This window comes from Vicia villosa, unplaced genomic scaffold, assembly GCF_029867415.1.
Source record: "Vicia villosa cultivar HV-30 ecotype Madison, WI unplaced genomic scaffold, Vvil1.0 ctg.001371F_1_1, whole genome shotgun sequence".
Taxonomy (NCBI): domain Eukaryota; kingdom Viridiplantae; phylum Streptophyta; class Magnoliopsida; order Fabales; family Fabaceae; genus Vicia; species Vicia villosa.
The window spans coordinates 2,368-74,456 of record NW_026705595.1 but is presented as its reverse complement, the minus strand read 5'-3'; the positions used below and the strand labels follow the sequence as shown (position 1 = coordinate 74,456).

Here is a 72,089-nt window from a genome sequence, read left to right as displayed (position 1 = left end):
GGTACCTAACAAAACTTAATTTGTTTTGTAGGTATGCTTGAAGACCACTTCAAACCTATGGTATCTAGATAGTGGTTGTTCAAAGCATATGACGGGTGACTTAAACCAATTTTCAGATCTAAAGTTAAAGGCCAAGGGTTTTGTCACTTATGGAGACAACAATAAGGGAAGAATTCTTGGCAAAGGCAAAGTTGGTGCACCACCTTTCACATCCATTGAAGATGTTCTTTATGTTGAAGGACTAAAGCATAATCTTCTAAGCATTAGCCAACTTTGTGACAAAGGCTTCAAGATCAAATTCACTAAGGAAGAATGTTTGATCATCGATGAAGTCACCAATGAGGTAAAACTCAAAGGTACAAGAATTAATAACATTTTTATGATTTCTTTAAATGATTTATCTTTGAAAGTAAAATGTCTTTTGGTAAACAATAATGAATCATGGTTATGGCATAAAAGAGCAGCCCATATTCATATGGATCATTTAAATAAGTTAACCAAACATGATCTTGTTATTGGCTTACCTAAGATAAAGTTTGTCAAAGATAAACTATGTGATGCATGTCAAAAGGGAAAGCAAACCAAATCATCTTTCAAACCAAAGAATGTGGTGACTACAACAAGACCACTTCAATTGTTGCATATGGATCTATTTGGTCCATCAAGGACAAGAAGCTTCGGAGGTAATATATACGCTTTAGTTATTGTTGATGATTATTCTAGATATTCTTGGACTTTGTTTCTTGTGCAGAAAAGTGATGCTTTTAGAGCCTTTAAGAAGTATGCAAAACAAATCCAAAATGAAAAATCATTAAAGATTGTATCCATAAGAAGTGATCATGGTGGAGAGTTTCAAAATGCATCATTTGAAGAATTTTGTGAAGAACATGGTATCTCTCATAATTTTTCAGCACCAAGAACTCCACAACAAAATGGAGTAGTTGAAAGGAAAAATAGGTTTCTAGTGGAACTTGCAAGAACAATGCTTAGTGATGCAAATCTTCCTAAATATTTTTGGGCGGATGCGGTTAGTACGGCATGTTATGTTGGAAATCGAGTAATTATTAGACCTATCTTAAAGAAGACTCCATATGAACTCTTCAAAGGAAGAAAGCCAAACATTGCTCACTTTCACATTTTTGGATGCAAGTGCTTTGTTCTCAACAATGACAAAGACAATCTTGGTAAGTTTGATGAGAAATCCGACGAAGGTATATTTCTTGGTTATTCTCTTTCTAGTAAAGCATATAGAATTTATAATAAAAGAACTTTAACTATTGAAGAATCCATGCATGTATCTTTTGATGAGACTAACACTTCCAAAGAAGAAATAGTTGTTTGTGATGATGATGATCCTTTAGATTTACCCCCAGAAGAACTTTCAAATGATACAATTGTGAAAGTACCGGAAGAACTTTCAAATGATACAATTGTGAAGGCACCGGAAGTTCAACAAGAAAGTGTTCAACAAGAAAGTGTACAACAAGAATCAAACACCAATGATCTACCAAAAGAATGGAGAACTCATAGAGATCATCCTATTGATAAAGTTATTGGTGATATTAGTCAAGGAGTTGCAACAAGATTAAATCTCAAAGATGCTTGCTTACACATGGCTTTTGTTTCTCAAATTGAACCTTCCAAAGTTAATGAAGCCTTAGGGGACGATCAATGGATAAATGCAATGCAAGAAGAATTAAATCAATTCGAGAGAAATCAAGTTTGGGAACTTGTGCCTAGACCAAGTAATGAACACATCATAGGTACTCGATGGGTGTTTAAGAACAAACTTGATGAGAATGGTATAATTGTTCGAAACAAAGCAAGATTGGTGGCCCAAGGTTACAATCAAGAAGAAGGAATCGACTTTGAAGAAACATTTGCTCCGGTTGCAAGGTTAGAAGCTATTCGTCTTTTACTTGCTTATGCATGTTCATTAAATTTTCAGCTTTATCAAATGGACGTCAAGAGCGCATTCTTGAATGGCTACATCAATGAAGAAGTCTATGTCAAACAACCCCCGGGATTTGAAGACTTCAAGAATCCTACACATGTCTTAAAGTTGAGAAAGGCTCTTTATGGCTTAAAGCAAGCACCAAGAGCATGGTATGATAGACTTAGCAATTTTTTGTGTGAAAAGGGTTTCGAAAAGGGTAAGGTTGATAAAACTTTGTTCATTAAGAAAATCAAGAGTAACACTTTATTGGTTCAAGTCTATGTTGATGATATCATTTTTGGATCGACTAACAAAGAAATGTGTGAGGAATTCTCATTAATGATGCAAGGAGAATTCGAGATGTCTATGATGGGAAAGATGAACTACTTTCTTGGACTACAAATTAAGCAACTCAAAGATGGAATCTTTATCAATCAATCCAAATACTGTAAAGAATTATTGAAGAAGTTTGATATGGATAATTGTAAAGCAATGAATACTCCAATGGGCTCCGGTACATATGTTGATCAAGATGAATCCGGTACTCCAATTAATATTACTAAGTATCGAGGTATGATTGGTTCCTTATTATATTTGACGGCAAGCCGTCCTGACATAATGTTTAGTGTTTGTCTTTGTGCTCGCTTTCAAGCAAATCCAAAGGAATCACATCTTATGGCGGTTAAAAGGATCATGAAGTATCTTAAAGGAACGACCAACGTTGGCCTATGGTATCCTAAAGGTAGTGTTTGCAATTTAATTGGTTATTCTGACGCGGATTATGCAGGTTGTAAAACTGATCGTAAAAGCACAAGTGGTACCTGTCACATTCTTGGAAATGCATTAGTTTCATGGGCTTGTAAAAAGCAAGCATGTGTTGCTCTTAGCACGGCCGAAGCAGAATACATAGCAGCGGGTAGTTGTTGTGCACAAATTCTTTGGCTTAAGCAACAACTTCGTGACTACGGACTTGATCTCGGATGCATTCCTCTTCGATGCGACAACACTAGTGCAATTAATATTACAAAAAATCCGGTCATGCATTCTAGAACCAAACACATAGACATTCAACATCATTTTCTCCGAGACCATGTCCTTCAAGGAGATGTCGAAGTAACATTTGTGGATACTCATAACCAACTTGCGGATATCTTCACCAAGCCACTCGCAAAAGAACCTTTTTACAAAATTCGGCGAGAACTTGGAATTTTAGATGAAAAAGATATATGATTCTTCTTTTGGTAAAATAAAGGTACACATATATCTCATACATTTCTAGAAATATATGTACTATAATCATGCTTCTAAGTGTTAAAAATGCTTGCATTATATGCTTTTTTTTATTTTTTGGTTAAGGAACCCGGGTTCCCAAAAGAGGGAACCGGTTCCTAGTCTAGTCTGCCAGATTTTTTTCGCATGCTTAAGGGCTGGAACCCGGGTTCCCAAAAGGGGGAACCGGTTCCTGCGTAACTTTTTTATTTTTTTTACTTTTTATGCTACATGTGATAACTCTCTCTTCTTTCTATATGACATATTCTCTCCTCTTTTATGTTCCCTTGTCTTTATTCCTATGTCATAACTTGTCCCCTTCTCTTCTCTCTATGTATCATAACTTGTTTTTTATTTTAATTTATTCACTCCATCTCATTACTCTCTTCAACAACTTTGACCTACTTTATTCACATTCAAACTCATTCAAACTCATTGATCTCACTCTTGACCACACTACTCATCTTCTTCAACCTTCCTCCACTACCATTAAAACCCACTAAATCAAGCTTTTACTCCACCAAAATTAAAACCCACTCATCAAATCTCCTATATATACTCTCACATATCCAAAACTCATATCACAAAACTCTCCATAACATCAAATCCGAAAATCCCCTTCTCAAACCCTAACTTTCAAAAAGCTTCATCCATGGCTTCTTCATCAAGAGCATCAAAGGGAAAGAAAAAGGCAAGGAATGATTTCGATGAACAACCTCTTCCAAAGAATCCAAAGCTTAACATTCGGAATAGGCCTCTCTTGATCTCAAAATATGGTAACCTTGAATCCTTTCCTTCTCATAGTTTTATATTTCCGGAAAAACTAAGATATCAAGGGGTTTATGATTTTGTAAGTGATTATGGAAAAATATATCCGGATTTGGTTAAGGAGTTCTATGATAATTTGGCTATTGTGTTTGGTAATGATCTATCTAACCTAGAAGAAATTAAGCTCACTTCTTCGGTTCGTAACAAAACTATTAGGATGGATGTTGCTTCTTTTGGTAATTGCTTAGGAATCCCTACTACCGGCCAAGTTTTGGTTGCCGGTTATACACCCGAGTGGGAAGGCTTTAGCAAAACACAAAGCTTTTTGGATATGATCCGACCATCCCAAACCGCTACCGTAACTCAACAAAACCCTCTCTCTTCAAAGTTTAACATGTTTGGATCAAACTTTCCGGTTAATGAGAGAATGCTCCATTTCATCATTGCTTATGTTTTGCTCCCAAAACATTCTAATCACTCCCGTGTCAATGAGGTAGAACTTCAAGTGCTTTATGCTGTCAAGAATAACATTCATATCAATTGGGCTGTCACAATGTTGCTCCACATGCATAGGCTTCAACACTTGAGTGGTGGTTTACCTTATAGTAGACCCATTACACATATCATGAAAGCTGCCGGTGTGAACCTTAAGAATCAACCTTCTTTACCTATGACTCCAAGGGAATGTGAGATCAATGACAAAACCGCTCTCAAGAATACCGGTATTGTCTTAGCTTTGGACGGAACTTTTGTTTACAAGGATGATGATGTTCCACCACCCATTCCGGAAGGAGGAGCTACTTTGGATATAGTCTTCAACAAATTATGCTCTATTGAAACCACCATTGCTAATCACTATCAAGAACAACAAGCGGAAAATGCTTTCTTTCGCCAACAATTTGCTCAAATCCTCCAATACCATAACCAACCCAATCAAGAGGATAATGGTGGCCAAGGCCAAGATGATGAAGGGATTGATGGCATGGATGATGAATGAGCATTATGTGTTTTATTTGTTTCCTTTCAATTTACATGTATTTTCCGTTTAATGTCCTATTTCGTTTATGCAATTCTAGTTTGTACTATGGTTTAATTTCTATGTTATGTTTCATTAAGCTTCAATTCCTATATTGTAAGACTTATGGTATGTTATCTTAATCATCATTTCTATGTGTTAACTTTTGTTTATATTATCATACATGATATTTTCTATCTTTCATCTTCTTTCCCATTCCTTTTTGCTAATGACAAAGGGGGAGAAGAATTATATATAAACTATATATATACACATGTATGTTTGTATGTTTCTCTAACAATTTGTAGCAAGCAAATCTTCAATAAAAAAAAATGGACTCAAGCAAAGCATCAATTATCATATTAAGGGGGAGCTTTGTTTTAGGGGGAGGAGATCCAAATGTTAAAGAAACATCACCATTCTACCAATTTCAAGTAATTTGTCATCATCAAAAAGGGGGAGAATGTGAAGACAATCTTTCTACAATTTGGTTTTGATGAAGACAAGATTTCAATTGCAAAAGGAATGGATCAATTCATATGAAAGCATAAAGATTCAAGCATTTCAAAAGAGCTTAAACTTCATTGATCAAAAATATTAAGGTATATGATATACAACTCTCTTAATGCATAAACAAGTGTTCTCAAACATTCATACATGATCCATAATATTTGCAAATCATTAGAAAATCATTCAAGCCATTAAAAATGAGTTTTTAGTATTTTTTGCATGTGGGAACCGAGTTCCAGTTTGGAGGAACCGGTTCCCAATTCCCACTGCCCAGCATATTTTCGTTCATCAAGTCCAGGAACCGAGTTCCACTTTCTGGGAACCGGTTCCCCAGTTCAAATTTTCAAATTTTTTTAACGTTGCATATAGGGAACCCGGGTTCTGTTTTAAGGGAACCGGTTCCCACGTGAATTTTTTTAAAAATTCAGAATTCTTTTCATGCTTCAAAAGGTACCTCTTCATCTTTTATTCTTGCATCCTTCCATACAAAATAACCATTTGTAAAGGTGTCTTAGAGGCTATATATTTCAGATTTTTCAGAATTTATTTTTTACCTCTTTCATTCAAATAAATCAAACAATTCAAGTGTCCATATCTTTCACAAAAAATCATCAAGTGTCCATACTTCATTTTTATTTGAAACTTTGTTCATACAACTTTCACTCAAATACCAAAGTTTCATATCATACATCCATTGAACACTTGTTTATCATTAAAAAGAATTGTATGCTTGAAAGGGAAGATCAATCCAAGATTGATATATTATTCATCTTCATAAATTCTTGTATCATTCAAAAAATTATTTCTCCTTACTATCCAGGATTGTTGGAAGTAAGTGTTGTGTTTGAAGAGGATTGTTCTTCATTCACATTAGTGTTGTTTTGGTCTTAAAGGTGTTAAGAACCTTTGATCACCCTATAGGTTAGATAGTAGGCATAGGCTTGTACAATAATTCTAACTATAGTGAAATCTCTTTCGTGTTTGAAAGGGGACTGGAGTACTCTCGGATTGTGAGGGGAACCAGTATATATCGTTGTGTTCTTTATCTTTTCGCTTTTACCGCTTTCATTACCATTACCAAGAAAAAGATAAAAACCATCAAAAGCCTTCAAACACTTAACCAAAAATTAGTAAAGACATTCTCATAAAACCAATTAATTTTTGAAAACCTAATTCACCCCCCCTCTTAGGCATATCTGATACTTACATTTAGAAGAGTTTTAACGATGAATTAGAGGACTTTTTGGCTAGGAGAAGACACGATTGAAGATTGGAGAAAACAAGGGTTTGGGAGAGAAGAAGGTCTTCATGAACGGAAGCGATTGAAGATCAACTTTCATCTCAATTCTTGTAATGTATCTATTTTATAATTTGTTTTCTTTGAACAATATGAGTAACTAAACCCTAATGCTAGGGGGTGTCCCTGATTTGACTCTGTAATGATTTTGAATTCCTGAGTTCATCAATAGATTTGTTTTCTTATTTAATTTAATCGTACAAGGTTTTTATGCTTTCTTTGTCGGACCAACAAGATTGATTTACGGTTAACAACCAGCTGGACAGCGGTTGTTAAGGTTTTTGTACGATTAGACTATAGTAGATATCACCTAGGACTAGGGATACCCTATAGTTACCGGTTAACTCTTGATAACATAAAGGCTTGATTTCATCATAATTCTCTAAGGACTTAGGAGTTAGGATGAATGTTCAAAGGTTTTCCCACTAAGGACTTAGGGGAAAATAATCTAAAGGGCGGTAATTAAAGGTTATGAACTTGTTGAAGAGATCTAAATCCAAGGTTATTACAGGAACAATCACACACTATACCCCTAGCATAATACTCATATTTGTCAAAAAGCCAATTTACTTTTTTACTTATTTTAATTATTGTTTAGTGACAATTTGCAAACAAAACCCCAATATTAGTTTTTGTTTAATTGATCTATAATTTGAACTCGATATTACTACGCAGTCCTTGAGATCGACATTCGGGGAATTTCCCTATTATTACTACAGAGGCAAAATAGTACACTTGCTATTTTTCTGATCAGGTTGTACGCCCTTTGAGTTATAATTTGATTTGATATGGTTTTGGAAGCTTTTTGAGTGGCCTATCGTAGTTTTGAATAAGGATGAAAATCCGTAGTTTGATTTGAAGTGTTTTGAATGCTTTAGATTTGGGAAGTGTTTTAGGATTTGGGCGTACAACCCTGGTTTTAATTTGTTACCGTTAGTTGCAACAATCAATAGGTTTGATTACCATGGCTAACGGATTGAAGGGAGGATTGCTGACCACTATAATCGATAGATTCGATTATCACGAATAGCAAATGTGTGTATTTTAATTATCGTTACTCCTCATAATCGATAGATTCGATTACAAATAATAACGAATTTGATAAAGGGAAAATGCGAATCATCGTAACCAATAGATTTGGTTAAAACCATTTAGCAAAATAAATATTATTTTAATTTAATTAAATTAAAAGACTAAATGATTAAATAATCGATTATTACCCATCGCGACCAATAGATTTATTCGAAACGAATAACAAATTAAAATCCTAATATTTCGGCCAAATGGCCAGTGGGATTGGGCAAACCCTAATGCGTTGATAAACCTATCTCTAGGGTTTTTATGATTTATAATTATTAACGCTAATTAAACAAATTAATCGAAATAGTTGAATAAATCGGGAATATAGTTATGACCCTAATCCTAATTATATTATTAATCCTAATCATATTAATTTATTTAAACTAATCATAATCTGTCAATATTTAATCTAAGCAATTAAAAAATAATAAAATTATATATAAAAACCTGGCACCAATCCCGTGTAACTGGCCTTGAGGGTGCATGATAAACCTTGATCCAGTGGTAGCAAGGCGAGGGTGTACGGTGTGCCTCCCCTTTGTACGCACGCTGGAACATGGAAGAAATAATAGCCAAAATTTATATTGCAAACCCAGGGCTCGAACCCTGGTTTCTATGGTAATAAACTTTTCCCCATTGCCAATTGAGCTGTGATTCATTAGTCAATAAACTATGGCACTGAATATTATATAAAAGAAATAAAGGGATTAAATGGAATAGTCAAACAAATTTCAATGTGGGGCCCAGGGTGTTCACGTGCAGCCACTTAAAGAAGGAGAGAGACTCCACATGGTTGACTGGCGAATGGAGTGCAAACACACAGACGGTCAAAGGGTCAGCATACACATCATCATCTCCTACCTCCAGCCTTGCGGAATTTGCTGCGGATTTATCCGCAGAATTTCCTGCGGATTTTTCCTTCGGATTCCTGCCAAATTAAAACCTCAAAAAACCTGCGTTATACAAGGATAAAAAACACCTAGATCCACTAATTGGCACGTTGCGAGTTTAATGGAGGTGGTCTCGTGTCCTGGAAACACCTGCAAAATAGGATACGACAAGCAAGGAGCTCGGAGCCCTAGCAATGGTGAACGACGTTTTAGCCATTTAGGGACTGCCACGATACGTCAGATCTACTCTAAGGGATCACATGAACATGTCAGTATCATTAGTTTCAATTAAAACGCACTGTAATGTGACATTTAATAATCAAAAAAAGAATGATGAAGGTGAGTTCATATACGTACGGTTTGTGATGTTACAACCATGGAATTCGCTACATACGTATCCAAACTTACCTCAGAAGTGGAATAGGAACAATGATAGCTCTTGAGAACACTTGGAATAGGGGACACGTTTTTTTGCTCAATTCTTGAATTTCTTACCTTCTAACCCTAGCCTCCTTTTTAGCATATTTTCCTCCCCCTCTCTTGTGGTGTGCTAACAATATATATATGATAGCATTAGGGTTGTGAGAATAGAATAAAATCAAGCCCTTGAATAAAAAAAAAAATTGATTGAAAATTTTATATTAAAACTTTCTATTTTGGTTCAATCTTGTATCCTTCTCTTTCCAATCCCAAATGTCACGAAATTTGATCAATATTATGATTATTGGATGACTGGATTTGATTGGCAATTGAATCTTTGATTAAAACTTATTTATTTCATATTTATATGGTTTATTAATGTTTAAATGAATGAAAATTCAAAGAAATAAAAATAAATATAATAAAAATAAAATAAAAGGTTTAAGAACCCTTTATGGGTCATGGACACGTTTAGAGTGCAAATCTTAGGCCCATTAGTTCAAAAACCAAGTTTTGGTCAATTAGGGTTTCATGCTTCTCTTGAAAATTGCTCAACTTCTAAGCCTTGTATCTCCTTCAATATTTTTCATATGACCATGTTCTAGGACTTTTTGGAAAGCTCAAAGAGTCCTCTAAATGATGCCTTTGGTTTCATCTCAATTGAAGTTTCCATGATCAAGTTATGAGCTTTGACCCAAAAGGTATATTTTATTGACTTTCTGGAAGACCTATAATGTACTGGACCATATCTCTTGAATGAAGCATTTCTGGCCTTGGCTTGTGAGAGACAAAGTTTTAGAGAATCCAATTTCCTTCAAAATAGGCTTTGAGTGAGAAATTTATGATAAAGTATGAGAGAGTTATGCCCAGTCAAAGTTGAGTTGACTTTCCCTATAAAAACCCTAATTTGAACTTTTGAAATTTGTTCATTTCTGAGTTTTTATTAATGGATCACGATCAATCTTTGATCAAATGATGGATATAACATCACATACTTGATGTTGACCAAAAATATCGAAGTTTGACTGTATTTGGACTATAGTTGACTTTTAGATCAACATAGTCGATTATTGATCATCTGAGTCATTGAGTGACCAATCCTTGGAATAGATGCTTGACTTTTGACATGGAGGTGCCTTGATACATGTGAGACACCTTGGGATCCATTTGAGACCTTAGAAACTCAAATTCCTTTGATAACCTGCAAACCCTAGTTTTGAGACCCTCGATTAGGAGAGAGTTGCTTGAGAAGAACCCTTGAGCCTTGAGGAGCCTTTGATTTGAATATAGGAGGGCAAATTTTGGGGTATGACAATACCTTAACCTTTGCCTTTATTAGGTTCTAATTTTATTTTTAATTTTTATTTAATTTTATTTTAGTTGTTTTTACAAGTTTATCTTAGAGCATAATAGGTGCTCCCTTTTGTTGTTTTAATGTGTTTTTGCTTAATTTAAGGTTAACACTACTGAGCTAAGGCATGACTGCACTCATCTGTAACAAACAATACAAGCTGAAGGAAGGAGTTGGATTTAGAAAAAGATAAATTAATAGTGAAACCAGCTAAATTCTAGGGCAAACGTGGCTAGAAGAAAGCATTGGAGGGAATATTTGCTGAATTGAAAAGAGAAAACATTCAAATTCAAAGGATAAGGCTTAGAAGCACTACAAGATAAAATTTTGAAAAGATGCCCCACTGCTGGTGCTACAATTCTGCTGCTGCTGCTGTAACTCTGTTGCTGCTGTGATACTCTGTCACAGGATACTTTGTCCCCTAGAATTGTCCCCTTGCACATGATTCCTTGTTGGCTAAGAATTGAGTTGATTGTGGTATCCAAAACCCTAATCCTTGGTATATAAATAGGACCTTGAAGATTGAAGAAAATAAGTTGAGCACTCTAAGAGAAAACCCAGAAAATACAAAGTGTGAGGAAGTGGAGAGTTGATAGAGTTTTCTTCTTCTCACCCAATCCAGTACCTACTGATGAGCGCTGGCGCGACTGGAAGCGTATCTTGAAGATTATCCATTTCAAGAAGCTTCTAAGTTCCTCTTAGGTTTATATATCTTTTTCATATTTTGTTTAGAGATGTTGCTTCTGAGAACCATGCTTGTAGGTTGTTCTCAGCTCATCATGAGCTAAACCTTTTGTAGTTGAGCAATGTGAAGTTAATATTAAGATTTTTTATGTGATATGGTGTGTGGTTAAGTGACGTATTTTATTATATATTAACCTGTTATAAGTCTATTTATTTGTTTGACCAACTTAGGAGTAGATTACAGCTTATTGTTGTGAGAGATCCAACAACAAGTGGTTTCCTTAATAAAAATGGTTGAATGAGTAGGATAGAGATATTCACTTGCCTGGATTGCTTAGATATAAGGAGCTGCAACCATTGAGGATTTGAGAATACATATAGACGCATAATAGGGTTACAAGTGAGGATTAGAGATTTGTTCGCTTGCCCTTTATATGCATGTATTGATGTTGTAGAAATACACCACTTGATCACTCTGACCTCGTCTGTCATGACTCCACACAACATTAACACATAAATACACAACAGATATTAATGGATCTATGCTCAACTCAAACACTCTTTATATATTTCCACCACTCTCTTACTTTGTTTTAGATTTATTTTAAGTGATACTGAACTTGTTACAACCAATATTATTCTTTTCTTCGCTCATGCTTAAATCAAAAGAATAGAGTTTATACAAATATCAAATCTAAGTAACAACACTCCCTCTGGGTACGACACACTTATACTTATTACTTGTTGCAATCAAAACATGTATATTTGCATGTGACACCTTTGAGAAGCAAACAAGTTTTTGGCGCCGTTGTCAGGGAGTGTGTATTCTTTACTATTTTTTTTTGTTTTTAAGCATTTGAGCTTTTTGACGTTTTGCTCTAGTTTGGTGTCACTACAGATGTTGAGCTACAACGAATATCCTGAACCTTAAAAAAAGAGGAAAAAAAAGAAGAAGAAGCATTTAGAGCGCTAAGAGGATCTGGAGGCAGACGCTGTCATGCCAGAGACCGACATTATTGGCATAGCCAATGATAAGGCTCGAAACATCCGATACTATGTTGTTTTTAATCCCAATACCATGAGTAGTGGTTGTTATACCCCAAAATTTTCCCTCTTTATTTCAAAACATTTTGGTTCAAGCAGTCTCCTTAATCTCACATAATCTCCAACTGCTCAAGACTACACAAGAATTGGTCACACCTATTTGTCTCCTAAGCAACAAGTCTCTAATTAGGTTTTTGGTGCGTTTCAAAGAAATGGAACTTCTGATACCTCAGGTGGACTTCATAACTTCCCACATGTATCAAAGTATCTCTATGCCAAGTTTCAAACCTTACAGTACAAGATTACTCAGTCAAATGCTCAAATGATCAACAGTCGACTGGTTTGACCTAAAAGTCAACTATGGTCAAAATACAGTCAAACTTCAAGATTTTTGGTCAACATCAAGATTATGAGGTCATATTCATCATTTGATCAAGGTTGAATCATGATTCATCAAGAAAATCTCAGAAATCATCAAACTCAAAGTTTCCAAATTAGGGTTTTTAGGCTAAAAGCCAACTGAACTTTGACTGGCCTTAACTGTCACATACTTGGCTAATTTCCAAGCTATCCGTTCTAAACCAAAATACTTTAGGTAATGAGTTAAGTATTTGTTTTCAATCTTTAAGCTTTTAAGCATGAGAGGTGAGTTGTGTTCTTGATCAAAGCTTTTAAGCAAGATCAAATATAGTTCTTAGTTAGGGTGCTTAACTAAGTTCTTTGTTTGGAAAGTATGATATTTCTATTTGGGTTCCTCTAGTCACAGGGTTTGTTACTGCTTTATAACTACAGTGATTGGAAGTGAGATGGCGATTTCTCAGGTCTAGAAGTCAACTTCTAGGCAGAAGTAGCGTTGGGTAGTGATTAGGCAATAAGTTGTAAACTTGGGTGTTTAGATTTGAACTAATATTTCTGATAGTGGACTTTCTTCTGTGCTTGATAGCTATCATACCCTAAAATTTTCCCATTATATTTCAACACTTCTCCAACTGCTCAATGTCGCACCCCAATTTTTGCCCTATGCATTTTATCTATTTGGTTGTGTCACATTCATCATTCAATCATCATATCTTTGCATATTTAATTCGAGTTACCATTCTCTTAGAGTTTCATTTTAGACTCCATAGTTTCTTTAAAAAAATATATATATGTATTTTCATTTTTAGTTTAATTTCATTTATAAAATGTTTAGTTTTAAACGTATAGTTTTATTTTATTAGGATTAATGTTTTAGTTTAGCTTAGCATTTTTTTATTATGTACAAAGGACAAAATATTTGAAAATGAGGCCCATTGACCATTTTGTTATAAGCCCATTTTTCTTTCTTTTTGGTACAAGTCAAACAAAAACAAAAAAAGAGGTATATGGTTGTTGTCTTTCACATTTCTAAGCCTGCTACAACAGTCTCCAAAATCGCTGCTGTCCATGCCATGCCATTACAGTGCCATGCCATTACAGTCCACGCCTCTGCTACCCCTGCTGCTAGCTGCTTCACAAGCCTCCAAAGATTACACCAAAATAGCCATACAACAATCCTGCATAAAAAAGTAAACGATTCAGTTGCCAAAATTGTTCAAACTCATCCCATTTTTCCCCCATAAACCCACCTTTATTCCTCTATAAAAAGAACTCAACATCTACAAGAAAAGGGGGGGAGCTAGCCACAAAAAGAGGAAGAAAAACTCTGTCAAAATCATTGCACAAAATAAGCTTCCTCCAAAACCTTCATATTACCAACAATACCTCAACATTCAACCTTCAGCAAATTCACACTGAGCCTTCACTCAAAATCATCCTCCACAAACACAAACTTTCATATATCATCATCCTGTAAACCAACTCACACTCAGATAACCATAAATCTTCAACATCCACCGATCTTCAACAACCTGTCACATACAACTCGAAGCAACAATTTCGTCACGCAGCGGCTCACGCCCAGGATCAAAAACGAGAAAAAGCGGAAACGAGTTTGAAACCGAAGTTAGCGAAAACTCCGTCAAAATATCATCGGACGAATTCCGATTTGGTATTCTTGAAACTCTCTCTATTCGATTTATCTCTGCTTGAATCTGTTGTTTTTGATTGTATTCCCGATTTATTTCTGTCGAACCTGTTGTGCTTCTTGTTGAATTTATTTGTCTTTGTCCATTTTATTTTATTGCGATGAAGTGTATGGAGAGTTGAGTCGAATTACAAACAGAGAGTATCGAGATTAGAACCGAGAGTGAGTTTGATTTTTATGAAATAGAAGCAGAGAGATTATGGTGAAGGAGTTGAAACGAGAGATGGGAGAGTTTCATCGTGGAAAACGTGAAGAGAGATAGGAGAGGAGGCTGCCATTTTTATCTCAACATTTTAGGGTTTATTTCTTTGTTTTTGTTCTGGGCTCAGTAAGTTCTATCCCAACCCAATTTACTCTCATCATCACCCTATTAAAGTCCACACACCTCCCCTGAATTAGTTGTTGACCACTTGAAACATAGGCCGCACAAGCATTTAAAAGCCCAACGGATTTCTTGACTTTACACCCTATTTTATGCTTAACCCATGACTTCTATTTCATTTTATTTGTTTCTATGTTAATTTTTTTGTTAATAATTACTTTTACCTTTTAATATATCTATTAAAAATTCAAAAAATATGTTAGAAGTATATAATTAGGTTGTTTAATTATTTCTATATTATTAAAAAAAAATACAAAAACATGTTTTTATTAATTTAGCTTTTGTTTTCTTATTATTAAAAAAATACCAAAAAATATTAGATTAATCTCAATTCAAAATCAATAAACCTTGGTCCAATGCCAAGTCGTTTGAAATATTTTCTCGATCCAACGTCGAGTTCCTTTTCAAAAATCTTTTTAACCATAACGAAAGATCGAGTGACAAAGGGTGAACACCTCTTGAATACCTCGATTCTTTTGGATTAACACCTTTTTTAAAAACCTTACATTAATCAAACCAAGAGGTTAAGTGACAAGGGGTGGACACCTCTTGAATACCTTGATCTTTTGAATCTAAAACACTTTAATCAAACCAAGAGGTTAAGTGACAAGGGGTGGACACCTCTTGAATACCTTGATCTTTTGAATCTAAAACACTTTAATCAAATCAAAGCGATCAAGTGACAAGGGGTGAACACCTCTTGAATACCTTGATCTTTTGAATCAAAACTCTTTAATCAAACCGAAAGATTATGTGACAAGGGGTGAACACCTCTTGAATACCTTGATCTTTTAAATCAATACATTAATCAAATCAAAGTGATCAAGTGACAAGGGGTGAACACCTCTTGAATACCTTGATCTTTTGAATTAAAATACATTAATTAACAAGGACAACAAGTGACAATGGGGCTCGCTCCTGTTCAATACCTTGGGTAAAGACGCGCTAGGTGAACACCTATGCTCAATCCTTTGCTAAACGTCCCTTTATAAAAACACATCTTCAATTTCATTCAACCTTTTTTGCCTTATGGCTTTTAAAACTCTTTTCATAAACGAGACACTTAATCAATCTTCAATACGAACATACTTCCACATGTGAAAGATCGAATATCTTCCACTCGAATGCGATGATGGCCAAAATCTTGTTTTATCTTGATTTAGTCATCCATTCTTGTAGTGATCTCATATCCATGTGCGCGTAGTATTTCCGTTTGAAAGCGATCGAGTACCTCTCGCTAAAATCAACCAACAAACTTTTCGTGGTTCTTCGCCCGAACTACGATTGCCCTGACTTTCCCATTGCACGAGGGAATACGTAGGCACAAGATTCAAACGTCTTGGCGAGCATAATAATAAAAAATCTTTTCTCTTTCTTCACAATAATAAAAAAACTTAAAAAATCCTTTCTTTATCTTTTCTCGATTAATAAGCTCAAGAACACAAACATTACGATAACACTCAAACACTAAACTAACTAAATGGGTCCCATCGAGTACGATGGAGGTGAGGGGTGCTAATACCTTCCCCTTGCTTAACCGACTCCCGAACCCTAATTTGGTTGCAACGACCATCTTATCCATTTCCTTTTCTTTCGTGGGTTTTATCGATATTTTCCCTTTCCTTTTTGGAATAATAAAGTTCGGTGGCGACTCTGTTGTACTTCGAGCACGCGATTACGCTCGAGTATATTTTTGCCGCTACAGAAAGTGGCGACTCTGCCGGGGACTAATCTAAGAGAGTCAACCCTAGTTTAGTTTGTTTTATGTTTTGAGTGTTTAAATTTTGTTCGTTTAATCTTGTGTTCTTTATGCTTATTCTTATATTCTTTATGCTTATTATTATGTTCTTTATGTTTACTCCTGTGCTATTTATGTTTCTTTACTCTTGCTTTATCACTCTTTATTTATTTCTGTATATACTCAATTGTGGGTATGGGAATGATATTTAAATGAAGCTCTCAACCCGAGCTTTGAAAAACAAGAGAAAAACATAAGTTAGGAGGTGGTTGTGTAGTGCTAGTCCCCAAGGTGAACACCTTGAATGGCTAATACGAGAACCCCACTTGGAGGAGACTTAGTCATGATATTTGTCATAAGATGGTTCACCCATCGCATGACCAAAATCTGATTTCGTCGCTAACTCCAAGGACCTTTAGAACCCGTTCCATCTAAAGAAGTTATGTATCGATCCCCAAGGTGCACTCCTTGTCTGATTGGTGCAATAACTTCGCCTAGAGGTTGCATATTCATGAAATTCGTTATAAGATGGTTCACCTGTCGCATGATGAAATTCTGATCATGCTCGGATGCCTCTAGGAACCGTTATATCCAAAAACTTTAGAGCTAACCTTGTGAGGGGATTTTTTGGGTAAAGAACTTAGAACTATCTTAAGGAGACTTCCTATAGGTTGTTTTGTTATCATGCTTTGCATCCAACATTGCATGGCATTGTATATCATTTGCATCATGCATGTTGTCCAAGTACCTCATTCCAACTGTCTCTTTCATTCAGTTATCTGTCAAACTGGTTCCTCCACACGAGTACGAGACTAGAGCCAACGTCAGACGAAGAATGGCGGACCAAGAACAACACAATGCTGAAGTCAGAATGGAGATTGAGGATTTGAAGTCAGGAATGACTAAGCTCACCGAGATGTTGCAAGTTCTGATTGCTAGAGGGGAACCGCCTCAAAGGACTGTTATCCAAGAGGTTGCCGACAATGTTGAAGACCCTATTCCTGTTCAAAGGCCAACCACTACTTGGCCCGAGTTTGGTTTACCTCCGGATTATTCTCCGCCTCACGCCACTACTGCTATGTTGGGCCAACCTTCGCGACCAATGTTCCAAGCTCCGATCATGACTGAGTCTCAGCCAATTGTGCACGCTGCTGCCCAAACCGCTTATGGGAATCCTCTCTTTGAGTACCATACTGGAGATCATCAAAGTGAAAGTCAAAGAGAAGTTGGTGACATTGATGAAGTCAAAGAACAATACCAAGTCTTGGAGAAAAGACTAAGAGCTATGGAAGGCGCTGATTACTTTGGGGTTGCTGCTGAGAACATGTTGTCATACCCCAAAATTTACCTCCCACACTTCTCTCATAACAAAGGCAAGTCCAAATCTCAAAGACATGGCTCATTCAAATGATCCAGATAATTCACAAGTCAACTGATTCAAACTGAAAGGTCAATCATAATCAAGGCATGATTCAAACCATAATCATTGGGCAAACATCAAGTATGGGGTGCATAACCATCATTTGATCAAGAATTGATCATGATTCCATTAATAGAAACTCAGAGATGAACAAATACAAAAAGGTTCAAATTAGGGTTTCTTAGGAGAAAGTCAACCCAACTTTGACTGGGCATAACTTTCACATGGAACATCAGAAATTCCCCACTCAAAGCCTATTTTGAAGGAAATTGAATTCTCTACAACTTTGTGTCTCACAAGCCAGGGCTAGAAATGCTTCATTTAAGAGATACAAGGCAAAAGATTACAGGTCATTTTCAGGCATCCTTCAAAAGCAGTTTTTTCCCAAAGAGAATATGATCAAGATAAAAGCTCCAAATGAAAAATATGTTCCAAAGTGGCTTGTAGAGGACCTCTTGAGGTTTCCAAAAAGTATTAGAACTCCTTCATAGCTCAAATATTGAAGGAGATATGCTTGATCAAAGTTAGGTGATTTTCAGGGACCAAAAGTGAAAAAAGGAGGGTTCAAATGGAAAAACTTTGCAAAAGGGCCCATAATATTTTCATACAAACTTGGTCCACAAGCTATTAGTATGCCCAAAAACCACTTGCCACGAAAATTGGCATTATATTTGAATTAATGTTTTTTTATTTCATTTTTATGATTTAATAAAGACTAAAAATCAAATATTTTGTTAAAATTATATTTTATTTGATTTCCAATCAGAATTAATGACCAAATATGATGTAATTTCGTGCATAGTGATTGGAGAAGGAAGTTAATACAAATTATGACCAAAATAGCAAGATTTTATTCAAGAAAATAAAATCAATTTCTCAAATTAGGAAGATTGGATTTAAGTGAGGTTTTGGACAAAGATTTACCCTAATTCTATTCTCCTATAAGTAGTAAACACTAGCCAAGAGACTAGGGGACGAAAATCTGGAGAAGGAGACACTTGCAAGAACGGAGAAATCACCAAGAAAATACAAATTCGATTTTGGCAATTGTGAGGCTTTCAAGAGGAATTAAAGGTTGCAAAAGGTTTGTGGGAGGATTCTGAACGCATCTGGATCATAGCACTACATCAGCACCCCCAGATTTCTCTCCATTCAGTCCAAGTAAGTCGCTTCAGAACCTTGATCGATTAGCATGATATACACGTTTTCATGATGTTTTGATTGCATATTTGTTGTTGTCTTATTGCTGCGAACGTTTTTTATGATTGAATTGAAGTTTGTTTGGTTTGTTCGTGAGTTGCCATTAACGACCAAGTGAGGTTTTCTAGGGTTTTAATTGGGGTTTTCCAGTAGGGGTGAAATTGGGGCAAGATAATAGCATGGTTAGGTTCGGGTGATGAAAACGAGTGGATCAAAGGAGTCGCGAAATATTTTTATGCCAAGGTGTTCTATTCGCTGTTTTCCAGGTCAAAAGGCTACGGACAAAACCGTAGCAAAATCGTAGCTAAACTAACAAAGAATTGCAGGTCTGGGGGTGGAAGACGATGAGCTGGCATCGTCTGGTTCGTTAGTTTAAATTTCGCGCGCTTGAATTTCTGTTTAGAGGCATTATTTTATTTATTGAACCGAGCGCGTATATTAAACAAGTGATTCGTTTGGTTGAGTTGGTTAATGATTGCGTCTGGGAGTGGAGGGTCGCAGGTTCGAGCCCTCCCTCCAGCATATTATTTTTCTTTGAATTTCAATCCCTGATCAGGTGCGCCCCAGATCTCAAACCCTCACCATGTACCCTCATAATCTGACCCTTGATTCTCACCCTAACCAGATCCCACGCCCAGAATTTAGTCCCCATACCATACACCTTAATTAGAACCACACTGAATAAAACCTTAATAAAACCTTAATAAAAACTTAATAAAAATCTAATTAATTTGTTTTCTTGTAATTAAAATATTAGTTGATAATTAATAATTTACATTAAAATTATTTTATTTATAGAATAAAAACATGACATTTATACAAAATATTTTTTTTTAATTTGTTATTTGCGCCGATTAAATCGATTAATCGCTGTGGTTAACAATAAAAATAATTAAAGTACCTTTTTTAATTAAAATGAAATCCAACTAAAATTCGATTAAATGGCTGCAACTATCTTATTGGTTGTGGTGATTAATCTTGCCTTATTATTTAATTAAATTTGTTATTATTTGTAGTCGTGTTAATCGATTATGAGAGGTAACAATATAAAACGCCAATTAATAAATAAATAAAATACAATAAGTTGTTATTAGTGATAATTGAATTAATCGATTTGAATTGGTAACAATGCAAACCCTTAATCTTTTAACTATGGTGATCGAACCTATGGATCATTGCGGTTAATTGTGCCAAATCAGGGTTGTACGCCCAAACCCTAATAATTCTAAAATCCATTCAAATTACAAGACAAAACAAACTGCGATAGGCTAACTAAAAAGCCTCTAAAAAACCATATCAAATCAAATTCAAACTCTAAATGGCGTACAACCCTTCCCGAACTACGTAGACTCTGATCCTCCCTGAGGAGGTACGTAGGCACTTGGCAACAAGGCGAGTCCCCCTCTTCAAAATCTCAATCATGTCATTAAAATTCTGTTTGCCACATTTCTCCCTAATTCCTGCCATGCAACCCTAATCTTTGAATGTTAGCCTTTAGGAAAAGGCTGGGGGTGCCTCATACCTTCCCTCAGCCTGATTATAATAACTTACCCTCAATCTCTTATCTGCGTAGGGTTCCTATTCGCCCTTCAGAATAGGTGGCGACTCGAAAGCTGAAATTTTTAGGCAGGTTGCTACACATGTGTTTAGTTTCCGACCTGGTCATACCTGCCAAGTTCAAAACTCCTGAGTTTGAAAAGTACAAAGGGTACACTTGCCCAAGAAGTCATTTGACCATGTACTACCGCAAAATGGCTGCCTATACCAAGAACGATAAATTGCTGATTCACTGCTTTCAAGATAGTCTGACTGGCGCTTCCCTGAAGTGGTATATGGGACTTGAGAAGAGTCGTATTCATTGCTTCCAAGATCTGACTGATGCTTTCATGAAGCAATACAAGTACAATCTAGATCTGGCTCCTGATCGTCGTCAACTGCAAAAAATGTCTAAAAAAGAAAGAGAGTCTTTCAAGGAGTATGCTCAACGTTGGAGAGAGCTAGCTTCTCAAGTGGAACCTCCTTTGGCTGAAAAAGAACTAACTGGAATGTTCATGGTCTCTCTCTCACCTTTCTATTGGGAGAAGATGATTGGAAGTATGTCCTCCAACTTTACTGACTTGGTGGCCATCGGTCAAAGGCTAGAAGAAGGAATCAAGAACGGCAAAGTTGCCAATGCTACTGAATCTTCTAATGGGGCAAGAAAGTCTTTTGGAAACTTCCATAAGAAAAAGGAAGGAGAAACAAATGCTGTGAGTGATGAAGGAAGAAGACCTCGTCAAAGGACTAATAACTATGATCAACCAATTGTAGTTACAGTTGCTCCTGTGACCAAGGCTCCACAAGTTCAAGCTCCTCAACCTCAAGTTGCTATTCAGAATCAGAATCGTGGTAGGACGACCTATGATCCTATTCCCATGACTTACACTGAGCTATATCCTGCATTGGTTAAGAAAGGTTTGATTACAACAAGAGCTTTTACTCCTCCGAATCCTCTTCCACCCGGTTTCAGATTTGATCTACACTGTGAATTTCATCAAGGTGGTGCTGGCCATGATTTAGAAAGTTGTTTCACGTTGAAGGCTAGAGTGCAAGAGCTGATGAGGGCAAATATGTTATACTTCAAGGATATCAACCCCAATGTTGTCAAGAATCCTTTGCCCGGGCATAACAAAAGTGGCTGAAAACTGAGAAAGCCAAGTTACTTTTCCTAAAGCCAAGTGTTTCAGACAGGATAGCTCCTCCTCGTCAATGATTAGTCACTAGGCCTTGTTTTTCTTCTGTTTGCAATTTCCTTATTTTATTTTTTGTGTACTGCATTTGAATTCAGTTTGTTCTTGATTGTTAATTTTAATGAAATGAGCATTGCGTATTTTGAGTCAATCCATTTATATCCATTGTGTGTTTCTTTATGCTTTATCTTTAAAAAAAAAAAACAGAAAATATATCTCTTGTTCACTTTCTTCTATCAAACTTGTGTTTTATGCAAAGATTGGAGGGAGGATGATGACAACGAAATACCCAAATTGTTGAACTGTATGCTTTTAAATACTACTTTGCTGATGATGTACAGGCATTGTTTCAATCCCCAAACACTAGAGAAATAAGGAAGTTAATCCCTTGTCAACCCCTCCGAGCCTTCGAAGTTGGAGTTTCTTTTTAAACGAAAAAACCCGCAATTTTAACCTGGGGCAGGGTAGTTCTCAGTTAATTTGTTTGTGCATTCAATTCAAGAGAATCATAAAGTACACCTTCCAATAAGGGTTTCAATCAAAAGTGACCAAGATGGTTATCGTTAATTATTATCAAGGCAGTCACTATCTTTCCAATTCAAAAAAATATTTCAAAAAAAAAGGTCCGCTAAGTCAGAACCTACGAAGGAGACTTAGGCAAAATTGGGGCATCCCGCTGATTGTGATCTCAAAAAGAAACAATTCAGGCAAAAGTTAGGGATATCAAAAGAAAAAAGAAGTCAATAGATTCCTCGAACATCAATGAAATGTTGTGACTATCAAAAGGAAGAAGTGACTGCCATTTCGAAGATTCCCCTGACTTATGAGTCATCATCATCATTATGAATAGGTGTAATTCCAAAGCCTCTTGGAACCTGAATGCATAGTCTGATTTAGCTGAACGTAGGACTGAAGATCATCACGAAGAATGGGGTGGGTACAAATAAATTTTGAGCCTATATCCTTTGTTTCTAAAAAACCGTGAACCGAACCACGTTACAACCTTTCAAAAGACCTAATTGAAGCAAAGTTTATTTTGAAAGCATACTACAACAAGGTTGTGTTAACTTGACTCCTAAAGATTTTTGCAAATTGTTTGTTTTACCATACCTTTTGCTTTATCCATCACTTTGAATGTCTAGACAATTGTGTTTGGACCTTTGATTCATTTGCTTTACATCAATAGCATCATTCCAATAAATGATTTTGATTTCAAAATATGCTTTGAGCATTGCATTAAGATTACCATTTTTGAATGAACATTTTATTTGCAAGTACTCATCTTTTAAGGAGTTCAAACAGTCGAGAAACTTGATCAGTGGTCCTATCAGGGGCACGTTACTTCAAGATCATGTTATTCAAGACTTATACTGGGGCATGCGTTCCCGACATTCATTTCAAAGAACTGAAGCCACGATCAGTTAACAATCAGTCAATCAGGGCCAGTTTTCTTCAGCGATCCCCAAGCAGTTTATCAGTCCTTCTCAAAAGGATCATCAGTATGACAAAACCATGCTGGCAATGTTCTTGTGTTGAGGAATCAGAGTTCCAATCTCCCCTCACAAAAAGAGTCTACTTCAGTTGTCATAACCAATTACATTACATTAATCATTCACATCTCATGCATAGAAAAATTCAATATCATGCATAGAAACAAAATTCATACTCATTTGCGTTCTTTCAAGGTTCCGTTGTTATCAACACTTCACCTTGAGATCAAAGCCCAATTTACTTGGCATCTACCAAAACAATGTTTGTCTCTTCATCCAAAGCTACTCTTGGATTTGTATTTGTCTCTCTTCGTTCAATGCTACTATTGGATGTCTTTTTGTTTCTCTTTGTCCAAAGCTACTCTTGGATTTATATTTGTTTCTCCCTGTCCAAAGCTACTGTTGGACATGTTGTTTCTCACCTTTTATCCAAAGCTACTGTTGGATATCACAATCCCTAGTAAAGTGTTATTCAAAGCTACTGTTGAATGATCTTTATATCTTTGAGCCGGAATACCATCCTTTTCTCATCCAAAGTCACTCTTGGATGCTCTTGAGTTTGTTTTCCCATCCAATGCTACTATTGGATGTTCGCTCGTATTTTCCAAAATTGGTATCCATTTCATCTATTGCTCCTCAGGATGACTCTGATATATTTTCTGGTTCAGGTTTCCTTTTTGCATTCAAAGCCACTGTTGAATCTCTCTGGTTTCCGTATTATCCAAAGCTACTGTTGGATTGTCCCCGATGTTTTTCAGAGTTTGGATTCCATTCGTTCAAAGCTACTCTTGGACGTCTCTGCCATATCTCCGAGTTTGTAGGTCTCCTCTTGCATTTAAAGCCACTGTTAAGTCTTGTTGGTTTCCTTCCATCTGAAGCTACTGTCGGATGTCTCCGATGTTTTCCCAGAGTTTGGAATATTTTCAGATACATTCAAAGCCACTCTTGAATGTCTTTGATGTTTGGTGTCGTCTAAAGCCACTCTTATATGTTCCTACCCAAAGTTCTTATTTCAGATTCACTCAAAGCTACTCTTGAATGTCTCTGATAATTTCCGCCGTCTAAAGCTACTCTTAGACATTCCTACTATTTTTTTACCCAGAGTTTTTTATCTCTCATTTATAAGTTTCTCTATCAACAGTTTGTCTTTTTTGGCACTAGTTTTCCCCAGAGAATTCAGAGTGTCTCATATCATATTGCAAAAAAAAAAGTGTCCATTGCATTCATGTCATAAGCATTGTTGCGGTGATCTTAGGACAAAAATTGTGTACTTAGTATTTAAGTCTCTTCACATCTTCGATAGAAGAAACCTAAATAGGGGCATCTGTCGCACCCCAATTTTTGCCCTATGCATTTTATCTATTTGGTTGTGTCACATTCATCATTCAATCATCATATCTTTGCATATTTAATTCGAGTTACCATTCTTTTAGAGTTTCATTTTAGACTCCATAGTTTCTTTAAAAATATATATATATATATATATATATATATATATATATATATGTATTTTCATTTTTAGTTTTATTTCATCTATAAAATGTTTAGTTTTAAACGTATAGTTTTATTTTATTAGGATTAATGTTTTAGTTTAGTTTAGCATTTTTTATTATGTACAAAGGACAAAATATTTGAAAATGAGGCCCATTGACCATTTTGTTATAAGCCATTTTTCTTTCTTTTTGGTACAAGTCAAACAAAAACAAAAAAAGAGGTATATGGTTGTTGTCTTTCACATTTCTAAGCCTGCTACAACAGTCTCCAAAATCGCTGCTGTCCATGCCATGCCATTACAGTGCCATGCCATTACAGTCCACGCCTCTGCTACCCCTGCTGCTAGCTGCTTCACAAGCCTCCAAAGATTACACCAAAATAGCCATACAACAATCCTGCATAAAAAAGTAAACGATTCAGTTGCCAAAATTGTTCAAACTCATCCCATTTTTCCCCCCAAAACCCACCTTTATTCCTCTATAAAAGAACTCAGCATCTACAAGAAAAGGGGGGGAGCTAGCCACAAAAAGAGGAAGAAAAACTCTGTCAAAATCATTGCACAAAATAAGCTTCCTCCAAAACCTTCATATTACCAACAATACCTCAGCATTCAACCTTCAGCAAATCCACACTGAGCCTTCACTCAAAATCATCCTCCACAAACACAAATTTTCATATATCATCATCCTGTAAACCAACTCACACTCAGATAACCATAAATCTTCAACATCCACCGATCTTCAACAACCTATCACATACAACACGCACAGCAAGACAAATTTGCAAACAACTCGAAGCAACAATTTCGTCACGCAGCGGCTCACGCCCAGGATCAAAAACGAGAAAGAGCGGAAACGAGTTTGAAACCGAAGTTACCGAAAACTCCGTCAAAATATCATCGGACGAATTCCGATTTGGTATTCTTGAAACTCTCTCTATTCGATTTATCTCTGCTTGAATCTGTTGTTTTTGATTGTATTCCCGATTTATTTCTGTCGAACCTGTTGTGCTTCTTGTTGAATTTATTTGTCTTTGTCCATTTTATTTTATTGCGATGAAGTGTATGGAGAGTTGAGTCGAATTACAAACAGAGAGTATCGAGATTAGAACCGAGAGTGAGTTTGATTTTTATGAAATAGAAGCAGAGAGATTATGGTGAAGGAGTTGAAACGAGAGATGGGAGAGTTTCATCGTGGAAAACGTGAAGAGAGATAGGAGAGGAGGCTGCCATTTTTATCTCAACATTTTAGGGTTTATTTCTTTGTTTTTGTTCTGGGCTCAGTAAGTTCTATCCCAACCCAATTTACTCTCATCATCACCCTATTAAAGTCCACACACCTCCCCTGAAGTAGTTGTTGACCACTTGAAACATGGGCCGCACAAGCATTTAAAAGCCCAACGGATTTCTTGACATTACACCCTATTTTATGCTTAACCCATGACTTCTATTTCATTTTATTTGTTTCTATGTTAATCTTTTTGTTAATAATTACTTTTACCTTTTAATATATCTATTAAAAATTCAAAAAATATGTTAGAAGTATATAATTAGGTTGTTTAATTATTTCTATATTATTAAAAAAAAATACAAAAACATGTTTTTTTTTAATTTAGCTTTTGTTTTCTTATTATTAAAAAAATACGAAAAAATATTAGATTAATCTCAATTCAAAATCAATAAACCTTGGTCCAATGCCAAGTCGTTTGAAATATTTTCTCGATCCAACGTCGAGTTCCTTTTCAAAAATCTTTTTAACCATACCGAAAGATCGAGTGACAAGGGGTGAACACCTCTTGAATACCTCGATTCTTTTGGATTAACACCTTTTTTAAAAACCTTACATTAATCAAACCAAGAGGTTAAGTGACAAGGGGTGGACACCTCTTGAATACCTTGATCTTTTGAATCTAAAACACTTTAATCAAACCAAGAGGTTAAGTGACAAGGGGTGGACACCTCTTGAATACCTTGATCTTTTGAATCTAAAACACTTTAATCAAATCAAAGCGATCAAGTGACAAGGGGTGAACACCTCTTGAATACCTTGATCTTTTGAATCAAAACTCTTTAATCAAACCGAAAGATTCTGTGACAAGGGGTGAACACCTCTTGAATACCTTGATCTTTTAAATTAATACATTAATCAAATCAAAGTGATCAAGTGACAAGGGGTGAACACCTCTTGAATACCTTGATCTTTTGAATTAAAATACATTAATTAACAAGGACAACAAGTGACAATGGGGCTCGCTCCTGTTCAATACCTTGGGTAAAGACGCGCTAGGTGAACACCTATGCTCAATCCTTTGCTAAACGTCCCTTTATAAAAACACATCTTCAATTTCATTCAACCTTTTTTGCCTTATGGCTTTTAAAACTCTTTTCATAAACGAGACACTTAATCAATCTTCAATACGAACATACTTCCACATGTGAAAGATCGAATATCTTCCACTCGAATGCGATGATGGCCAAAATCTTGTTTTATCTTGATTTAGTCATCCATTCTTGTAGTGATCTCATATCCATGTGCGCGTAGTATTTCCGTTTGAAAGCGATCGAGTACCTCTCGCTAAAATCAACCAACAAACTTTTCGTGGTTCTTCGCCCGAACTACGATCGCAGGGAATACGTAGGCACAAGATTCAAACGTCTTGGCGAGCATTATAATAAAAAATCTTTTCTCTTTCTTCACAATAATAAAAAAACTTAAAAAATCCTTTCTTTATCTTTTCTCGATTAATAAGCTCAAGAACACAAACATTACGATAACACTCAAACACTAAACTAACTAAATGGGTCCCATCGAGTACGATGGAGGTGAGGGGTGATAATACCTTTCCCTTGCTTAACCGACTCTCGAACCCTAATTTGGTTGCGACGACCATCTTATCCATTTCCTTTTCTTTCGTGGGTTTTATCGATATTTTCCCTTTCCTTTTTGGAATAATAAAGTTCGGTGGCGACTCTGTTGTACTTCGAGCACGCGATTACGCTCGAGTATATTTTTGCCACTACACTCAAGACTACACAAGAATTGGGCACACTTATCTATCTCCTAAGCAACAAGCCTCCAACTAGGGTTTTGACTTCTCTCAAGGAATTTGGACTTCCAAGTACTCATAGTACAAGTTTGCGCAGTCAAAAGCTCAAATGATCAACAGTCGACTAGTTTGACATGAAAGTCAACTGTGGTCAACTTACAGTCAAAACTCCTTATTTTTGGTCAACATCAACATATTGAGGTTATATTCATCATTTGATCAATGTTTGATCATCATTCATCAAGGAAAGATTCAAAATCACAAAAACTCCAAGTTTCTAAATTAGGGTTTTTAAGGAGAAAGTCAACTAAACTTTGACCAGCCATAACTCTCAAATGGTTCATTAGAAATTTCCTAACAAAATCTCATTCTAAAGTAAATTCAATACTCTACAACTTTGATGTTGGGCCCAAATTCAAGAAATGCACCATTTGGAAGATATGAGCCAAAATATTACAGGTCCTTCTAAAAGTTCACAAAAAGCTGTTTTTTGCCAGGGGCCATATCTTCAAGATAAAATCTCCAAATGCAAAAAATGTTCTAAAGTGGGTTTTATAGGACATCTCGAGCTTTCCAAAAAGTCCTAGAACACATACATACCATAAAAATTGAGGGAGATATGGATTGCACAAGTTGGGTGAATTTCAAGAAGTGCATGAATGAAATATTGATAAATCTTGAAAATTTTCCAAATGGGCTTAGGTTTATTTTGGTCCTAACTTATTTCTAACATTATCTATGACCTATAAGTCCACCCCCGATATTTTTATCATTTTTATTTATATTTATTTGAATTTTAGTCAGTTAAAAGGCAAATAAATTAAGTAAAAATATAAAATGAATGGATAAAAAATGTATGGTTTTGACTTTAATCATCCAAAGTCCCATGAAAAGCCCCATGAAGGTCCAAAAACGTGCAAAGCTTGCTTATGAAGAAAATCTCTCAAAATAGAAAGATTTATGTGTTAGAACAAGAAATGTTCTGATCAATATTCTTAGTTTTGATGATAATATTATGTATGAATTTTGTGTAAGACAATGTGATACTCTAATTATTCACGTTTTCCATTTAAGGAAAAGTATAAAGAGTATGCACTAAAACAGCGCTCAGAAGCACTGACCCAGAAGTTCAGGATGCACTAAATTAGATGATTAGGTATTATCACATATGAACGAGAATAGTAAATGCATGAAGTTGTTTTGAATAATTCTGAATAACTTAACATATATATATATTCATTGCTTGCTATGGCTCATGCATGTTGTAGGTGTGTCTCACATATAAAATTTTGTCCTTTTATGTTAGGTATTTAATTAAGAGCATTTATACTATTATTATTATTATTATTATTATTATTATTATTATTATTATTATTATTATTATTATTATTATTATTATTATCGGTTTATCATGTTGTAGGTGTAGTAATGATTTATATAAAGTGGGACTCTAGTAGAGCATAGCATGTAAATAAGAGGACGGACAATAAAATGACATCCAGCTTTATCATCTCCCAAATCAATTAAACTCTATCTAATGTACAATTCTTTTGTTACTCCCAAATGTTATAAAATTCCATCCACTGTACAATTATTATTATTTTTTTGAAAGAGAAACGTACAATTATTTTGTTTCGCACTTTGACACACTTTTTTCCACCCGAATCTAAAGATGTTACATTACAACATATTTCACTTTCATTTCTATAAATACCCTTCAAAAAATGATGTTTTATTTCACATCTCTCATCTCTCTGCATTCTTTCTTCTTCAAAAATGAAGAATACAAGTACTCAAGTTACTCTTTGTTTACTTTTCCTTTCAATGATCATTATCAACCATGTAATCGCTGCTTCTGACACTACTCCTGATGCTTCAGTCCTCACTTCTGGTGCTAAAGCACTACTTCCGTGGCCGCTGCTTCTGTAACCGCCACCACTGCTGAAACTCTCGGAAGAGCTAACACTCTTCCCGAGTGTGTTGGCAGTATATGCCACTGTTTACATCCTCCTTGTCCTTCTGCCGCCGCTGCTTCCATAACCGCCACCACTGCTGAAACTCTCGGAAGAGCTAACACTCTTCCCGAGTGTGTTGGCAGTAACTGCCACTGTTTACGTCCTCCTTGTCCTCATTCCTCTGTTGTTTCCATAATCGCCACCACTGCCGAAACTCTCAAAAGAGCTAACACTCTTCCCGAGTGTGTTGGCAGTAACTGCCACTGTTTCCGTCCTCCTTGTCCTCCTGTCGCCACTGGTTCCGTAACCTCCACCACTACTGCTACTGTCACCGCCACTTCCGTCACCACCACCACTTTCGACGGAAATTAATATATATAATTTATATTTTATGTATTTTCCATCCATAACGTACCTATAATGAGTACGTACTATGTTTGTATGTATCCATAATGTGTTTCTTGTTTGTATCAATAATGTGTTTCATGTGATCCATAATGGTAATATATAGATTGGTGTTTTAGTATTATAATTTGTGCTTATGTCTATACTTGTTCATCACTTATAATACAATGCGTACACTAAAATAAATATTTTACAAAGCTAAAGGCTAATAACAAGAATTTTGATTGTTAAAATCAATAAAACATTTAAGCTAAAGGCTATTTTGGTCACATAAACCACAAGTATAGAATAGAAATTATCCAATCATGTAGTACAAACTTTAATGAGCTCATTGGTCACGTAAACCACAAGCATTAAATTGAGGAAGTGCAAGTCTTGGCAATAATCCACTTGAGTAAGCAACTCCAAAAGGTGACAGAAATATGCATAAAAAAATTCTCATATACATCTGTAACCTCCAAAATGAATTTTCAATTCCATGAGTTGTTTCCAAAATGGTTTATTTGCAATGAGAGTACACTTGGTTGGATTTGGTTAATGAAGTTAGAAAATTGTTTGCTCATGCAATGCGATTCTTACATGCTGTTGTGAAAAGTTGTTTTTGAAGACAAGTTCCAAGTTCTAATGCAAGTTGAGGTATTTTTGATGATATTGCCTTGGATTTGTAGTACAAATTGGTCTTTCTTTTTATTTTCAATTTTAGATGCATTGAATTAAACTTTGGAACAGAAGGCTTTTTTTGTTCATGGAGTTAAATTCTGTTTCTATTACATATATGGCTACAAATTTGACAACATGGTTATTATGTGTAAAGACCATTCACATATTGATATTGTTGATTCACTCTCTAGCCATCAACCATGCTATTTTATTGTTTTTCTAGTTGAGTTGTTTGTCCTCTAATATGCTAAGTCGCCTTTATAGTACAACTTGAGTGTTTGCAGTACCATCACTTATAGACTGGTGTTTTAGTACTTAAAGTCTAATACAATAAAATAAATATTTTGCAAAGCTTAAGGCTAATAAATATTTTGGTAATTTCTCAGTTCAAACTTTATCCCTCTCTAGACTCACTTGTCAATACTTGTCTCCATTCACTTGATGGACTCTTTCTTCAACACTACACATATAATGAATAATTATATAACTTTTTCATTCAACACTACACATATACCAGTAAATGTATTATAGATTGAATAAGACTTATACCAGTAAATGTACTTGTTTCATTTATAAGTTAAAGCAAAATATTTCTTCTTCTTAGAGAACAAGAACAAGACCTTTATTTGAGTAAATTGTTAAAAGCTCATCAGACTTATTCAAACAAATGTACGCTTTGGTGTTATAAAAGTAAATCTACAATGCCCTTATAAAGAAAGAACTAGTGGAGGACTCGTGCGTCTGCACAGGTAATTCAAATCTTAAGGTGAATAATGTATTACAAATGCAAAAAAAATAAGTTTAAAAATTTGAATGAGGAATGTTAATTTAAGATTAACAAAATATAATATAGATGAAATTTTATGGTCTATACCCACGGTTTTTCTTCATTTACCTACGGAATTATGCCGTCGTTATAAGTCAAATTTCTTGTAGTGTGTAGTAGTTATGTTAAAAAAAGAACATGGAAATGCAATAATCATTCATATCTTAGATAATTTGATAAGGCTAGATTGTTGGTGATATATAATTGTTCTACTCGGATCTAACATATTGTACAATGTGAGTGAAGTTAACTACTCAAGCTCTGGCATAAAACTTGTTACAAATGATTTCATCTTTAAAGGTAAAATTGGGCAAAACAACCCTTCAATAAATGGAGACTGCAAGCAAGCTATTTACACGTTCAGAAACCATTTTTCAAGTGAAAACCAAAAAAAGTGTAGATGTAACAAATCACCGATATGATAAATCTAATGTCTACTAATTATAAATATTTACAAATATCACTAATAAGTATAAATATTTTTAATATTTTCAGTGGCGGAGTTAGAGAAATTTTTTTTGGGTGGCCATCAAAAAATAAGCCGAACAAGTATAAATAAATATATAAATTATAATACTCCAAATATTTAAGTTAATACTTTTTTTATTATTGTTACCCTCGTGATTCATTTTAATGTCTTAATTTAATAAAATTTCATATTGATCCACTCTTCAAAATGTTTAATTTTAATTTTATTTTTTTGTCGTTAATTAGACGAAGAAGATTAAAATGATATGTCTTAAAAAATTAAAAAATGTCAATGTAATACTTTTTAAAGTTTTGAATCAAAATTTTTTTAAAAAGAATTAAGAGATTAAAATGAACTTAAAATCAACATACAAGACAAAAAAAAATATTATCCTAAATATTTAGGTTATAATAAACCATAGTTAATAACTAAAATTTTAATTACAAGATTTAAACATATCTCAAATTAATAGTATAATATTTCTCTTTGATCACTGAAATTATAGGATAACATTTATTTCTCTTACAAGATATTTCTCTTTGATCAAAATTTTAACATGCTCAATAATTAATGTTATTCTAACTTTTGTAATGTTCTGTTGTAACTTAATATATATATATATATTTTTTAAAATAATAACATCTAAATCCTATTATATAATAAATTTTTAAAATTGTGTCACTTATTAATTTATTAAGAATGAACTTTAGTATTATATTATGATTATATTTTTGTATATTTCAATCACGGAATTGAGATATAAAAAATGGTGTACTATAGTTAAATTTCTTTTTATGGCGAGGTTTGTTAAAAAAATAAATAAATCATTTTTCCTTTTATAATTTATAGTAACTATTCACGAGATGATAATTATTGGATCATAAACAGCAAAGCGGCTCCCACCTTACATTGTTAAACTCTTGCTAGGTATCAGGCTAGTATTTGCCTCAAGACTGTCAATTATAAGAAAGAATATTAAGATTTGAGTGAAATAACAAATGATTAAAATAAATAATAGTATTAGTTTTATAACCTCATATCATAACAATATTCAAAAGGGATCCTTGAATTGGAAGGACGTCGTCAATCTTCCACTTAGAAATGAAACTGCAACATAATGAAATTTAAACATAACATCTTACAAAGAACTGAAAAATAAACATAACATCTTACACACCCATTGCACATCGAAAGATATCATTATATATTATAAGTGCATTTAAATAAATTATAATCAATTTTCCCATTTCACACAAACCCTTCAGAAATGTAGAAGAAGACAAAGGATATGTAAAACCACAAAGATTTAAAGAGTACGAAAAAATAAAAATCAGAGAGATCTCACTGATTCCAAACATCAAAGCTCTCATAACATCAGCTTCATCAAGTCGACAAAGTTTTCTCGCAAACGCATCAAACCTGCATAAACTGAATCCCAAAATTTGCACAAACTCACATATTAACATCATAGTGTCATACCCTAATTTTGACCCCCTTGAGATGTCACATCTCCAGACATTTCAAGATAGCTACTCAGAGCAGTCATTTGTTTATCTGATACTCAATCGAATATGCTCAAGGACAAGAAAGTTCAGGCAAAGGACCAATCAATATGAGATTAACCTCTAATACAATCACAAGACTCAAATGATTCATTCATTCACCTATGATTGATTAGACACCACAGAGTCAAAATCCCTTCTGAGTCAAAAGATCTCACGCTGGTGATCTTTCCCTTTTTCAAAAGTCAGCCTCAACCTTGGGCTATGTACAAGGCAGATATCCCCTTTAGAGTCATTACCCTACTCATAGGTATTCCCCTATCCAGAGTCAGCCTCAACCTTGGGCTTTGTACAAGGCAGATAATAGAGTCTCCCTAGTGAGTCCTTCACCATCAAGTAGCCACAACCTTGGGCTTTGTACAAGGCAGATAAACCACATTTCCTGTGTCAAAAGATTCCTAACCTTTAGGATCTTTTCCTCACAGAGTCATCCATACTCAGTTTCCTCAACAGTCAGCCACAACCTTGGGCTTCATACTAGGCAGAAAATAATATATTCCCTAGCTAAGAGTCAGCCACAACCTTGGGCTTTGTACAAGGCACACAAAATAGAGTCTCCCTAGGTAGAGTCAGCCACAATTCTGGGCTTTGTACAGAACACTAAAATAAATCCTTCGATTCATAAAATAACACTCTCCAACTAAAGTCAGCCTCAATTCTGGGCTTTGTACAGAACACAAATTTCTTAGTTTAAGTTAATTTCCAGTGGAGTCATCTCCCAGAGTCAATAAAATCAATCAAAAAGCCTCAAGCTTGGGCCTCATACAAGCCAGCTAAAATCAAATCTTTCAAACAGTAGGTAGACATAGCTTATCTCTATAGAGAGATATTTCTCCTATCTCACCACATTCAAACAAACAAACAAACATTTCAATTTCAATTTCAATCATTCTCCCATTTAGGATTTTGAAAGGCATGCTCTGAGGAACACACACCCAGACTTGTACAACTTTCCCTAATTTGGTTGAGAATCTTTCTTTCATTCAAGAGACACACGACTGGCATACTTGCACACACACAAGTAAGGTCCCTCTCTTAATGAAATAAAATCAGCTTTTCTGTCACTTTTAATGTTTGTGGTGGAATAGTAGAAATACCTCTCTGTAGAGATTGACTTCATGTCTCTTTACTGTAAACAGAGATTTAATTCAAGCTTCAACCTTGAGCTTCAAGCAAGGCACCAAAAATAATTATTTTCTCTAATTAGTTCTCCGAACTACAAAAAGCTCTGACTTCCATTAGGGATATGTAGGCATGAGATTCACAAGGAATCTCAGCGAGCTAATAAAAAACAAAAAATAGTCTGTCTGTCTTTCTTTCAATTCAAATCAATTCCTTCTCCTAACACAAAGGAGAAACTTTCCCAATAATTAGCAACAAACACAAACACAAACACATAGACACAGAGAAGGTTCCCGTAGAGTACTACGGATATGTAGGGTGCTTAAAACCTTCCCTATGTATAACCGACCTCCTGGAATCTAGAATTTCTAGTCTAGGTGAATCCCCACACATAGCAAACTCCTAGGGTTTATTTGAGATCTTTTTCCCCTTCCTCCTTGTAGGATAATTAAAATTCATCCCACAACGGGCGCTTCCCTCCTTCCAAATTTCGCGTGAAGGGTCTAGCGTGTCGTCCTCCCAAGTGAAACGGGGAGGTAAAAAAACGACACCACACATAGCATTAGTTTCCTTCACAAAACCTACACAAAAACTTTCAGATTAACATCATAGCATCAATTTCCTTCACAAAACCTACACAACAACTTTCAACGGTTCATCAAACATCATATCATCATCAACTCATCAAAACTTCAACTTTCAAAACCTCCAAACACTTGGGAAAGAAATGAAATATACGATTCATCATCCAAAGTAAGGTTAACGTAAGCCTTCTTGCCAGCAGCAGCCACTTGAGTTCTAACGACATGCTGGGCAGAACCTATGACATCTGAAGGAAAAAAGCAAGGTTGTTAGTATGTATCATTAATTTTAATGTAACTTATTAAGATGAGAGTTACAAGGAAAAAAACCATATAGGCGATTAGCATCGAAGTCTCTATTAACGAAATCTGAAAAAGACTTGAAGTTGAAACGGTGTTGTGGAATCTCTGGCATGTCAATGGCAGTGATTTTTGTGGAACGGGTAAAAAATAGATTGTACTTGTTGTCACACCTTCAAAGGCATGTCATTCAGCAAAGCTTCACCGTTATATATCATGTAGGTATTTGTCTCCTGCAAGGTCTTGTTCCACAACTCAAGTTCTCTTGACCGTGTAATAACATGGATTTGCTCAGCCTAACAATTTTCAACACAATAAATAGGTTAATATTATGCTACTACAGTAGGGTAACATTAAATGGTTGAAAATAATGGAAAATACAATTTACAATACCTTTGTATCTTGGATGATTGCTTCAATATGTTGCTGACCATTGCGTTCCTTGACGGTTCAAATGTCGACTACACGAACCACAATTTTTCATACGTTTTGTTTTGGCAGCAAGTCGCAAATAATTATAGGAGGCCTTGACATGTTTGGAAGCAAGTTTTGTTACAAAATCAAATAAAAATACAAAGAATGTAATTTTGTATAGGGTTGATAATCAAATCACAGTTGGAATAAGGTAAACTATTGCTACAACTTACCAGTAATATGATGTAAAAATACAAATAACATATTAAGTCAAGCTGTTAATGAAAACGGAAGGATGTAAAAAAACAAAAAATACAAATAAAGAAGCATTTGTCCTGGGAAACGTTGATAGCATAACTTTTTGTTTCACAACATACCAACAAACGAAACCTCAAAAGTGTTAATACCCAACTCAGTTCTCAATAATTTGATCAGTAAAAAGAACAATTTTAACATAAAAAAATTAACTTTCCTAAGGACTCCACATAAACAAAACGAACTAAATAACTGAACCTTTTGTAGTTGATAACAACAAAACATAGTTAAGCAACTAATGAAACCTCAAATTTGTTAATACCTAACCTAGTTTTGTGTTGATTGTGTATGGTAAAAGGTACACTTTTAACATAAAAACTGAATCATTCAAAGATGATAAGTGAAAAACATAGTTGATAACATAAAAAAAACACAATCTTTCTTATGGAATCCACATAAACAGAACGAAAACATACCCTAAATCGAACCCAGTTGAAAGAAAGCTCAAAACTTTGAATACCCAACCAAAAAAAAAAGAATTACTATGGTAAAAGCAACACTTTTAACAAAAAATACTAAAACTTTCATAGTTGATAACAACAAAACATAGTTAACCATTTGGAGGAATAAAAAAACGGAAGGAAGACAGTTAGGAAATCAAAAATGGAGATGAAAATGAAAATCGAAAAACAGAAGGAAGACATTTAGAAAATCGATAGCTTACCATAGGTGAAAGGATGATGATTTCTGGGTGCAACGATGATAATTCCTGGATGAGGAAGCTGGGGTCGGAGGCTCTTGGTTTTCACATCAGAGAGAGTAGGAGAAAAATGAAAAGTGAAGTACAAAGTTAAGAAATGAGACCGATGTCATTCAGCAAGTTGGTGACAAAGGGAGGTGAGGCTAATGCGTACACATATGACAGAATGCAAAAAATTAATAACATATTTAGATCATAAATAGCATTTTCCATATATAATAATATTTAGATCATTAATAACATATATTAATATAACAATATTTTGAATCATATAAATTAAAGTTAATGATAACTGACACACGCTTTTGTATTTTATCCAACAACACACATTTTCAAGTATATTTTTAAATTCATTTTAATTGAAATATTTTTTTTAACTAAAATTATTATTATTTTCTTTAAAAGTATTGTATCTTAAAATAAAAATTATTTCAAATTATATTTCTTCGTTATTAATATTTAATTATTAAAGTTAATTTTTAAAAATAAAATACTATTTTAAATGTAAGTTGACAATCATTTAAAATGATCATAATAATTTTTTATTAAAAAATAATTTAATGAAATATTTTGATTAATAATTAATTAGAAATAATAATAATAAAGTAATAAAAAGGGAAAAGTTAAAAGTAAAAAAGTGAAAAGTGAAATGTGAAAAGTGGGTTGGAAAGTGAAAAAGTGAAAAGTGAGTTAGAAAAAAATCAACAAAAGACATTTTTTGCCCCTAAATTATTAATTTAGATTAAGATAACAAAAGGGCAATTGGGTATTTTCTAGAACATGTTATTTTCTTATATTATAGATGTTAATCTATTTTATAAACTTATTGTATTTTATTGTCCGGTTTAAAAATGATCATTTTTCGTTGGTTTCTTGAACTGTGAAAGTGAAACAATGAAATCTGTCTTTTTACTTTTTTCTTTTTTAAATAGTACAGTTAATTGGAAATTGGCATATCAATGAGGAATCTATGTCAGTGCATAGCTAGCATTAGTTTTTCTTATATCAATTTAAATAAACTATTTTTTCTCTTTCTCATTTCAGTTACTACCTTTTATGATACAGTTCGTCTCAATAATAATATTAAAAAAATTAGAATATGAAACGTGGCAAATACTATAACAAAAATATTTAAGGCAAAATACCATTTTTCGTCCCTTAACTTTCACTCGGGATCTATTTTGGTCCCTCAATTTTTAAAAAGTTCATATAACTCCTTTATCTTTTAAAATGATCTCACGTTTATCCTTCTGTTTGGTTCCGTTAGTTGTCTTATGTTTTTAATATCTACATGGCCTTTAGGAATGTTGATGTGGATAATACAGTATTATATGTTTCTATTCTTCAAGTCTCATTTCCACAAAGTCTCATTTCCACACTTAGCATCCACTGAAGACGAAAAGGTTCAAGAAGCTCTGGGAACAAGACCATCTTTAGATTGCAATCGGAAGGAAGAGCGAGGATTGACATCACTGAATCACCACCGGTTTGTCATTTATAACCCTAAATGGTTGTGATTCCTGCTACTACACTACAACATTTATTGCTTCTAGCAACACTTTTTTATATAACATGTATAAATTGTTGCCTTAAAAAAGATGAAGCAAAGCTTTCTGTTTGTTGTCACTACAATTCTCTCAACGTCTCATAAATGTTCCCTAAAATACTTCTGGGGACGATTTTCAAGCGTTCTTATAATTTATCATTGGCAATAATTGATAAATGTCCCTTTAAATGCTTGTGGGAACAACTTTAGATCGTTGCTCTATTCCTAAAAAAAAGGTACATTTTTCAAATGTTCCATAAAAATTTCAACAAAAACCAAAAAATTAGGTGGCAATTTTGCCTCCAAATATCATAAAATTGTATTAGATTATAACATCTATTTAATTATGTTAATAATAGAAACATATATTATATGAAATTAAAATATTTTTAAAAAATTTAACAAAAGGTATCAAATATTAAACATTAAAAAAATAATAGTTTTCTTATACAAGTTTAAGGCCCACACCCGGTTCACAAATTTTATGAAAACCTAACCTTTTAAAAATAGGAAATAAAATTAACGAAATTGTATTGATTTGCGCTGCCGGTTTTATCGTTGTTTTGTTGCGAGTGCGTCGAGCACCGTGTTAGATTTGTATGAATAGTTTAAGATTAATTTATTAACATATTTTTAATTAAATATTAATAATAATTTTTATAAATGTTATTAATCTCAGTTATTGTTATATAAATTTTATTGAATTTAATGAAAATACACCGATAATATAAAGCAGTTTTACATCATAACCGCTAATTTTTTTTGTAAAAAATTGAGTTTTTCTTTAAATAACATATAAAGTATATCTTTTTAATGGTTGTAAGGTACTTTGACAGCGCATTACCTTTAAGTTCAATTTTATTTTACAAAACAGATTAGTAATCATAAAAAATGATTTTCATAATAATAAAGTATTTAATTAATATTATATTAGTAAGAATATCAAAATTAATAAAAATTTAAAATTTAAATTTTTTTAGAATTAATATAAATTACTTATATAAGCATTTAATAATGATTTATATTATTAGTTTGAGAATAACTTATTAAAAAAAATTTAATCAATAATAATGATAGTAATTTTATAAATGTTATTAATCTCAATTATTATTATTATTATTGTTATATAAATTTAATTTATTAGTATGTCAGATTAATATTATTATTGTTATATATATATGTTAGTAGCAATAATAATAAAATTAGTATAAATTTTATATGATAAACATTAGATTAATATCTTTTCACTAATGGTAATCGTGTAATATCGTTTTAAATGTATGTCAGATTAAATCATGCCAACTGCCAAGCATATATGTATTTAGATTTTGTATATAAATATTTCATAATATTTATTTTATAAATAAATATAAATGTCCCTTTAATAAATTAAAAGGGCAAAATCACATTAAAATAAACCGGAACATAAAATAGGGTTTTGTTTTGTTGATATTCGAATAATCTTCTTCACCTCTCGTTGTTTTTTTTCATTCTTCTAATCTAGTTCTTTAACCTACCATTTTTTACTTTGCCAATTTTTCATTCCTACGCAGCAACTATGGCGGGTGGTAAGGTCAAGAAGGAAAAGGGAAAAAAAACCCTCACAACACACACCATACCAAGGTGGAATGTCCTTTCACAAATCCAAAGGTCAACACATTCTCAAAAATCCACTATTTGTTGATTCCATAGTCCATAAATTTGGAATCCAAACTACCGATGTTATGCTTAAAATCGGTCTCGGTATAGGGAATTTAGTTGAGAAGATTTTGGATGCCGGGAAGAAGAATATTGGTGTCGAGATTAATTCTTGCATGGTTCCAATGAGTCCCTTCCAGTCGCCTCACGGTATACACTTTTACCATATTTTTAGAATTATTTGTTTGTGGGTTTGATTTCTTGTTGAATTGTATTGTATCACAATTTTGAATCTGGAGCTATTAACATTTGGTACCCGAAACAAAATGGATTTATCATTAGGGTTCAATACCCGGTTTAAATTCCTTGAAAAAACCTCTTTTTAATAATTTTAATTTGTTAATGTCAACTCATATGAAAAAGGATAGTATAAAATGTAGAATCAAATCTAAAAGGAAGAAGAGCAGTTATGGTGTTTAATGTCATTTGTGAAGTATGCAATGTTTGAAGAAGAAAGCATTTAGAAAATATTTTTTTTACTTGGTAGATAAAGTTGGTTTTTAGGATAACTTACTAGAGAAGTTGAACTAGAATAACTCTGCAGAACTATGGTGATGGTAATTGTAACTTACTATAGAAATTTGTTTTTAATGATTATTACAGGTTATCCAAGGTGATGTACTGAAAATTGAGCTTCCATATTTTGACTTATTTGTGGCAAACATTCCATATCAAATATTTTCTCCTCTCACATTCAAGTTGCTCAACTACCAACCAACATTTAGGTGTGCAATCATAATGTACCAGAGAGAATTTGCCATGAAATTGGTTGCTCTAGCAAGTGACAAACTCTGTTGTCGTCTTACTGTAAACACACAACTCCACGATCGAATCTTCTACCTCCTCAAAGTTGAAAGAAACAATTTCAGACCTCTACCAAAGATTTGAAATCAAATGGTTAGTATAGTTTTCATTTCTCTTAATATTAATCTCAAGACACAATTTTACATCATGATAATATATGTTGTCAAAATTAACTTTTTTTAATGTTTGTCATGATATTGTCAATCAATCACGAGGTATAATAAAATAGGAGGATAAAAAAGCTTGTTCTCCTCTTTCAGTTTTCTCTCGTAGGTAGGTAATTCACCTCTATTATTTCAAGGGAATAGAAGTTTCATATTTAAAACATTATTGAACAAATTCTTGTGGATCAAGTGGTGTTTTTAAATGATTGTTACTGCAGAATTTAGTGTAAATGATATTTTCTAAATTCGTAGATGACTATGGATAAGTAACTGGATCAATCAGAGAGAAGAAATATGGATTAGTCATCGTAGACGACTATAGCAGATGGACGTGGGTAAAGTTCTTAAAACACAAGGATGAGTCTCATTCTGTGTTCTTTGACTTCTGCACTCAGATTCAATCTGAGAAGGAATGTAAAATCATAAAGGTCAGAAGTGATCTTGGTGGTGAATTTGAGAAGAGATTCTTTGAAATTTATTTCAAAGAAAATGGTATTGCCCGTGATTTCTCTTGTCCTAGAACTCCACAGCAAAATGGAGTTGTAGAACGAAAGAATAGGACTCTACAAGAAATGGCCAGAACCATGATCAATGAAACCAATATGGCTAAGCATTTCTAGGCAGAAGCAATTAACACAGCGTGTTATATTCAGAATAGAATATCCATAAGACCTATTCTAAATAAGACTCCTTATGAATTGTGGAAGAACAGAAAGCCCAACATTTCATATTTCCATCCTTTTGGATGTGTTTGTTATATTCTGAACACTAAAGATCATCTGCATAAGTTTGATTCTAAGGCTCAGAAGTGTTTCCTTCTTGGATATTCTGAACGCTCTAAAGGCTATAGAGTATACAATATTGAAACACTGATAGTTGTTAGGAGTGAATTATCAGTATTTTAATGTGTTAAAATAACTACCTTTTGATATGAAGTTGAGCATATTGTATGAATTTTAGTGATTTTATGGTTAGAATTGAACTCTAGAAGTTTGATGCTAATTGTAGAGCAAATTGAATCACTTTGGGTGTTATTTGTGCAGGTATTAAGGCGGAAAAGTAAGGACGAGGAAACATGAAGGCGTAAGGACACTGGAGACGCAAAAATCACAAAGAAGTGGGATAAAGCATAGGCCGAGCCGCAGCAGAATTGGGCGAGACGCGCCAAACCTTCTGGTCCCAGTTCGCGCCTCGCTAACCCATGCCACGCCGGGGGAGTTTCGTAAAAAGAAATTTTGTTATAACAAGAAGCCCTAATCCTCATAATTGATATATCTTGGTGAGCGAAATTCAGAGAGGAATCTTACTCCAGAGCAGAAAACAACATTCGACGGAGAATTCAACATCAATCGAAGACATTCCCTTGATTAAGATGAACCCTTCTATGAAGTTTTGTGTGTTCTTCATCTCTATGGAGAGCTAAACCCCATTGTGTTGAGTTTAAGGTAGTAGTTAACCTATGAAGATGCAATAACTTTGATTAATTCCTGTGAACAATTGTTAAGTTTTATTATCAATAAAGAACCTTGCTTTTATTTTATATCATTGTTGAACTATCAATCGAGAGATAAGGTTCATACTTTTGCCCTACGTTGTTATATTGACTTGTTCTTAATTCGCAGAGATGGGATTATGAGTAAGTTTTCATGAATCATCGTATTTAATTCCCTTTATCTTTATTGTTACTCTGAGAGATCGTATATCATACCGGTAGAGGTGGCTCTAAATTGATCTTAGACATAATGTCAGTTTTGAGGATGAATGAAGATAATAGCTTATATAATGGTTCACTTGTGGATTAATTGATTAATTGCATATGAATAGGTTGATGAACCTTAGAACTCAACATATTTATCATCATCGTTAATTACTTATCAAGCTTTCCGTCCAATTATTTATTACTTTCTTATATGCACTTTTAGAATAAACAATCAAAACCAATGCTTTTTACCACTCATTATAATTCGACTATAGAACGGCAGTAATATTGACTCAATCTCTGTGGATACGATATAGTAGAAAATATTTACCCAAAGTACTTTCAACAAATTGGCGTCGTTGTCGGGGATTGGTGTCAATATTGCATGCATTGCAATAGCTTTTATTTTGAGTTTTCTTTGATTAATCTGGTTGTTTCACGTGTTTGTTAGTTTTTGCAGAACTTAGGGTAATGGCAGCAAGGTTTTCAGCGATCAACTTCTTTTTGATCCCGAGATCGAAAGGACCGCTAGGAGATTGAATAGCAAAACACGAAGAAGAGCAAACATAGCAAAGGCAAGAGACAACACAACTGCAACTTCGTCACAATCATTAGAAACCAGTGACGAGTAGTCTGACGTACTTTACTTTCACGAACTATTTCAAGAAGAGCAAGAAGTCATCATACAACACACTGTTGTAAACATGGCTGCCACAGCTCCATGCGCAAATAGTCCTCACCTTAATCCACAGTTCGCAAGGACTGCCGCCAACGGGCGAACATCTGAATTGAAGACCGGTATTCTACAGCTCATTTGTGCAAGTCCTTTCGCCGGATTGGACCATGAAGACCCATACACGCATCTTACTCGATTCTATGAGTTAGCGGGTACTACAGGTGTAGCTCAAGCGGATGAAGAAACATTGTTCAAAAGGTTGTTCCCACATTCCTTGATATCAAAGGCTAAAGATTGGTATCTAGATCAATCCGAAGCAGTAATGACTGATTGGAATACCTTGGAAGAAAAATTCTTGGAACGGTTTTACTCTCAAAACCGATTCTTTGATGCAAAACCAGCAATTGCGGTATTCTCTCAAGGTAGTAATGAATCACTGAATGAAGCTTGGGAAAGATATAAATCTATGTTGAGAAAATGCAAGGGACACGGTTTTGCAGAAGTTGATCAAATTCACATGTTCTGCAATGGTCCCACACCTACAAACAAGACAATTTTTGACACCACAGCTGGTGGCTCGCTAATGTCCAAAACACCTATTGAAGCGACTCAGATAATTGAGCGAATGGCTCTAACCGTCAAGGCAATCATGATCGAACTGTCAGAGATAAGAAGCCTGGATTGTTAGAGCTAACTAATAGTGATGCTCTGTTGGCACAAAAAAATTGCTAACTTCACAAGTGGAGCTTTTGACACAACAAATGTCCAAACTACCACAACAAATTAAAGAGCTGAATGGAGTCTCAAATTCCTACCAAGTTGCTAAGTGTGAGTTATGTAAGGGAGATCATCAAACAGGATTTTGCCCACCAGTCTTGGAAGAAGAAGTGAACTACATGAACAACAACCAAGGACAAAGGCAGAATCAATATCTGAATTATCCGCCGTATCAACAAGGTTATCCGCCAAGGAATAACAATCAAGGTTATCAACAAAGACCTAACAATCAAGGATACCAACAGCAAACATTTCAACCTTACACTCAACCGCCACCACAACAACAAGGAGGACTGTTTAAGTCGGAAGAAACTATGACGCAATTCATGCAGATGTCAATGAAAAACCAGAAAAACCAAGATGTAGCAATTAAAAATTTGGAAACTCAAGTGGGGCAACTTGCTAAACAGGTTGCGACTAATCAGTCGAATGCAACATTCTCCGCCAACACTCAAGAGAATCCGAAAGAGCATTGTAAAGTAGTGGTAATTAGAACTGGTCAGAAAGGCGGTAATGAGGAAGTTGAAAACAATGATGTTGAGAAGGAAGATGATAATCGTGCAGCAGAAGATGAGGAAAATGAAATCGTTGTAAGTGAAATGAATAAAGAAGTGGAAAAAAGAGATAAATCCAAAAGGAAAAAAGCATGTGACAAGATGGCAAACAATGTGATACCGAGTCAACACCTCCCATATCCACATGCACCATCAAAGAAAGATAATGCTAGGCAATATGCAAGGTTTATGGAAATCTTCAAACAATTACAAATTAATATTCCATTCTCCGAAGCCATTGCCCAAATGCCAAAGTATGCAAAATTCATGAAGGATATCTTGACAAAGAAGAAGAGACTTGAAGAAGAAGAAGAAGTTGTTGTCCTTGATGCATAGTGTAGTGCTATAGTGTCTCGTCTCCCTCAAAAAGCAAGAGATCCCGGAAGAGTTACATTACCGGTAACAATTGGTAATCAGCACATTGGGAATGGACTGATTTATCTCGGATCAAGCATCAATCTAATTCCTCTATCAATAGTGAAGTAGTTGGGAAATATTGAGATGAAGTCAACAAGAATGACCTTACAACTAGCAGATAAATCCACCACTCTTCCTCACGGTGTTGCACAAGACATGTTAGTCAAGGTAGACAAATTTTTGTTTCTAGTAGACTTTTTGGTGATTGATATGGAAGAAGATAAAGAATCACCGATTATTCTTGGAAGACCATTCATGAAAACAGCCCGAATGATGATAGATATTGACGATGGTATCATGAAGCTAAGAGTCCAAGATGAAGAGGTATGCTTTAATCTTTTCGACTCCATGAAATAACCTAAGGATAAGAGCGATTGTTTTTTCCTAGATGTCACCGAAGAGGTAGCCATAGAAGTGGCCAGTGAGATCCATCTTTATAGCCCTTTAGAAAGATCCCTTGTTGATTCATTTAATTTGCTGACTCAAGAGGAAGAAAAAGAAATCGAAGTATTTTTGAAGGAGCTAGAAAAGGGAGGAAACATGAATGTTAAGAATGAAAAATTGGAAACATTAGACTCACCAAAAGAAGTGGAGGAGACAAAGATGGAACTAAAGCTACTCCCAACTCATCTGAAATATGTCTTTTTAGATAAGGAGGGAAAGAAACCAGTAGTTATTAGCTCAAAGCTGACCACACAAGAAGAAGAAAGATTACTTCAAATTCTACAAAAGAATAAAGCTGCAATTGAATGGATCTTGGCCGACTTAAAAGGTATAAGTCGGGCATATTATATGCACAAAATTATGTTGGAAGAAGAATTCTAACCGGTAGCTCAACCGCAGAGAAGATTACATCCAACCATGAAGGAAGTAGTAAGAAAAGAGGTGGTCAAACTATTGGAAGCAGGAATGATTTACCCAATTTCAGATAGCGCATGGGTGAGTCCAGTACAAGTAGTGCCAAAGAAAGGAGGAATGACGGTCATCAATAATGAGAAGAATGAACTAATACCAACTAGAACTGTCACAGGGTGGAGAATGTGCATCGACTATCGTAGACTCAATAAAGCTACGAGAAAAGATCACTTTCCTTTACCATTCATGGATCAGATGCTTGAGAGGTTATCCGGACAAAACTATTACTATTTCTTAGATGGATACTCCGGATACAACCAGATTATGGTCAACCCAGAAGACCATGAGAAGACAGCTTTCACATGTCCGTTTGGAATTTTCGCATACAGGAGAATGCCATTTGGATTATGTAATGCTCCAGCCATCTTTCAACGGTGTATGCAAGCGATCTTGTCCGACCTCATTGAAAAGAGTATTGAAGTATTCATGGACGATTTTTCGGTATTCGGAAAATCCTTTGACATTTGTTTGGATAATCTGGATGTGGCACTTGGAAGATGTATTGAGACCAACCTAATTTTAAATTGGGATAAATATCATTTTCTTGGTAACTGAAGGCATTGTACTCGGACACGAGGTATCTTCAAGAGGGCCTGAAGTGGATAAAGCCAAGGTGGAGGTAATCTCAAAACTTCCACCTCCAGTAAACAGTAAAGGAGTAAGAAGTTTTTTGGGCCATGCGGGATTTTATCGAAGGTTCGTAAAGGATTTCTCGAAGATTGCCAAACCATTGAGTAACTTACTCAACAAAGGTACGTGTTTTACTTTCGATGAGTCATGTGTCCAAGCTTTTAATGAATTAAAAGAAAGGCTAGTTACCGCACCTGTGATCGTAGCACCTGATTGGAAAAACCATTTTGAACTTATGTGTGATGCTAGAGATTATGCTATAGGCGCGGTACTAGGCCAAAGAAAGGAAAAAATATTTCATGTCATACACTATGCAAGCAAAGTTTTGAATGACACTCAACTCAATTATGCCACTACAGAAAAAGAGTTGCTAGCCATAGTGTATGCCCTTGAAAAATTCAGATCCTATCTCATTGGAACAAAAGTGGTGATTTACACAGACCATGCGGCAATTATATATCTGCTTACTAAACCGGATTCGAAACAAAGACTCATTCGATGGGTTCTTCTTTTGCAAGAATTTGACTTAGAAATACGGGATAAAAAAGGTTCAGAAAATGTGGTAGCAGATCATTTATCCTGTCTGGTCAATGTAAATGTCACCAACCAAGAAGCTGAAATAAATGATGAATTCCTGGATGAACAACTTTTTCAAACTCAAGTGAGACCTTGGTTCGCCGATCTTGCAAATAATAAAGAAACCGGTATAATACCAGAGGGCTTTGATTGGCACTAGAAGAAAAAGTTGTTATCCGATGCGAAATACTATGTGTGGGACGACCCATATTTGTTCAAGATAGGTAAGGATGGCATACTAAGAAGGTTTGTTACTGAAGAGGAAGCCCAACAAATTTTGTGGCATTGTCATAATTCTCCTAGTGGTAGGCATTTTAATGGATGGAGAACAGCAACAAAAGTTCTCCAATCCGGTTTTTTCTGGCCAACTATTTTCAAAGACGCCCACCACCATGCGAGAAACTGCGATAAATGCTAAAGAGTTGGAGGGATAAGTAAACGAGATGAGATGCCACTTCAAACTATGATAGAAGTTGAAGTTTTTGATTGTTGGGGCATCGATTTTATGGGACCTTTTCTTCCTTCATTTACTAATGAATATATTTTAGTTGTTGTGGATTATGTTTCCAAGTGGGTTGAAGCTATCGCTACTCCTAAGGCGGATGCCAAAACGGTATTGAAATTTTTAAACCGTAACATCTTTACCCAGTTTGGCATGCCTCGAGTGATTATCAGCGATGGTGGATCCCATTTTGTTAATGAAAAGGTTGCTAAAGTGCTGGAGAAGTGTGGCATCAGTCATAAGATCGCCTCACCTTATCACCCTCAGACCAACGGGCAAACGGAGATTTCTAACAGAGCAATAAAGAATATCTTAGAGAAGACGGTCTCAATATCCAGAAAAGATTGGTCTGCAAGGATTGATGATGCTCTTTGGGCATATCGGACTGCATATAAAGCACCAACTGGCGCATCTCCTTTTCAGATGGTCTATGGTAAGGCATGTCACTTACCAGTTGAGGTAGAGCATAAAGCTTTGTGGGCTCTGTGTTTCTTTAATAAAGATGACAGCTTAGCATTTAAGAAAGGGAAAGAGCAAATCCATGAGCTGGAAGAGTTTAGGTACCTAGCATATGAGTCCAATAAAATGTATAAGGAAAATATGAAAAGGTACCATGACAAGAAACTCAAAAAGAAAGAATTTAAGGTGGGAGACCTTGTGCTTCTGTTCAATTCCAGGCTAAGACTATTTCCAGGTAAACTAAAGTCCAAGTGGTAAGGACCATTCATGGTCAAAGAAGTCAAACCATATGGTGCTATTGTCATTGAGGATAGCAAAACCAAAGAGAGTTGGACTGCCAATGGAGAAAGACTGAAAGTTTACCTTGGGGGAGAATTTGACAGGGAAGTGTGTACTCTCGCACTTCCGAGCATGTAAGAAAGCCGACCGTCGAGCTCAAAAGACGTTAAACAAAGCGCTTGTTGGGAGGCAACCCAATGTCGTAAGTTTTTTCTTTATTATTTTATTTTCACTATTCTTTTCGTATCATCAGTTCACTGTGGCAAATGTGAGGCAAACAAAAGAAGATTTTTTTTTAAAACTAGCGCGCCTCGCCAGTGTGACCACACGCCACGAAAACAACACAGTAGGTTTAGCGCGCCGCAGTCACTAAAGGCCGAGGTGCGGCCTTGCGAAACTCAGACATTTACAAAGAAAGAAATAGGGTTTTTCCAAACCCCACTTCATTTGTCTGCCCCACACACAGAAGTGACTTTTCTCCAACGAGTCCTGAGTCTAAATTTCAAACTTTCGTCACTATTTTCATCAGCATCTCTTCCTCATCACCAACAATGTAAGTTTCTTCTCTTCTCCTCTTTCAATTTCATTAGGATAGAGGTAAAACCCTAAGAATAGGTTAGGAGATTTTGACACTGTGAGTGGTTATTCTGAAAACCCTAGGCTAGGAGACTCTGTAGTGGATGCTCTTTGTGGTAAAACAATCAATGGGGTTATGCTTGTTTGGGTACAATAGCCATCAACAAGCGCTGCTTATAACTTATGTCACAGTTGCGCCGCGGCCATAAGGTAGCGAGTCGCGGCTGTGCAAAATGCTGACTGTTTGTTTTGATTTTAATATAGATTTTGATACATGATGTTGTTTGTGTAGTTATTTCTGTTTGCAGATGCAGCCATCCAAAAGAGGTCGTACAAAGAGCACAAGTTTTGGTCCTCGTGGAACCCACACGCGCGACTCCACCACCAAAAGGTTCTTGGGGCCTGCGCAAAAGGATAGGTTTACCCAATTAACCTCCCGCACCATACTTCCTGAGAAACTGATTGTACCGACTGAAGATAGTCCCTACAACACCCTATGGGGGTATTTTGAACACCGGAAGTGGGATCGTTTGTTTGAACTGTATCAGGAGATCAATGTTGATATAGTAAGGGAATTCTATGCTAATGCTATCAAGCTCACTCCGGAAACTATAGCCTACAAACAGGAGACATTTGTTAGGGGTCACACTATCTGGTTCGACCAACAGGCCATCAGTGAGTTCTTGGGTAACCCACTGCAATTAACAGACAATGAAAGGTGTTACTATAGAGAGCATTTGTTTGAAACATCATACAGTCTGGGTGATGTTACAAGGAATATTTGTGCCAAAGGAAGAGGACCGGTACTTGGTAAGAATGGAGCCCCTGTGCACTACCACAGAAAAGATCTGAACATTGATGCAAGAGTTGTGTTGTCCATCCTTATCTATAATATCCGACCCAGGGCACATGTTACCACCATACCTTTTGATGTAGCATTTCTGATGAGAGTCACCATGTCTCGACACTCTGTGGATGTGGCTTTCATTATTTCACAAGAGTTTAGGAGAGCAGCTTTGAGTGAAACTGAGCATGGCATTAATGATAAATGTGTATTGCCATTGCCAGGTCTTATTATGGGATTATGCCACGCTGAGGGAGTTGATTGTTCTGATAAGGGACACCTGGTGATTCACACCGCTCTTAACGATGCTTATATTGACAAATTTTGTAAAACCCATTTTGAGAAAGATCAGTAAGCTGCCGCCACTAGCTCTCAGGCCGGACCCTCTGCAGGTCCTCCCTCCACTTTTGACCCGCTGGTGGCCCATCACTATTACTCCTCCATGTGGGAGGCCAATCAGAGGTCCCAGATTTTCTTGCATGATGCGATGCAGCAGCAGTACAGGAACTCTATTTGTACCCCTGAGGAGCGTACTTTCCCCACTCGGGAGAGTTATTTTACTTACTGTGGATGGCCGGAGTCCGATCCTTATCCTATGGGGGGTGCAGGCACTAGTGGTGCTAAGCTGGAGCAAAATGAGCAGGTGCAGGAGGAGGATGGCTTGTCAGAAGATGAGGACACCATGTGGTGATATTAGATGACATATGATGTTGTTGATGCTTTTGTTGACTGATGACACTAATTGTCTTGTTTTGTTTTTTATGTTTTTGTGTGTTTATTTTCAAAGATCTTAGGTGGCATGTATGTCACCATGACTTAGTTCAGTATTTTCTTTTTGTTTGAATGATTTTATCTTAGTATTGTTTTATCCCCAGTTTAGAATGAGTAGTTTCTACCGCATAATGAAAAGCTCGAGCGAAACAATGAGAATGCCAACAATGGAGCAACATGCATGAAAGTGGTAGTAAGTGGAAATTTTTGAAACATATATTTTTCCCTTTCTTTTTCAATAAAAGTGACAAGGCATGTATGAATTTTCGAACTCTGACTCTTAGTGTGTGCATGAAACTTAGGTTGTTAGTAAATACCAATAGAAGTTCTTTATGGTACACAATTTTTGTTAGATCAGCTTAGCCTTAACCATTGTTAGGAAAGCTTTCCATCGTTTACTATATGCAGGAGACCATCGATTACTTTGACATGTTTGTATTTTGCTAAACCGGTTGTCGCATCGTCTTGTGAAAATCTGTGAAAATGACTTAGGCACTTGTATGAAATTGAGAGTTTCTTTTAGCCTATTCCATCTTAAAGCTTTTTTTTTGTGAGAGTATGGTCCTTTGCTAACCATTCTTTGAGACTGAGGTCAAGATAAATATCATAATATGCACCAAGAAAAACATCTGGTGAGGTTTTGATCTCAATAAAAAGTTTTGTTTTGGACCATCAACCATAAAATTTGGTGATGTGTTTTCTCTTTTACCTTTATAGAAAGTAGGGGAGCATTCATAGAATCTGAATACAGGTTGATCTCCAAGTTGGGGAGATTCATAATCAAAGGAAGAGTAAGTACAGGTGGTGTTTTGCAAAGAACAAAAGAAATTCGTAGCTGGAGAATAAAGAAAAACAAAAGAAAGACAATGTCTGAACCTAGAAAGTTGTTGAAAAAAAAAGGAAATGTTTGAAGACAAGAAAAGAAATATCGAGCTACGAATGAAAAGATGAATGGGTAAGAAAGTTAATGGTTTAGAGAAAAAGTAATGATTTGTGATTAGGATGCTCCCCTAGAGTAGGAACAACCTTTGAATATCTTCTTTTCTTTGAATCTTAACCACATTATAACCCTTTAAAGACCTTCCGATTCTCAGATTTCACAAGACTTGATGTCCACTTACGGTGAACGTATGATATGAATACTTGTTGATTTAATTGTTTGGATGAGTGTTTAACCCCTCTTTTATTCATCATATTTTCTGATGAGAGTGATTAGTGCTGAGTCAACTGTAGTTGTGTAGTGTTTTGAACTTCTGGAGGTAATTTTCCTTCAAAATCTATTTCATGTGCATGTTCTGAGTTTGTAGGGAGATGAAGAGTATCTGAATCGATTACTCATTTTAGCCATTTGAAAAACTTTTTGAAAAAAACTTGTTGCATGATTGTTGGGATGTGTTATCGTTTCACTGAGGTGAGTAATTTTGTTTAAGGACAAACAAAACTCTAAGTTGGGGAGAGTTTGTTAGGAGTGAATTATCAGTATTTTCATGTGTTAAAATAACTACCTTTTGATCTGAAGTTGAGCATATCGTATGAATTTTAGTGATTTTATGGTTAGAATTGAACTTTAGAAGTTTGATGCTAATTGTAGAGCAAATTGAATCACTTTGGGTGTTATTTGTGCAGGTATTAAGGCTGAAAAGTAAGGACGAGGAAACATGAAGGCGTAAGGACACTGGAGACGCAAAAGTCACAAAGAAGTGGGATAAAGCAGAGGCCGAGCCGCGACAGAATTGGGCGAGACGTGCCAAATCTTCTGGTCCTAGTTCGCGCCTCGCTAAACCGTGTCGCGCCGCGGGAGCTTCGTAAAAAGAAATTTTGTTATAAAAAGAAGCCCTAATCCTCATAAGTGATATATCTTGGTGAGTGAAATTCAGAGAGGAATCTTATTCCAGAGCAGAAAGCAACATTCGACGGAGAATTCAACATCAATCAAAGACATTCCCTTGATTAAGATGAATCCTTCTATGAAGTTTTGTGTGTTCTTCATGTCTATGGAGAGCTAAACCCCATTGTGTTGAGTTTAAGGTAGTAGTTAACCTATGAAGATGCAATAACTTTGATTAATTCCTATGAACACTTGTTAAGTTTTATTATCAATAAAGAATCTTGGTTTTATTTTATATCATTGTTGAACTATCAATCGAGAGATAAGGTTCATACTTTTGCGCTAGGTTTTTATATTGACTTTTCTTAATTCGCAGGGATGGGATTGTGAATAAGTTTTCATGAATCATCGTATTTAATTCCCTTTATCTTTATTGTTACTCTGAGAGATCGTATATCATACCGGTAGAGGTGGCTCTAAATTGATCTTAGACATAATGTCAGTTTTGAGGATGAATGAAGATAATAGCTTATATAATGGTTCACTTGTGGATTAATTGATTAATTGCATATGAATAGGTTGATGAACCTTAGAACTCAACATATTCATCATCATCGTTAATTACTTATCAACCTTTCCGTCCAATTATTTATTACTTTCTTATATGCACTTTTAGAATAAACAATCAAAACCAATGCTTTTTACCACTCATTATAATTCGACTATAGAACGGTAGTAATATTGACTCAATCTCTGTGGATACGATATAGTAGAAAATATTTACCCAAAGTACTTTCAACAATAGTTGAGGAATCAACCAATATCAGATTTGATGATAAGCTTGGTCTTGAAAAGCCAAAGCAGTTTGAGAATTTTGCAGATATAGAAATCTCTAACTCAGATCCTGAAGAACCCATAAGCAAAGTTTCAGAAGATCAAGTTGCTGCTTCATTATAGAATCTCAGAATTTCTGAAGAGCCAACTATTAGAAGATCTTCTAGACTCAACTCTGCTCACCCAGAAGAAGTGATCATTGGGAAGAAAGATGATCCCATCAGAACTAGAGCATTCCTGAGGAACAATGCAGAATGTCAATTTGGTCTAGTGTCACTGATTGAGCCAACTTCTGTTGATCAAGCTCTGGAAGATGCTGACTGGATAATTTCCATGCAAGAAGAGTTAAATCAGTTCACAAGGAATGATGTCTGGGATCTAGTTCCAAGACCTAAAGGTTTTAACATTATTGGAACAAAGTGGGTCTTCAGAAAGAAGCTAAGCGAGAAAGGTGAAGTTGTAAGAAACAAATCCAGACTGGTTGCTCAAGGCTATAGTCAGCAAGAAAGCATTGACTATACAGAAACCTTTGCACCAGTGCCCAGGTTAGACTCTATTCGCTTATTAATTTCTTTTGCCACTCAGAATAACATCACTCTGTATCAGATGGATGTTAAGAGTGCCTTTCTAAATGGTTATGTAGATGAAGAAGTCTATGTCCATCAACCTCCTGGTTTTGAAGACTCTAAGTCTCCAGAACATGTTTTTAAACTAAAGAAGTCATTATACGGACTGAAGCAAGCTCCTATAGCTTGGTATGAAAGATTAAGTTCTTTCCTTCTGGATAATGGTTTCACAAGAGGAAAAGTGGACACAACTCTCTTTTGTAAAACCTTTAAAAAGGTTTTTTTAATTTGTCAAATATATGTTGATGATATTATATTTGGAACATCTAATGCTACACTTGGAAAGGAGTTTGCTAAGTCTATGCAGGAAGAGTTTGAAATGATCATGATGGGAGAACTCAAGTATTTCCTTGGGATCCAGATCAATCAAACTTCTGAAGGAACTTATGTTCATCAGACCAAGTATGTGAAAGAACTTCTGAAGAAGTTTAATATTTCAGAAAGCAAAGAAACAAAGACTCATATGCATCCAACATGCGTATTAGGTAAGGATGAGGTAAGTAAGAAGGTAGATCGGAAGCTCTACAGAGGTATAATTGGATCTCTTCTATATCTTACTGCTTCTAGACCTGATATTTTATTCAGTGTTTGTCTGTGTGCAAGATTCCAATCAGATCCTAGAGAATCTCACTTAACTGCTGCTAAGAGAATTTTGAGGTATCTGAAAGGTACTACTAATGTTGGTTTAGTCTATAGAAGATCTGAAGATTACAACTTAGTAGGATATTGTGATGCTGATTACACTGGAGATAAAATTGAAAGGAAAAGTACTTCTGGAAGCTTTCAGTTTCTAGGAAGTCATTTGATCTCTTGGTACAGCAAGAAGCAAGCTACAATTGCCCTCTCTACAACAGAAGCAGAATATGTTGTTGCTGCTGGATGTAGTACACAGATGCTCTGGATGAAGAGTCACCTAGAAGATTATCAGATATATGAGAGTAACATTCCTATCTTCTGTGATAATACTTCTGCTATTTGTTTATCTAAGAATCCTATTCTTCATTCTAAAGCTAAACATATTGAGATTAAACATCACTTCATTAGGGACTATGTTTAGAAGGGTGTTCTTTCTTTAAACTTTGTTGATACAGACCATCAATGGGCTGATATCTTTACAAAACCCCTTGCTGAAGATAAGTTTAAGTTCATTCTGAAGAATATCAGTATGGATTTATGCCCATAATGAAAGGATGAAAAGATCTGATATATGGATTAGATTTGAAATGCTTTTCTTTATGTTCTTATAAGATATTCTGAGTTGATTCAGAATTTCTTTTAAAGAAAAACAGTTGTCACCATCTATTCCAGATGATGAACACGTGTTCATTCTGAAGGGACAAGCATGTGTGCAGTTGATGAGACGCCGCCCTAGGTAACTGTGCAAATCATTTCAAATTTCACATTATCTCTCCTAACGTCATTTTTCATTAAATGTATTTGATTTTGTCTTTGTAACCGTCTGCATTCAGAATCATATTGCATTTTGTTTTCAAATTCGTGCCTATATAAACGTATTTCTCATTCATTTCATATCTTTCCACTCATCTTCACTGTTCATATTGTTTATGCATTTTTGCCTCCTTTTCTCTCTTTTCAAAAACCCTAAAGTTACGAAACCCAGTAATCTCAGTAGTTCTTCAATGGCTTCTTCATCCAATGTTCAACGCAAGGTTTCATCTTCTCAACAAGAACAATACAGGAAATCTGTCTCTGCTCCTTTGAAGACATGCTTAACTCCATACGAAGATTTGGAAGTTCTCTGTGAATCTATGGTTGATTTTGACAATCTACAAGCACATGATTTCAAAATCAAAACAGGGATGTTGGTTCAAGGATGGGCAAACTACTTTGATCGTCTTATTGGTCCAGTTTATCCTCTTTTGGTCAAGGAATTTTGGACTCATGCCATTGTTACTCCAACTGCTATCATTTCCTTCGTGCTAGGTCATGAAGTGGTTGTCTTTGAGAATCTGATAATGAAGCTATACAATCTTGAAGGTATAAGTGGTATAACTGGTTCTCTTCCTGGAGGAACTAATTGGGAAAAGCTTAATCCAGAATTGTTTACTTCTGGTAAAAACTCTCCTCACTCCACAGATCTGAAGCCTACTTACAGAGTTTGAGCTAAGATAATTATGGGATCTCTTTATCATAGAAAATAAATATGTTAAGAGTCCCACATCGGATAATATATGGTCTGAACATGTCCTTATAAGTGGGGGCAATCCTCACCCTACAAGCCGGTTTTGTAGGGTTGAGTTAGGCCCAACCACATTTCTTAACATGGTATCAAGAGCCTCGTTTAGGATCCGGTGGGCCACCCTAACCACATTTCTTAACACAATAAACTCTGCAACCTATGTTAGTCAAGATCAGCAAGTCATTTTGTACTGCATTGGTAAAGGTATGAGAGTCAATCTACCTCACATTCTGTTTCAACATTTGAAGACCAATGTTCAAGAATCAAGAGAAGCAGAACGTCTGAAGAATCCAAAGCTCAAGAAGAAAACTATTCCTTTGGGAAGATTGATATCAGATATTCTTACTGAGAGTGGTTTGATTGAGACTCTGAGAGCAGCTGGCTCTAAAGATCTAACTGCTGTTTGTGGAAGCATTTTGAATGTTAACACTCTGAGAAGAATGCAGTTAATTGAGAAAGTAACCACATCTCCCAAGGCACCTTCTGATATTCTGACAAGAAGGAATACTGTTGTTAATTTCTGTCTTTCTTTCAAAGAAGAATGATCAAAATCTGTCAAGCTGTATCTGGAATTCTGTGTGAAAGAAAACTCAGAAGTTGATCCTGAGTGGATACGTGGAAGAACTCTTCCATCCTTGGATGAGTTAAAAAGAAAGGATAGGAAGAAGAAACAGAAGAAGCTGTAGAGAAAGGTCTCAGAAGAAGGTCCTACTGATAAGAAAGTCAAGAAGCAGAAGAAATCTTCAGGTATTGTTATTTTTGACTCTGGTCTTATTAATAGATCTGAACGAGTATCAACCGAAAAACCTGACTCTCTCAAAGTTCCTAGAACTTCTGAAGAGATTCGTAAGCTCATAGAAGATATTGATAATGTAGACACCTCCAGTTTACATTCTTCCTCTGACCCTCCCTCTTAGAAAAGACCATCATCTTTTGTCCCTCCATCCTCTTCCACCACCTCTAAAAGAAGCCATCCACTTCATTCTGAACCAACTCTTGAACCCCAACCTATATATGTTGTTTTCCCATAAATTCCATCTGAAAATATCTTCTCAACCAGTTCCATTCCTTCTGCAATCTCACCTTTAATTGATCCTTCATTTTCATCTACAGTTGATTCATCATCTTCTCTATCCTCTTCACCCACCTTTGCTTTGTTCTCTCATGAACCTGAACCCTATTTTGTTCTTAACCCAGATTCTCCTATCACACACATAAAAGTTAACCCTCCTAAACCTTTTGTTGGTATTCATTCTGAAATATTAAAGTACAAGGTCAGAACAGGGTTAGATGCTTTGAAGACTGCACATGACTCCAAGATGGATCATGTTGCTGTTGGCAAGCTCTTGAGAGCTTTTAAAAGAGAGTTTCAAGATGACTTTCTGGATCTTCAGAAAGAGTGTCTAGCTGCTGCTCCAGGACCTTCTGGATATTTTCTGGAGTTAGTTGATGGAAGATACTACCATCCCATCACCAGTTGGAAGCCTCTTGAAGAGAAGGAGTTTGTTGATGAGTTAGAAGAAGAAAATCCTCTAGCAATGGTTGTGTGGAAGCCACATCCATACAAGGTTCTGACTGGAGATTTGTAGGCTTTGTTCAACTGGCTCAGGGAGAATCCTTCTGATAAGGCTCCTAACATGGCTTTCCCAAAAGTTGTCTACCCTCCTGAACCTGAGACTCCAACCCCTCCAGAGAATCTAGCTGAGATTCTATAAGGCTTAGAGCATCCTACTGAAGATATTCCTGTTGAGGAAAATCATGAAGATGTTCTGATGGTTGAAGTTGATTCACATCCTCCTGTTATGGACAACAACTTTGATGCTGCGTCTGCTCGTCCTTCTATTTCTGTTCTGATGAACACTATGAAGGCTCTCCAACAGAATCAAGCTGACTTGGCTACTCGTCTGAACAAGCACGAGGATACCCATGCTGAATTCAGGTTCTTTATGCAGGATCAGAAAGAAGCTACTCAGAAGCAAGTTGAAGACACTATTGAGATTAAGAACCTTTTGGCTGTCTTAGCTTCTAAGTTCACCCAGTCGTAGTATGTCATGTGTCTTAGTTTGTCTTCTTTGTTTTTGCATCTGTTTGAATTGCATTTGCTTCTATATTTCCTCTGATTAATTTATCAATGAAATATTTTTCTTTCTTCACTCTGTGTGTCTTTCATCTGAATCTTTATGCTTTTTGATGTTATGACAAAAAGGGGGAGAAATGCGATAATTGAATTTGATTTATTTTTATCAGTTGCTGGGATTAAGTCTCAACATTCCTAACATTATTTGCAAGTTTTTTGTATCTGATAGTTTTTGCAGGAATGAGAACATTTTGGTCAAAGCTCAAGATGAGAAGCAAATACATGGGGAAAAGCAATTCTAAAAGAGAAGCAACTCTTAAAGAATAGAAGCGAGCTTAGTGCTCTGAAGCTTCAAAGATCAGAAGCAAGGAATGCTATGATCATATCCAAAAGCTCTGATACATGAAGTCTCCAAGTGAAGACTGAAGATATAGAGCTCTGATTCAATGGAAATTCAAAGCTCTGAAGCTGTCCTATGGAAGCTCTGAAGAGAAGCTCTGAATGTTCTGAAGTTATAAGTTCAACGTGAAAGTCTCAACGGAAATGGAAAAATACTCAGGGAAGTCTTTTATTTAAAAATTCTTCTAGTATTAATTTCAGGGGGAGATTGTTAATCTCAGGAGGGAGACATATTTACACACTCTGATTATATGCTTATGCTATATCTGTGTAATTGTCTTTGTTCATCTGATATTCTGGATACAAATTCATATCATTTATATATGTTTTTGTCATTATCAAAAAGGGGGAGATTGTTATAACAAGATTTGTTCTGATCAATATTCTATGTTTTGATGATAACATTAAGTATGAATTTTGTATAAGACAATGTGGTACTCTAATCCTTTGCATTTTCCATTTAAGGAAATATATAAAGAGTATGCACGAATCAACGCTCAGAAGCACTGAATCAGAAGGTTTTGGCTGGCTTCATCAGAACATGCTCTGGCAAGACATCAGAAGATGATCAAGCAGAATCAGAACATGAACTGGAAAGCATCAGCAGAATAAAAGTCAGAAGCACAAGCTCTGAAGCTCTAATGGTATCACGCTAAAAGCTCTTCAAAGTCAGAAGACAGAAGATGCTCTGCACCAAAGTTGTTTGACTATGATATTTGAACGTTGTTATTCAACAAATCTGAGTCTATAAGAAAGTACAAAGATGAAAGGCTAAACGTCAAATCTATGACTGGCAAAAGGAACATTAGAAGCTACAAAAGGCAAAGTCAGTAATAGCAGCAAAAGCAAGGCTCGAGGTAGTTGACAAAAGTGTGAAACATTAAATGCAGTGTTGTACTATTCACGCAAAGCATTAAATGTACCCCAACGGTCATTTCCTCCCAGCGCCTATAAATAGAAGTTCTGATCAGAAGCAAAGAAGAACACTTGTGCAAACTTACAGAAACGCTGTCAAATTCAAAAGCTAAAGAACTTTATCTTCAACCTCACAAACTCTTGTAATATTTTAGTGAGTGTTAAGCATAGAACTTAAGAGAAATATCACAATTGTGATTACAGCTTTTTAGAAGCAAACTATACTCTTGTAAACATTGTATTTTTACATTGATTGTAAAAGGATTCCTAGAGTGATCAAGTTGTGATCTATAGACTCTAGAAGACTTAGAGGTTATCTAAGTGGAAAACCATTGTAATCAGTTGGATTAGTGGATTAAATCCTCAGTAGAGGTAAATCACCTTGTCAGGGGTGGACTGGAGTAGTTTCGTTAACAACGAACCAGGATAAAAATAATTGTGTAGATTGTTTTTATCTTCCAAGTTTTTGAGTAACACTTATTCAATCCCCCCTTTCTAAGTGTTTTTCACTCCTTCATCTGTTTACTAGTATTTTTCAGTGAATCAAATTATAAGTTTTAATTTGACTTAAAGGATTAAACTCGAAAAAAATTATAGGAACAATTTGTGCAAAAAAGTACAACAAAAAGTGTTTGTGCTTGGAACTTTAATGTTTGAATGTCAAAAAAACTGGACATAAACTTTAATTGTGATAACACATAATTGTTTTGAAAAATAAATAAAAAGCATAATAAATGTCATTAAAATAAATACTTGAATTAAGGAAACTTAAAGAAAGAATGTAGACTCATACATCTTCTCACAAATCGTTTCTCTCTGCGACTTGAATACTTGAATTTTATAGAGAATATTAGATGAACTTTGCGACCTCTATTACATAAATTGAACTCGACTTATATATTATTACTATGTTAACTGTCGATAACGGTTATCTCTGCATAAATCGATATGTGTTCCCCTTACGTGGCTTCAGTCTCCTAGTTTGCTTCCACGCGTCCTCAACATCTGAATTGCTACAAACTGTCACCAACGCTAATAAGTGTCTTTAGATCTCTCAACTGCCTATGTCGAGAATATACAATCGATTCCTATAGTGTTATCGAAGCATCCCTAATTTATCATTCTTTTGGATTAAAAAATACACTAAGTACACAACGTCTAATGGGTGCGTCGAGTTCGACACTTCTACACCATATATCTATGTCGAAGTGCTGGTATTTTAAAAACTTTTTCGAGATTCTGAACATGTTTTGAAGAGAGAGTGATCATAATCTTGTGGATCTATTCCAGAGACTCCTCCAAACCAAATTTTAATGGGTTTTAGTGAAGTGTCGAAAATCATAGGCTAACACCTCCCTGTCACAAAAAACTCTCAACATCCAAAATTTATTTCACTTATAGAGTTGTTATCTTCAAAATTACTTTATTAGTTTTCATCATCAAAATCAACATATAATTATATATGCAAACGATTAGATCCACACCCTTAATCCAACATTTGTTTCAATAACTTACAAGTTTCAATAAATTATAAGTTACAACTAACATCTTTTTTCCATATAGGAAGCTTAATCCATTAAAAAACTTTTTAATTGGTTATTAGACGAGATCTTTTCATAATCGACTAGACAGATGTCCTAATTGATTACAAAGTGAATCTTTGCTTCCTAATTATTTAATAAAACTCTTTTTAAGAATATTTTGAAATCAGATGAAATTTAGACAACAGATTTTAATGTGTGTATTATCTTAATATTTTGATAACTACTCCGACTTAATATTACATAAGATCCTAAATAGATAAAAGCAATGAAAACACAAGATAACATGCGAACTTGCATAAATTTTAGTTCTTTTACGTTGTTTTTAGCATAAATTTTAGTTCTTTTATGTTGTTTTTAGCATTTAATTCTCTTATACCAAACATTGAAACCTTCTAGTTTTTTTATTTACTTCAATCCTTTTCATCACTTGATAATGTTTATGATAGTTTTGGTTTTTTTTATCGTCAAAAACCTACAACACATAGAGTCAGTAACTCTTCTATTTACTAGTATTATATTAAAAGCTTAAAAGTATTGCACTGTCAGTGTAAATTTTTTTACACAGTCAGTACATCACAACCCTTAAAAATAAATATACTTAATATGTGATTTAAAGAAAAAGTCAAACGCTTACAAAAATTAACGGTTTGAATTTCACTAACAGTGTCTAAAACTGCTTTACACTGTCAGTGTATTTCCATTAAATCCTTATATTAATTTCCTTCTCTTTATGATGCAACAATTACCAATGGATGTTGACTGTTGAATAAGACTAATAAAAAATCTAGCTCTCTCATGTTAATCATGTCTCCCACATTCAACTCATTTTCCCACGTGAAAAAAAAAAACCATTTTGCAAAGAAGCGTGTGTTACTCAAACTAGAAGCCAAGCACAAGCTGAAACTGGGACACAAAAAGAGGCCCAAGCTAGAACTGGTTCACAGCCTGTTAAGGACACAACCTGCCACACATGGCCAAACATAGTCTAGAACTTCTTCTCAGACAACTACTACAACTGAAACAAAGGCCAAAACTATAAATCTATCTCAAATAGCCATTCGAAAATAGTATCAAAGGCCAAAACTAAGTAAATCTGACTCAAAGACCCAATCTGCAACACATCCCCTGACTACAACACATTCAAAAAGTAGAAAACAAATTTGAGCATGGAACTAAGGAAAGGATGCTGCTGATAGGCTTCAGAACTGCAGAATTCTTCTTCAGCCACATGAAGCTCTCACTCCATCTTGATTGAAGGCTTTGAACTTTGAAGTTATATACACTTTGAAGTTATATACAAACATTTTGACAATGCTGCCTTGCCTAGAGCCACTATGAAGTATTCATCATTTCAAAACTATGCGCCAATAATTGACACTACGACTTAATTATTCTACCAATTTTCTTACATATATAAGAATCCTTAATGAACCTTAATGATATTAAAATAACAGAAACCTTAATGAACCTGTTTTTATCAAATAAATATGAAAAGGGATGAGAAAACACTCACCTTTGCTGCACATCAACAAATTCAGTTGGTAACAGGACACAATCGAACAACTGATACAAATTGAGTATCATAGGAAGTTCAAACGTTGGCTCTTACAAAAGGAAGAAAAAATGCACTTGAGGGGCTAGTATATGGAAATTTGTATCACATTACATTAGAGAATGCTGAAACAATTCAAGACAGTCCCCCACAAAAGATGTGAAACTTAGTTTACAATTCAAGAATGTTGCCGCACAAGCCGAAATGAGGTGAATCTTAATCAACTTCTCCTATCAAGTACAACTAATAAATATCTTAATCTGTCTTATGAGATTTATATGCATCCTTATACGCATCCAATAACAATGGCAAATCTTTCTGAAACGGGGTCACATATTTCTCAAGAAACTTTTTCTCACTTATCAAAGTAAAGCTGCCTAAGGACAAACCCCTCTTTTTCAAACCCTTTGATTTCAAAATCTTAACTACTGCGAATCTAGGGACAAGCACCTTCTCCAAGTTGCGGGACAGAATCACCGGGAATTTAGCAATGTCTCCGGGTGTAAGACCTGCGTCCTTCACCAAGAAGTTCATTGTTTTATTAATACCTTTTTCCGACATCAATATACACTGAGGCCGTTTCCGGAAGGCCAAAAGACAGACTTCTCTCGACCAGCCCCACTTCGCGTAAATCTTAAACTTCGATTCCCAGTTTTCTTTATCCATACTTACAATAACTCGAAGAGCCAAAACAAAATTAAGCTGCAAAGGATTGAACTCCATTTCGACGACTGAATTAACAGCCTCAACAAATATGGAATGCTTGTGAAATGCAACACTAGGAAAATAACAAACCAAAAGGGATATAAAACGTTGCGGCACACCGAGTTTCCTCAAAACCTCAATGTTTGGAACAGAATCATTAACCATGGAATCATTGTAAAAAACCCATGATCCATGTTTCAAAGCTGAAACCACCTCTTTATCGTCACGAACTAGGCTTCGAACAATTTCGTATCGAGGTATTAGGTTTTTCTCCAAGTTTGCTGACAAAAAGGAAGTGTTCCCAAGTAGGATTTTGGGGAAATCAGTGGGTGAAACCCCAATGGATTGCAAAAATTGAAGCTTTGGCAAAAGGGTGTTTTCAGGATGTGATAAAAGCAGAAAAGGGCGTTTCTTGACAAGCTTTGATATATGGGAATCGGAGAAGCCATAGCTTCTGAAGAGTTGAATGACAGCATTTGGGCCGTTAGGGTTTTTTACTTGTTTCAACCTTTCGGAGAGTTTAAGGGAAGTTTCGGGGGACAAGTTACATGAGTTAACGAGGTTTGACAATGTAAGGTTGTCAGATATGTGATTACTGGAAACGGAGAAAGAACGAAAATTGAATAAACGAGAAAAAACATTGCGACATAAAAGTGTCTTATGATGAATGAATCTAGGAATGAGAAAATGAAACATTGTGTGTAGTAATGAGAGTGATGAATCGTTTACTCACCAAATTGAATTGCGAAACGTAGGAAGAAACAATGAATGAATGTGTGTGCTTGGGCGTTCAGCTAGTTGATAGAGACTGGTGTCTAACTCTCACAACTAAAATTTATAATTGTTATTATAAAATTATTAATAAATATAAATATATATATATATATATATATATATATATATATATATATATATATATATATATATATGTATATATATGTATATATATATATATATGTATATATATATATATATATATATATGTATATATATATATATATATATATATGTATATATATATATATATATATATGTATGTATATATATATATATATATATATATGTATGTATATATATATATATATATGTATGTATATATATATATATATATATATATATATATGTATATATATATATATATATATATATATATATATATATATATATGTATGTATATATATATATGTATATATATATATGTATATATATATATATGTATATATATATATATATGTATATATATATATATATATATATATATGTATATATATATATATATATATATATATATATATATATATATATGTATGTATATATATATATGTATGTATATATATGTATATATATATATATGTATATATATATATATATATGTATATATATATATATATATGTATATATATATATGTATATATATATATGTATATATATATATATATATATATATATATATATATATATATATATATATAATTTGTTTAATAATTATAAATATTTATAAATATTATTAATAACTATAAATATTTATAAATATTTTATTAATTAAAATAAAAAAATATTGTAGTCATAGTGACATGTAAAAATAGAAAATTTTAGTGATAAAATATATATGAATCGATAAAATTTATAAATATCAATCACGTTTATTCTTTAGAATACAATAATAAATTAATAATTTTAGTGATAAAGTTCCCATGACTTGGATTACAAATTACATGTAAATCTTTTGAAAAGATGTCAACCGCTTATGAAAAAAATGTTGATTATGGTGAGTAATATTTAGACAATTTCTTCATAAACCCTCATGTCTTCTTAGAGACCCGTAGTAAAAATCCTAAAATAACCTTATATTTTGGAAGTGTATCTCCGAAGACACATTTTTCTGAAGAAAAAAAATGATTTCGAATGTGCACTTTCGAAAAAACCATTTTTTTGAGAAAAAAAATGTGCATTCGGAGATGCACTTCTGAAATCACCCCTTAAGATATTTCGGGAATCCACTTCCAAAATATTATTAAACCGAACCAAACAACTCACCGCACAGCATCGCTGATTTTCAATTCAACATCATCACAACTTCCATCTACACCTACATCACCCGTGGATTTCCAAAAACACATTGATCTGCACTTGGAAACGCATCAACTTCGAGTCTTCACGCGTCCGATCAACACCGCCTCACAACCATACATCATCATCAACAATTTCAGCAGGCCGATTTAACACAACAACAGCTCCACAATATGATTCCGCGTTGTTGCAACGCCATCGAAACACATCAACGCAACAAGCTTCAACAAAACTACAACAAAGTTGCGAACAATACCATCATCATCGTTGCAAATCTATAGAACGTACGCAATGCCTCCGTTGGTTATTCCTCACGCTTTTGCTTTGATTGTTGTAGTTGTCTTGCTCAAATTTATTGTTCATCCATTGATATTTGTTAAGCACATGAATATTTTGTTACTGTTTGTTTGTATTAAGCGCATATAATTGAGAAATTGAAACAGAGAAAGTTGTCAATAATGGCCATGAGAACACACCAGCAAGGTGAAACAAATTGACTCAAATGCTGGACAGCATAAGAGATGTCAGGCCTAGTATTGGTCAAGTAGATTAATCTACCAATTAACCTTCTGTACACAGTAGGATCAGCCAAGAGATCACTATCTGCAGGGGTAAGTTTTAGAGTAGGATCAATAGGAATGGCTGATGGTTTAGCAGCAAGAAACCCTGTATCTTCTAAAAGCTCAGGGGTATATTTCCTTTGGTTCATAAAAATCCCTTTTGTTGATCTAGCTATTTCAAATCCAAGGAAATATCTCAGATTGCCTAGATCCTTGATTTTGAACTGTTTGTCAAGAAGAGCTTTGACATTATGGATTTCCATCAAAGAATTTCCAGCTACAACAATATCATCAACATAAACTAAGATAGTAGTGAAATGAGAGTTTTCAGATTTTGCATATAAAGAGTGATCTGCTTGTGATTGGACATAACCCAAAGTCAGCAAAAAAGAGGAGAGTTTAGAATACCATTGCCTACTAGCTTGTTTTAGGCCATAAAGAGATTTTTGTAATCTGCAAACCTGAGAAGGATTAGAAGAAGAAATGCCAGGGGGAGAGTCATGTATACCTCTTCTTGAAGATCACCATGAAGAAAAGCATTGTTGACATCTAATTGTTCAACATGCCAACCTTTAATTGCTGCAATAGTCAAAAGAACTCTCACAGTAGTTATCTTAGCCACAGGGGAAAAAGTATCAAAAAAATCTATGCCCTCCATCTGAGTGTACCCCTTTGCCACTAGCCTGGCCTTATACCTCTCAATGGTGCCATCTGCCTTATATTTAATCTTGTAGACCCACCTACAACCAATAGGAGTCTTCCCATGTGGAAGGTCAACTACAGTCCAAGTGTGATTTTGTTCAAGAGCAAGTAATTCTGCATTCATAGCTTGTTTCCAACATTCCAATTTTATGGCTTGGGCAAAGGTTTTGGGTTCAGACTTAGATGAGACATTGCAACAAAAGTGTTTATAGGAAGGAGAGCACTTGTCATAAGACAACACAGAAGATAGAGGATAGAGATTATGAGAGCTGTTATTTGAGAGAGTAGAATAGCAGTGATAGTCCTTTAAATAATGAGGAGGATTAGACTGCCTAGATGAATGTCTAGTTGAAATGTTATTAGAGGGAGCAACTTCAGAATGACTATTAGAGGAAGACAGCTCATGTTCAGAATGACTATTAGAAGGAGACTCAGGAGGACCAGAATGTAAAGGAATGGTACCAAGGATAGAGTCAGAATTGGTATGGGGGGTCCCATCATTGGAAATAGACTGATAGGAAATAGGGCTAGTACTGGGAGGACTAACAGGCTGGATGTTATGAAGAGTGGCAGACTCAGAATTTATGGGTTGAGATATCAAATCAGATGTGGACCTGTCAATGGAAAAGGAAATATCAGTGGTACTAGGCTGGGAAGTAGGAAAGGATGTAGGTAAGGGATCATCTAAAATAGGAAAGGAGGGAATATGGTTGGATGGTTCAGATTGATTATGGCCAGGGGAAGCAAGTTTGTAGGGAAAAACATTTTCATAGAAAACCACATTTCGTGAAATGAAGAAATTATGGTTGGCCAAATCATACAGGATATAACCTTTTGTTCCTTCTTTGTATCCAAGAAAAATAGCTTTTCTAGCCCTAGGATTAAATTTTGTTCTATGAGCTTGAAGGGAGGTAGCATAAGAGAGGCATCCAAAAACTTTGAGATGCATCATGGAAGGTGGTTGTTTGAATAAGACTTCATAAGGACATTTGAACTTAAGAAGAGGGGTGGGAAGCCTGTTTATTATATGGACAGCATGTTGGATACAAAAATTCCACATGTTCAAAGGAACATTGGAGTGGAAGAAAATAAATCTAGCAACATTCAGAATGTGTTGGTGTTTCCTTTCCACCACACCATTCTGTTGAGGGGTCTCTACACATGTTCTTTGATGAATGATACCCTTGGAAAGAAAAAAATCAAATAAAACAACAAACTCAGTCCCATTATCTGATCTTAGGCATTTTAAAGTGGTCTGAAATTGGTTTTCTATGTAAGCTACAAAGTTAATGAGGCTAGATTTTGTTTGATCTTTGCTTTTGAGAAAAATGACCCATGTATGTCTGGTAAAATCATCAACAAGTGTCAAAAAATATTTATGTCCTAAGGCAGAAACAGTAGAAAAAGGGCCCCACAAATCAGCATGTAAAATGTTAAAAGGGACAGTAGAATTAGATATGCTTTGTGGAAAAGGAAGCTTCTTTTGCTTAGCAAATTGGCAAGAATCACAGGGTACATTGTCATTATTACAATTGATGAATGGAAAAGCCTTAGAAATACTATGTAGACCTATCTTAGAGATGTGGCCTAATCTCATATGCCACAGATTACATTAAGAATTATGAGCAACAGAAGAACTATTTACAAATGAATTGAAATCTGTAGAATCAAGAGTATAGAGCCCCCTGTGCAGCTTAGCTATACCAATCATTTCCTTGGAATGATTCTGCACAATAGTACAAGAATTATGAGTAAATTGGACAGTGAATTGGTTGTGCTCAACAAGTTTAGCCACAAAAATTAGGTTAACATGAAAGCTAGGGACATAAAGAACATTTTTCAGAATGAAGGAAGGTGAGATAGCTACTGTGCCAGAAATAGAAGCAAATATTTGAGATCCATTAGGCAGATTTACAAGTATGGGAACAATGTATTTATGATCAGTGAAGGAAGAAAAATTAAAGGAGAAATGATGAGTGGCCCCTGTATCCAGGATCCAAAGATCAGAGTGCTTACCATTCACATTGGAAGAAGTGGATTGCATAGCTAAAGGAGAGGTGGATACATAATTGACAGTGGGTGGTTTTTTGGAATGTTGAATCAAAGCAAGAATGCTATCATACTGCTCTTTATTAAATCCAAATGAAGAAGTAGCTGAGCCTTGAGAAGAAAATTCAGTGCCATTGCTGCCATTGCTCACATTTGCAGCAGATGAATTTGTGTGTGCAACACCCTGAGATTTACTCTTTCCTTTATAACTATTGTAACCTGGTGGATAACCATGCTTAAGAAAGCATGTCTCAATGGTATGATTTGTTCTCCCACAATGAACACAGACCCTATTAGTTCCCCTAGGTGTATTAGATCCTTGAGAGGCTTGAGGTTTGCCACGATAATTGTTGAAACCTCCTTGCTTAGCAGTGTAGTTAGCCTCATGAGTTTGAGTTTGCAAGGCTGTAGCCTGCTCATTAGCAGCAATGGATGGGATAACACTAGATACTGAACTGTCAATTTCACGCTCCTGTTGAATAACTAGGGAAAAGGATTTACCTATGCTAGGAAGGGGATGCATCATCATTATCTGAGACTTAGAGTGAGCAAACTTTTCAGTTAAACCTTTCAGAAATCGTATGACATAATCTTGTTCCCTATACAATCTAATGGATGCAATGGCACCACAGGAACATGCAATAGCACAACTACAAGATGGAATAGGTCTGTAATTCTCTAATTCGTCCCACATAACCTTCAATTGAGTAAAATAGTTTGAGACGTCAAGAGTACCTTGTTTGAATTTGTAGAGATCTTCTTGGATGTCAGAAATGCGGAAGATATCGCCTTGTGAAAACCTAATCTGCAAGTTCTTCCACACACCAGAGGCATCATCGATCCATAACACTGATTTAGCAATTTGCTCTAAAATCGATCGTTGAATCCATGCAAGAACCATCGTATTACATCGAATCCATGGTGAGTACAAAGGATCGGATACTGGTGGCTTGGGAAATGTACCGTCGATGAACTTCTCCTTGTTCTTGGAGATCAGAGTGATCTGCACCGATCGCGCCCAGGTATGATAATTTTTGTCCGTGAGAAGAGGTGAAACAAGAACGAGTGAAGGATTCTCGTTCGGATGTAGATAAAACGGATTCGCAGAATTGGTAGTATAGTCGGCGTAGCTCTGGTTCGCCATGAATGAAAGGAAGAAGAAGAAGCGTGATTCAAAAGAGAAAAAAAAGTGAAAACGAAAGGAAAGAATCACAGAGAAGAAAGAATCGATGGCTACCAGAGCTATATATGCTCTGATACCATGTCAATAATGGCCATGAGAACACACCAGCAAGGTGAAGAAGCCATGAACATCCAAGAAAGGTTCATTGAACAAGATGAAAGAAAGAGTAAAGTTTTCTGTTATTCAATGAATCAAGTAGTTACAGATAAGAGAGTGTGAACTCTATATATACAACCAATGACTAGATGCCAGCAAGGCATAAAATACTAACTAACTAACAAACTTATCTAAGCTGACTCATGTATATACATCAATAAAATAAACTATATACAAATAGTATGCTAATAAAAGTTGAGGTGGGGAGGGAATTGTTTGTTGAGAGTTGAAGAGAGGTTGAGAAGGAGGTTTTGTTGTTGTTGTTTTCTGGAAGGAAGGAGAGGAACGGTTGAGTTGAGAAATTGAAACAAAGGATGAACAAGAGAGTGAGACCGAGTTGAACAAAGAAGAGATAGGGGAGAGCATAGGAGGCTTTTTGTTTTCGGAGATGCATATCTAAAATAATTAAAAATGTGAAAATGGGTGATTTCGGAGATGCATCTCCGAAATAAAAGGATATTTTGGAGTTTTCAACAAGGGTCCTCACCCCATAAGGGTCTATAAAGAAATTGTCAATATGTATGTCCAATTTTAAATTTAAGCCAGTCAAATTAAATTTTTTTTTTATGTCTGTTAGTCTTTTAAGCCCAAAACATATACTATTTATTTAGCTTTGTTATAGGTCATTGATGTTTTATGGTCAAAATATAATTGACTATTATTTTATCTTTTTATAAATTTTGAATAAATAATTGAGTTATTTTTATAATAAAAAAATTGAGTTATTTGAATCCATTTAAATGTTTTTTTTTTACAGAAATTCAGATTTTAAAAAGTTATTTTCCTAAAATTTGTTCTTTATTAAAATGGTACAAATATACTGTTTTTTTAGTTTTTTTTTTAAAAAAAATAATAGTTTATAACTCTTTTTTTATTTTCATTTAAAAATATTTATTATATAGATATTTAAAATTTTTAAGTATTTCACTATGATTTTTTTATTAAATAAAGAATAAATAACATTTTAAAATAGATATAAATATTAAATTTCTTTTTAATAAAATGATTATGGTTTAAAAATTAAAATGTGACGTAAAATATTTTTATAAATGTATCCAACTAAATAAAGTTAAATAGATATTAAGCAACAATTAAGTGAAAGTTAAATAAACTCGACTTATCGTGATTAAACAAGGATAAAAAAAATAGGAGACGAGCTCGAAACAAGGCTAGGACAAAAAGTGGAAGCATTAGAACTAAGTAAGGATATTCGCACAATGATTATCTTCCTAAAAATATGAGTGATGCGAAAATCAATCTGATTCACCTTCACTAGAACATTTCTCCACCTAGAAAGAAGATTCCAAGGAACAAGCTTCAAATCATTCATAGTAAGGATAATCAACTTTGAGTCCGTTTCCAAACAAATATTCAACCAACCAAACTGAACAATAGAGTCAACTTCCTTAATCACACCAAACAACTTCGAGTGCAGGGAAGACCTACCCTCCGCCAACTCAGAAAAACTAAAAATGCACTAACCATCATAATTTCGGAACAGGCCCCATACAAAGCTATAAGGTTGATAGTCGAGTCACTATCAAAAGATCCATCAGTGTTAACCTTAAGCTAGCCTCTATTAGGCGGAACCCATACCACTTCCACGATTCTGGGGGCATAAGGAGGTTTGAGACTCACTTTAAAGAACTTGGTAATGGTGAAATCC

At 35.0% G+C, this 72,089-nt stretch overlaps 1 protein-coding gene and 1 pseudogene across 1 annotated transcript; one reads left to right on the top strand and one right to left on the bottom strand.

Moving 5' to 3' along the window:
- Window positions 1–40,240: 40,240 nt before the first annotated feature.
- On the top strand, window positions 40,241–42,955 carry LOC131634851 (ribosomal RNA small subunit methyltransferase-like; annotated as a pseudogene).
- A 19,096-nt stretch (window positions 42,956–62,051) lies between these two features.
- On the bottom strand, window positions 62,052–64,523 carry LOC131634850 (uncharacterized). The gene has a single exon (XM_058905473.1). The coding sequence runs from the start codon at window positions 64,397–64,399 to the stop codon at window positions 63,254–63,256; it is 1,146 nt and encodes a 381-aa protein (XP_058761456.1). The 5' UTR covers window positions 64,400–64,523; the 3' UTR covers window positions 62,052–63,253.
- Window positions 64,524–72,089: the final 7,566 nt, after the last annotated feature.

What these genes read in the sequence shown, in the direction of transcription:
- LOC131634850 (XM_058905473.1), bottom strand. Translation starts at nt 64,399, where the DNA reads ATGTTTCATTTTCTCATTCCTAGATTCATTCATCATAAGACACTTTTA.